The sequence below is a fragment of the Cryptomeria japonica genome, chromosome 2 (assembly GCF_030272615.1).
Source record: "Cryptomeria japonica chromosome 2, Sugi_1.0, whole genome shotgun sequence".
In the NCBI taxonomy this organism is placed as follows: Eukaryota; Viridiplantae; Streptophyta; class Pinopsida; order Cupressales; family Cupressaceae; genus Cryptomeria; species Cryptomeria japonica.
Window position 1 is genome coordinate 674437435 of NC_081406.1, and position 72089 is coordinate 674509523.

At 37.2% G+C, this 72089-nt stretch overlaps 1 protein-coding gene across 2 annotated transcripts; it reads right to left on the reverse strand.

Annotated features, from left to right (window-relative positions):
• Nucleotides 1–19319: 19319 nt before the first annotated feature.
• Nucleotides 19320–53256, reverse strand: LOC131060602 (uncharacterized). Of its 2 annotated transcripts, none has more exons than XM_057993902.2 (5): nt 52839–53256; nt 46505–46633; nt 31501–33849; nt 21145–21588; nt 19320–20980 (listed from the first exon to the last, which is right to left on the reverse strand). In XM_057993902.2, the coding sequence occupies exons 1-5, from the start codon at nt 53178–53180 to the stop codon at nt 20411–20413; spliced, it is 3834 nt and encodes a 1277-aa protein (XP_057849885.2). In that variant the 5' UTR covers nt 53181–53256; the 3' UTR covers nt 19320–20410. The 2 variants fall into 2 exon arrangements, with proteins under 2 accessions (XP_057849885.2, XP_057849886.2); XM_057993903.2 differs by having other exon boundaries at nt 46485–46633; nt 52839–52857.
• Between the last annotated feature and the right edge of the window lie 18833 nt (nt 53257–72089).

Below are 72089 nucleotides of genomic sequence, written 5' to 3' on the forward strand. Positions count from 1 at the left end.
CTAGAGATTACTAATGTTCAAAACAATTGCATGTTTCATAGTTTGTCTCGAAAAATTTGTAGTAGTTTGCCATTAGTTTGGAGATAGTTGTTTGAGTTTGTACTTTTAGTTTTGTTGTAGCTCTCAAAACAGTAAAAAGGATGTATTTTGTTGTTATTATATGTTTAGAACATATGTTTATTATTACAAATAGTTGCTCCAAGTATTGAGAAGTTTCATTAAAAACTATGTAGTTTAGTTGTGTCTTCTAGTGCCCTTTTTGGAACTACCAAAAGGACACTCCATATTGGGGGTCATCAACTTTCACAGTTTAGACCCTAAACCTTGAGATGTAGAGGGTTATCCATGCTTCGCCACTAACATGCCTATCTTGAGGAATAGAATGGTTTTCTCTTGGCATGATCTATGTTTGTCCAATCGTTAATTTTTCTTTAAAAGTAGGCACACTGGGTTCTTTGAATGTTTCCTCAAAGTCATGATCACTAGAGGATTTATCTGAGCCCCATTCTCATTCGTTATAATCTTTGGTTGGACAATATTCTTCGGAGTGCTCATTATCAACTGTAGAACTAGATGAAACTATTTGCAATGTTGCTTGAGTTTTAGTATTAGCACCATGTAATCTCAAAGGTGTGTATCACATTCCTTAACTCATTTGTTTCATGGGTACTAATTCAGGTTGATGAGGTTCCACAATTCCTTGTTTTTGTAAGCCAAGAGGACCTTTACCATCATATCTATTTTTTTGTAAGAACTTAAAACACTTAAACATAATTTTCAACAAGTATTATGATATTGCCTTGATCTGATTTCATCTCTGGAATCTTAAATAATATTTTGAAAGGGTCTTCATATTCTATTTCACCCCATATGGTAAGGGTTGTGGGATCTCATTTAATAGTAAGTATTGACATAGATAGTGATGATTGTGGTTTGACATTAGTCTTAGGGGAGACCATAAGTTGTCTAAGATACATGGATTGTCGCAAACTATATTCTTCCATTCCTTTATTTGTTACCTTAGCCTTGATCTCAGGTTTCTTGGAAGTAGAATCTTATAATGATGCAGGATCAACATAGGATGAAGATCTATTGGCTTCTCAATTGATAGGCATGGTAGCTTCAAGCTTAAAACGAATGTTATTACAATAGAGATATGGATTCTAGGTCCTTAAATAATATTTTGAAAGGGTCTTCATATTCCATTTCACTCTATATGGTAAGGGTTGTGGGATCCCTTTTAATAGTAACTATTGACATAGGTTATGATGATTGTGATCTGACATGTCTTAGGGGAGACCATAGGTTGTCTGAGATACATGGATTGTTGCAAACTATATTCTCCCATTCCTTTATCTATTACCTTAGCCTTTATCTTGGGTTGCTTGGAAGTAGAAGCTTTTAATGACGCAGGATCAGCATAGGATGAAGATCTATTGGCTTCTCAATTGATAGGCACGATAGCTTCAAGCTTAGGATAAATGTTATTGCAATAGAGATATGGATTTAAATAACCAAGAATGATAATTTCTATTACATTATATGGAAATTTAATGCATTGACGATATGTAGAAGGAATGGCTCACATCGCATGGATCCAAGGACAACCCAAAAGTATGTTATAAGTGAGATCAAGGTTTAAGACTTGGAAAACCACATCTTTTACTATTGGCCCAACTTTGATTAGCAAGGTTATTGTTCTTTTAGATGAGTGTTCTTCCTCATCATAGGCCTTTATTGTTATCTTCTTCTTTGAATCTATAGCCCCTTCATAGAATCCCAATGCTAGAACTAATTTCAAGGTACAAATAAATTTAAACCCACTCCTCCATCTATCAGGACACATTTTATTTGATGTTTATGGATAAAAGCTTTGATATAGAGATGTGCATTGTGAGGTTGTTGGGGAGATGTATCATCTTGCTTGGTAATTGTAAGATGGTGAGGCAAAGATAGGTGCCCCACCATGGCTTGAAACTAATCCACATGTAGGTCAATATGTATGAAAATTGCTTGCAAGGTTTTGTCTAGGATAGTCTCATGTGAAGGGGATATGCATAATAGCTCGAGAATGGATATATGGGTCAGTCAACAAGGCCATATTGGTTGGACAAGGAAGTAGGTTTGGACATAGTACCTTGCATGGTCACTTTACCTCTATAGGTTGTTACATCACATTCAGGGGCTTAATCTTTGACAATTATGCTAGAGACATGATAGTCCATCTCAATAATGTGGTTGACTATATAATTGTAGGAAACATTGGCATAATTGATATTGGCATCGGGAGTAGTCTTGGTATCTTTTCCTTTATCATATTTAGGCAAGGGATCCTTGAACACAACATGTTCTTCATTGGATAAACAATCTTCAACTTCAATTGCACCACTCTCAATGAGGTCCTCAATAAGATTTTTAAGATTACAACAAGTGTTAGTCTTATGCCCTTTGTTATGATGATATTCACAATACTCATTGTCATTCCACCATGAAGGCTTGATCCTAGGTTTAAATAGTCTAGCTTTTAGCGAGGTAATGAGCTTATTAGCAACAAGATTTTGCAACTCTGACTCAATGGGCTCTCCCAAAGATGTAAACTTTCTTCGCAACATGAACTTTGTTTTCCTTTGGGTATTAACTTGATTGTTTGATGTAATAGCTTCTAGAAAGCTCACCAAAGGTTGGATCATATTAACCATGTTCACATCTACAACCACATCATTAACGACCTGTTCTTGTTCTTGTTCCAAAAGTGGGGTTTTTCTTTATTACTTGAATTAGGGTCATCCTTGTTATCTTTATAGACCTTGATGGTACCTTGTTCAAGAAGGATCTTTGTAATGAACAGACCCTTTTCAATGACTTCCTAAAATATGGTCAAACATAATTTACGAAGTTCAAATCCAATCTCACATTCAGGTTTTGCATCAACATCTCAACCATTTATTTTTGTGGAACATGACAAGGGAAATGACTAACCAAACTTCTCCATCTTTGTAAGAAGGATGAAAGGTATTCTTCATTACGTTGCTTGGTGTTACATAAAGTTGTCGTGGAAACCTCATACTCAATATTATAGGAGAAGTGTGTAATTAATATCTCAGCCAACTCACCCCAAGACCTAATCCCAAGAAGTAATTGTGAAAACTACTCCACAGCTTGTCCACTTAGGCTACATGCAAAGAGGTGCATTACATAAGAATTAGCATGAGCCACCTCTATACATGCGGTGAAGAGATCTCTAATATGTTCCTTAGGATCACCTTTCCTGTTGTACTTGTCAAATTTAGGCACATCAAAATTAGGCGCACAAAATTTGGCCTGGGTATAGACCTATCAAAAGGATGACAAATATATTGAGGCACTTGTTGTAATTCTCACACTTGTTGTGTTTGTTGGCATTGTGTTGTCATTGATGTCAACTGGTATGGGAGATTGATGAGAAGTGTTCTCATTGATGCATACCGGAAATGATGTCATTGATGTCAACCGGCGTAGAAGGGCTACCGATATAAGAGATGTATGTGCTGCACTGTCATGGATGCATACAGAATGAGATATCACCTTGTGTTACAGTCTGTCACCGGTAAGGAGAGAATGTCAACTGGTAAGTGATGTGTTGACATGGAGAAGACAAATCAACTAAGTGAGTGGTTGTCAACCGGAAAGCTTATGACCAATATACAAGCTTAAGTTGTTGTTTGTGATGAAGAGGCGGAATGTTACCTAAATCACATCAACACGGGAGGAGAAGAATGTACAGGTCATCGATATGCTGTGTGGATGCAGAACAACAAGACTCCCACTAGATGAAGATGTAGTCACCATGTGAAGAGATGACTAACAGTGAATGTACTCACACCAGATCACATATACCTGTTTGAAGGTATACTGCACAAACAAGGAAGCCACATGAGTACATTGCAAGATGCAGATGACAAGGATCCACTACCACCGGTAAGTGGAGCTTATCTCCTATTATGCATAAGTGTGCATCATAATTCTAAGAGATGAGGAAGAAGAGGTAAAGGCAAGTGTTTGAAGGCTGACACCAGATCTACCGGTGAATCAAAGGAATGCCTCAAGTACATGAAATCGGGGATATGCACTGGATCGACAAAGAAGGCATGTTGAGATGCCAGAACAAATGAAGAGTGATGGTTTTGTCATCTTGACAAACCGGCTGAGATAATATTCAGTCTGATGATGAAGAAGGCAAAGTACAGTAGCTGAAAATAGAGAATGCAACCGGCAAGCAAATGCCTTAGATGGAAACAGCTGAAGTTTGATGACATGGTGTCATCAAAATGGCTACCAGTCAGTGTGAGAACAGGTAAGGAAGCAAAAGGCTAAATGATGTGCTCCTACCTAATGAGAATGAACATGCTATGGATAGACATGTCTAGTGATCGGTTAAGGTGTTCCACCTGCAGTTCAACTAAGTACAGACATGAAGGGTAACCAGTAAAGTGTTAGATACCGACAGGGTTAGAGAACCGACGGAAAAGAAGGACCGGTTGAGTGTTTGGTCGGTGATCCTGTCTGAATCGACACTGAGGTCCAAGCTAAGGTGGATGCCGACAAAGATTCCACGTGGAGTCAAGGTGGTGAACATGCATGTAGCGGTAGATGGAGTGTACACCGATGAAGTTGTTACAGAGTTGGTCGACATTAATTGTAGACCCCATAAATCATGGGAGGTGTTGCAGAGTCATGGCAGACGTGTGTGGCTTGAGGAAGTTCGAACTGAGGTAATTGATGTATAGTGTCCAAGTGCAGAATGAGCTTGGTGATGCAATTTGCAGAACCATTTATGGTGATTGATCTTGTGTCTCGCCGACTGACTGTCTGTGTTTGCTAAGTTTAGCAAACATGCCCTGGAAGGAGGAAGATATGGTAGGTAATATCGGATTTCTTGCAAGCTGGCTATCTTCATGCAAAATGAGGTCAGATTAGATATGATATGCCTCGCGATCAGTGGAAGAAAACCTAATGGCACCAAGTTCAAACTCACGTCTTAGCGGGAGAATCTGGCTATATGTATGTGAGCCAAAGATATTGTTTGAGTTGTTGAAGGAGAGAGTGTTGTTGTTGCATGTGAGAGAAAATCAGTCAAGTACTCAACGAGTATCAGAAAAGAGACTGAGTGTGTGTGAGTGAGAAGTTGGTTGAAGAGTTCAACCAACAACAGTGAGGCAACCGGTAGTCGTCCATTGAGTTTGACAAAGGAAACCGATGGTGACCAAATCGGCAGTGAAGAGTTGCAAAAGAGGGCAGAATAGGCAAGCAAAGAACCAACAAAAGATAGTACCAGTGAAGAGCAGAAGATAGTGATCCAGCAAAAAGTTGAAGAGAGGCAGAGTGACAGGAAGAGTAGAAAACCGGTAAGGCAGAGAAGAGGTGATACCGGTAGAGAGATTATATGCAGTGGTTGCAAGATTCACTTGTGACAAGTTATTACTTTTGTAATTGATGATATACTTTGTAGATCACTGAGTTGTAGCTCGATGCAGGGGTTGGTGCTCCTTGGGTTTGTGCCCTAAATATTGTAATCAAAGATTTGTTGTGAGGCTAGATTGGAGCAGTAGACTCCAGCAGCATTTCTCACTGAGGTTTTTCCCATCTTGGGCTCTCCTCGTATATGTTGGTGTTATGTGATGTCTCCTTTGTGTGTGATTGCATTTGTCTTGGTCTCCCCTTTAACCAGTAAGTTTGCATTGAGTTAGATCTGATAACTGGTATACTCACATAGGACAATCAAAGGGAAAAGTTTGAGAACCACTGATTCACCCCCCTCTCAGTGGTACATTGTGTCTAACAGTGTCAAGTCTACATTGGGTTATGCCATATCTACCTGAGTCATCCCTATGCCTAAGCCACCAGTTGGAGGAGGAGGAGGGATATAAGCATGATATTGGCCACCAGGTGGAGGTGGAAGAACATAGTTATTGTATTGTCCCTCAAGTGGAGGTGGAGGAGGAATGTAATTATTGTAATGACCACCTGGAGGAGGAACATAAGTATAATATTGTTGGTATTGTTGGTAGTGTTGGTTGGTATTATGATCATGAGCATGGCTAGTATTGAAAGCATGATTTTGGTTTTGATAATTGGATGGACCATGTTGTTGATTAGTAGAGGCATGACCATGATTCGAACCATGAGGTCGACTATTGGTATGTGAATTGGTGTTCCTTTGACCACGCATGCGAAGAGCATTAACATGAGGTTCACTACGGTCTTCTTGGGTATGCATTTGGGCATCTTGAACAAGAATGGTTGGCTTTTGCAAAAGGGATGAGGGTGACTCGGGCATGGGGATATCTCCAAATCCATGTCCACTAGTACCAACATAATTTTGGTAAACCTCCATAAGTTTAGACATATAAAAAATCAAGAGGCAAGTTGATATCACTTTGAGCAAGCATAAGAAAGTAACATCATGGGTCTTGATATAGCATGACATCAAGCATCTTATTGCACCTAGAATTAGCCATAAAGTCTTGAATTTGTCCCAAGGTTGGAGAATCGTCTTGTAAACCACTACTACAACCTCAATTTCTAAAGTGCCTGGTATTGTAAAACTCATCCTCATAATTAGAATAAGGATCCATGTTTTGAAACTTTTGAGGTTTTTGGGCTTCCCTTCTAATTTTTTGGGTTCTAGTTTCAACCATACGAAGGAAAGGATTGACTTGAGGGATGAAATGGCAAGATGACAAGAAGGATGATAGAGAATAGGTTAAGGTAAAATGACAAGGATGGAGAAAATTCGAAAGTTGTCTTGTAAAGTCCTAAGATGAGACTCCATAATCGATAGCTCAAGCAAGATATGACTTCCTAGGACATGATAAATTCCAAGGTAAGTTAACTTAACTCAAGAAACTAAGACGGTATCCTATCATGAAAGATGATAGATCTAAGTAGAAAACCACCTAGTGATGTCAATGGTTGATGTAAGATAATGAGGACAAAAGATAACTTTTTGAACTTGACAAGATTGGGTTGGATGAGACCATGAAGGGGAATGACTAAAAATGGAAAAAAAGCTATGATGCAACTAATGGTTGACTAATCGATAACCCATTAGAATCAACCTAGAAGCTCTTAAATATTTTTAACCAAATATGCAAGACCAAATAATAGATATTGTTGGAATCCAAGAACACTGAGAGGGGGGGGTGAATCAGTGCTTAGTCAGTTAGAGTAATTTTAACCTTATTAACAAATCCACTTATTAGCAGGTATGCATAAAAGAAAGTAACAGTAAGTAATATCAATGCATCCACATGAATCAACACCATAACACAGATATTTATACGTGGAAAACCTCAAAGTGGAAAAACCACGGTGGGATTGGTGACCCACAATATCTATCCACTGGCCAAATGAATAAATATTACAAGAGGGGCCTGCATACAGGAAGGCACATTGCCTAGAGCACACTGCTCATCACAAAAGGAGCCTCACTGACTACATATCCAAATACTGGATTACAAACAAAAACTGAACTCAGAATGTACATCTGCTATGCTGGATGAGTTCTGGTTAAAGCATTGTTTGTACCAGTTATACTGTAATCTCCCTTACCGATATCTTAGATCACTTCCCAATCCTCTAGACCAATAATAAAGGTTGATTGCAGATCTTTACATTTGCATTCTATCGGTCAAGATAACATCACAAAACCTTTCGCATCACTTATCCGTTATATCTCCCATATATCCACATCATACAAAATGACCTAGCTCAGACTGACTTATATACCCATTTACATGAATAAACACAAATGCCTTATGTTGTCTTGCAAACATATCACAAAAGACAAGACACACGTCGGCCGAGATAAAATATAAAAATAAATCAATATGATCGTTGTTGCTTCCACACTCGCCGGATCAATCTCCTATGTCGGCCTTAGAATACCGGTTCTAAGTTTGTCGGTTCCCTGAATGCTAGTGTAGTGAATGTCGGTTACCTTGATTGTCGAATATCCCATGAAGTGTGTTGCCATCAATGACAACACTTATAACCCGGATGAGTGTCTATTGCCAACAATCTCCCCCTTTGGCATTGATGGCAACACTCATGTGAAAAATAAATCATTGAAGTGTTGTACCAGTTCCCATCCAAAAATTGATCTCCCAAAACTAATCTCAGAAGACTACTCCCCCTGAGCTATACATTACTTCTTATGTCCCTAGACATTTTTCACATCCACATCTCCCCCTTTGACAGCAATGCCAAAGATCGGGGCAAAAAGAATAAGAAATAAAATTTTGTACAAACCAAAATGTGATTACCGGATCTAGATATACTTGAAAATATCTGGATAAGCAACCTTTAAAAATCCCAAATAAGTATCCAAGTCGGATGTCAAAGTTCCCAAAATAGATACAAACCCATTCAAAATGCAAGTGTGCAGTTCTTCCTCTATTAGGGTTGTCGGTGTGGGAAAACTCATATGTTCCATACATTTCCACTTATGAAGTAACAAAGTATTTAGTCGGGGACTTACCAAACCTCTCAACTCTCTGGCCCATCGGATTAACTTGTCTTTTTCCTTCTCCAGGGCTGAAATTTCAGACTCTAAAAGCAAAATATGACCATCAATCGTGTTGGTCAATGATTCAGTACCATCCAAACTAACTACAAGTTGTTCCAACTTGTCCTTATACTTCTTAACTTTATAATCCAAGTCTGTTGTTAGTGTTGTGTTAGTACAAGACCGGCATATTCGACTGCATTGATGAAGAGCCTCATCAATCCTTTTCATCTCATCTGTCAGCTTAGCCTTGTGGGATGTGATCATGTTATCATAGGTGACCTTCCTAGTTGCATTATACCTTTCCACCAACTATCTATTTGACACTTGTTGAAGAGATTTATACTCTTTGGCAATGTGCTCAGTCAAACATTTCAACTCACCGGATGGAGTAGCTACCTGATCAATCTTGCATTTTGGTGCAAGCTATTGCAAAATAGGAATAGCTTGCTCGATAACCTACTTATCTTTTGAACCTTCCTTCCTTGATTTCTGAGCTACAAAAAACATCAATTCAAAATTGCTCAGCTGCTCAATGTTCTTATTTCCAAGATGACCAAAATATTCTTGACTGGATGATTCAAGTGCCAACAATGAGGGACCAACAGCCGTTGAAGGTGTCGGTACCCGGACCTCAGTCTGATCAACCTGATCTTCTGCTTTCTTATCTACTTTATCCTTTACATCCTCAGCATCGGTGGCTTCGCCACTTGGTGCAGTTATTTCCACTCCCTCAACCTCATGAACTCCAATTGTATCAACATCAATTACCGAAGGATTATCTACCAGTTTATTGATCTCAACATCCTATACAAGTGTAACTGTCGGAGAAATGTCCTCAGATGTTTTTCGTTCCAAAACCGATGGATCTCCAACTAGTATACCTTTACCTTTAGCATCAACCGAGATGTCTGGAATGTCAGACTTAGGTGGGATATCCAGTGATGTATATGAACTTGGTTTATCCACAAAGAATTTAACCCAAGCCTCATGAGTTTCCTTCACAATTTTATTTACTCTTCCCACCATAAGACTTATATGTCGGTGTCTACTCTGAAAAATTGTTTTATTAGCAAACTCTAGACACTGTTGCATATCTTCATCAATTATAGCACCACAAATAGTTAGCAATTCCTGAATCTTAATATGCTTATCCTCCTCAATAGCCGATAACCTCCTAGCATCTAACTTATTATATAAATCTGCTAGTATTTGAGTCTCAATTTCAATTAAAGATTTCTTATATATGTCTAAATATAACAAAACTAATTCCTCAATCTCCTTTTGTTCCTTATCATCCATATCACCATAATAGTGTTGTATGTTACTCAAAATACCATCCTTTGTGATCTGGTCAATCAATTCAGCAATAGAAAGAGTAGAAATAATCTTTACACTTTTACCAAATTCAAGAGCAATATCTAAATTTGATCTCTTCTTCTTACCAGGGGTGGGAGCAGACTCCTTGGCCAATTTCCTTTTCTCGGTAGGCTTCCTCTCCTTCAAAATTTTCTTAAGAGTTGTCTGAGGAGTGACTGTGGATTTCTGCAGCTTCCCTTCCTCGGGCTTCTTCCTCTGAATTCTCATATAGATCTTAGGAATCTTTGGGATTTCTTCCTCAGTCTCAGAACCAGATTCAACAAGAGCAATAAATGTTTATGATTTCTTCCTCTTAGATAAACCCTTATCGGTTCCTACTATTGAAGAAGCCTGAACAACTGTTGAAGGAGATGTCTTTGCCAAACCAATGATTTATTTGATTTCAGAGGACATCTTCTGGACAACCTGTCCAACCTTCTTGATTTGCCCTTCCCTTTTCTTCTTGTCGAAACCAATCTTCACCTCAGATTCCTTCTGCTTAGTTGTTCCAAATGTTTTCTCCTTCTCATCAACTGGGGAATCTATAAACATCTTGGCATAAAGGTCCAAGATCTATGCATCAACCTCATAGCCCATTTCAATAACCTAGATAGTTCTAAGTTGCACTGCCTCCATCAAAGTTTCATCCTTTTTCACCATGAATCATATGTCGGTAGAGTATTTATCAACAATATGCTCAGGGATGCTTTCCCTCTTCTTCATATCTTTCTAAAATGCCTTGAAATAACCCCACAAAATGGATTATCTGTCATGTCCCAAGTTTCTCAATGCATCCTTGATCTGTTTACCTACCGGTATATCAAAGGCCCATTGTCTCTTACCGGATCTCAGTATCTCATTCTAAAAGAAAAGCATCAAATAGACAATGAGATTTCCATACCGGAATGTACCTTTCTTATCTCCCTTAATCTTTCCCAAATTAGAAATCAACTCATCACACATCCACTGACAAAGATCATATTTCTCATTTTATTTCATCATCTTGTGTGCACAGAAAATACAGGAACTGGAAACAGAGTTCAACCGGTTTGATTGAGTTACCTTGTATCCAATTACCACGCTTGCAAATTGAACAATTTTATCTCTAATAGTGCTAATTTGCATTGACTGGTTGTCAAAGGTGGCACCGGTTAGCTTGTTCACCTCATTGTTCAGAATCTTCCTCCTACCCGATGTCTGTCCGACCTGGGGTAAGTCGGTGATAGCATGAATCACCTCCTTGGTGATTTTATAGGGTCGGTCAAGCCACATGAACTCGCCATGGACTTGGCTCAACACATACCGAATCATCTCATCCTAGAACTTGGGCATCTCCAGAATGTCGGTGAAACCCTAATCCTTCAAAATTTGAAATTTCGATTTAATCAATCCATCCTTGTTCAAAAAAGTAGACAGATACATTGATTTAATCTCTGATGAACCCAAATCCTCAAGAGTGCAATGAATATATGCTCTCACATCTTCCACATAAAGAACTCCGTCAAGAACCCTAGAAAATGCGTCGATAGAGTCATCGACCTTTGCAATTTGAGGGCATTGTTTGAATTTTGGACGTGGATGATCCTTAATATCCACCACAACAAAGATAGCCACATCTGCCGAAGCGGAAGCAAATCCAGAAGCCATTCTGATTTCAGAAAAAATAGTGTGAAAACAGAGAAAATACCTCACAACCAAAGTCGGTGAAAACCTTTGATAAATCCGCACAAAGAATACTGGAAATTGCTAGAAAATGCTCTTAATCGCCTTGATCGCCTTAAACTCGCTCTGCTTCACTCTGAGTGTTGTGTGATCATAAATGAAGCAACTTATCCCTTTTAATCTGTGAAACACTAATTTACCATTGACATTAATGCATGTCGGCATATGATAACGGATACAAAATCCATTATCTCTATGTCGGTGAATCTCCAGACTATCTTCACCAAGATCTGAAATGAGATTTTAGACCTCTACTGGGGGCAATGCAGGATCTGTTATTAATTTGTCTCCCCCTAAGGCTAAGGCCTTAGTTACCGGATAGGTTTCCTGGCGGTGCAGGAACATTCTGCTATGTCGGTTGAGTAACCAGAGAATTTACCTCTGTCGACTGATCTTCAAACTTCCTAATCCACTGTTTAGCATGAGCCTGCCGAATCTCATCAACCTTTTTCTTTCCTTTCTCATTTGATGTGTCATTCCCTTCCGGTGTATTCTTACTTCTACAATATTTGGCAATATGTCCTATTTTGTTGCATGCATAGCAAGTAACATTATTCTTCTGAATTGCCTTGTTGAGTCCTTGACCATTCTTCAACCTACATTGATTATCCATGTGTCCAAACTTTCCACATGAATGACATCTCACATTCATTCTATAATCTTCTATCATATGACCATACTTATTACACTTTGAACACTGACCAGGAACAACATTATTATTCTAATTTGCTCTATTTTTGCATTGACTTGATCTATGACCAAACCTATTACAAACAAAGCATCTACCATTAAATTTATGTGCATTGGGTTGCCTTATCGGTGATTTATGATTATGGTTGTCTAGTGGATTCCCCTGATTTGCAGTACCGAAGCTTTCTCCATGCTCAAATCCAAGACCTCTAGCATCTCCAGTGTCTCTTTGATCCTTCGATAATTCATCAAGCCTTGCAAAACTGACCCTGAACTTTTCTTTGTATTCATTTGCAGCATCCAGATCACTTCTTAGGATTGACATCATTATTTCCAACTCTTGCTTATTGTTCTATGATTGCACCAACTCAGTTCTCAACACATCATTCTCATGAGCCAACCTAATGCATTCATCAGATCTGTCTTTCAGTGACATAGCAAGATTTTCCTCATTGTTCTTTCGATCTTCAATCTCCTTGGACATCATCATAGTCATGGCTTGCATTTCATTCTTCATGACACCATTCTCCTGACTTAGCTTCTGACATAATTCCTTAAGGGCATTCTTCTCTTCATCATCTGGATTTTGTAAAAGTTCCTTCCTTTTAGCTTAAGCAGATGATAACCTCTCCTGCAAGGTAAGAATGAATTCCTTTGCAGAATTCAACTCATCTTGCAGCATCAAGTTATTCAACCTTTCAGCATCATAGTCCTCAAGTGCTACTTCAAGTTCCTTTTGTAGACTCATCTCCATGGATTTCGCATTCAAGATCTTCCTCAAGCTGTTAGACTTATTCCGAGGCACAAGGCTCTGATACCAATTGTTGGAATCCAAGAACACTAAGAGGGGGGGTGAATCAGTGTTCTGTCGGTTAAAGTAATTTTAATCTTATTAACAAATCCACTTATTAACCAGTATGCATGAAAAAAAGTAACAAGAAGTAATATCAATGCAACCACATGAATCAACACCATAACACATATTTATACGTGGAAAACCTCAAAGAGGAAAAACCACGGTGGGATTGGTGACCCAAAATATCTATCCACTGGCCAAATGAATAAATATTACAAGAGGGGCCTGCATATGTAGGAAGGCACACTACTCATCACAAAAGGAGCCTCACTGACTACAGATCCAAATACTGGATTACAAACAAAAACTGAACTTAGAATGTTCATTTGCTATGTTGGATGAGTTCCAGTTAAAGCACTATATGTACTGGTTATACTGTAACCTCCCTTACCGGTATCTTAGATCGCTTCCCAATCCTCTAGACCAATAATCAAGACTGATTGCGGGTCTTTACATTTGCATTCTATCAATCAAGATAACATCACAAAACCTTTCGCATCACTTGTTTGTTATATCTCCCATATATCCACATCATACAAAATGACTTCACTCGGACTAACTTATATACCCATTTACATGAATAAACACAAATGCCTTATGTCGGATTACAAACATATCACAAAAGATAAGACACATGTCTGCAAAGATAAAATATAAACATAAAACAATATGATCGTTGTCACTTCCACGCTTGCGGGATCAATCTCCTATGTCGGCCTTAGAATATCGATTCCAAGTTTTTTGATTCCCTGAATGTTTGTTTCCTTGATTGTCGGATCTCCCATGAAGTGTGTTGCCATCAATGACAACACTAATAACCTGAATGAGTGTGAATTGCCAACAATGTGGTTACAAAGGCCCGATACGCAGCAAGATTTCTCAGATACGCAACAAGGTAAGCTAAATACATATTAATACTTCTCAAACACGTGACAAGATAAACCACTAATATGTCAAGATAAGCCAAGTACACAACAAGATCTACCATAGACACGTTTCTAGTGAAAGGCATGCCTAAGTTTGTTCTGAATGTTGAAATTGTGACCAAATCTAAATGTGATATGATTAATATGGCAAGAAAACAATGCAAACAAGAAGAGACAATGGTTGTTGATGTGCTAAATAACAATAAGGGTATATGGTCGAGGCTCCTCAAAGCACAATTTTTCACTGGTCTTATCACAAAAGAAGACATGCCAAACGCTCTTTACACCTAAGGTCAAGGTCGATTGCAACTAACTCGGGCCCACACTTGGACTCTCTATTGACTCAAATGTGAAAACGCCCAAAGGGGTGTTGATATTCTTGTCTTTGCAAAAGAGGACATGTAAGGGGCTTCAAGATTAGAAGCATGACCCAATAACCCTCTTTTTGGACGCTATGTGTAGCTTATACAACCTACAAATTTCTATCTCATCTCAAGGGAGCCATATGGTGAGTAACTTTAGGGCATGATCCACATCTCTTGCACTAAGTAAGCCACAAACAATATTAATCAAAAGTGTGGACCACTACAACAAATTTTGTAGTCATTGTTTAGGAGACTTGTGTGCCTACACTCGGTGGTAAGCCACTTAAGACTTTAGTCAACCCTTTGTGGCTCTAAGTCCATCCACAAATTAACACCAACCGCATACACCCCCATGTTAGGCTTCGGTTTTCACCTTTACCACTTATATAGTAGGTCGAAGGAAAAACTGCTTTGGGTTGTTCCCCTTGGAGTGATCACTTGTATAAAGACAGGCCCTCTAAAAAAGAAAAAGAAGATATTGTGATTTCTCTTACACCTAAGGTCCGTGAAGGAAAGGTGAGAGGATACTTTCACAACACCTTTGGGCTCTAAACACAAAGTGTGCAAGCTTACAAGAAACAACAAACGAGATAGTTTTTAAAGAATCAATCCAAATGTGAGTCAATCTAAGAAAGCACAAACACTCAACTAGATACCCCTACAAAACCACAAATTTGTAGTTGCAAGAAAAAAAAACCCTTTAGATCCTGCAAGAAAGGATTAGTAGTTCTAAAAGAAGGGCCTTGTACAACTGATAGATAAGTTGTGGCACTTCTAGAAATGTAGACAAAACTAATTGACAACCTACAAAACCAAAAATGTGACAAGATCTACCACACACACATCAGAAATAACCACATACCTGCTAAAACAAACCACATACATGATAGGACATACCACAAACACAATGAGACAAAAACCCTAATTAGCCATACAAGTGGCAAAAACTACCATAAACGCATTATAAATTACCAAATATGCAGGATTAATGACCAAATACGCGCTAGAACAAAGAAAGATCAAATTTGCAAAAAAATCTAAATAACCAAACATGTGTCAGAATCTACCAAAAATGCACTGAAAATGATTATATGTGGCAAAAAAAGACCAAATATGTGACAATGGAAATTGTCATAAATGCGAAAATGGGAGAAAATCTTTGAAAAATCTACCCTACAAATTTGAAAACACCTAAAACTCATGCAAAAATGTTAGAAAGAAGGGACAACGGTCCTGTCGGACGTGCCAAAATGTTTATGTTGAATTTGAACCTATTTGTAAACTCTAACTAAGACAACCACTGACCTGGATCGACAAACTAATTCAACACAACATCGATAGAGAAACTACAAATGCATGCAAAAGACAATGAAATAAACCAATTTACCTTCACATGCATAAGAGGTTTGTATACATTGTTCTCATATCCTCCATCATCTTGTATTTGATGTTGTTGCTTTCATATTTATGTTGCACTTGCACAAGAGCTCAAAGAAGAACAAATGTGGTTCTGATGATGTACACTAGAATGATTTCAATAGAATGTAGGTATGAAGGCTTGTAGATTATCAAAATGGGAGGAAGAATCCTCTTCTATAGAAATCTCAAAAAAAATCAAGGGTTTAGATTAAGAAGTGGGATTATGAATGGTCATGATCACATAGATGAAAGAGAATGAATATGATTTGAGGGTGGGTAAAGATGGATGAAGGAGATTAAGAGGTAGAAAAGTTAAAGATAAGAATGAATAAGATTAAGAGGTTAGATTGAAATGGAGGTTTAAGATTAAGGAGTAGGCAATTTAGGGAGATGTGTTATGTGGATAAGAAGAAAAGGTAAATGAATTAATTAAATAAATAAATAATATTTATTTAATTAATAAAGAAAAAGTTAAATAAATTAAACATTTATTTAATTTGGAAAAGAGGGATGAGATTAAATAAGTAATAAATATTTCTTTAAATTAGAAAGAAGAGGCTTAGTGAATTGATTAAATAAATTAATAAAATATTTATTAATAATTTATTTAATTAATAGAAGATATTAGGATAAAAATGATTAAATAAATAATAAATATTTAATTCGTTAAAGGACAATTTTAAGTGTCTAAATCTAGTAATCTGAGTTTGCAGAAGTGTTTTGGCAGTCTTGAGGCCATAGTGTTCTAATATTTATGTGTGTTTTTCATGTACACCTTCAATAAGAACTTTGGTGTGAAGTTTAATGATTTATCTTAACAATTGTTAATGATTAAGTGTGTATTGGCTTTGGTTTGGCCACTAATTTGAGTCAAGTTGCAGTAGATATATTGTTGTTATCAAATGTATTTAATAGAAAAACTATTGTAAAATCTTTGTCAAAATCTATTGTAAACACTTCATATTAGTTGCATAAAGTTTCAACTTCAATTTGGTGTGATTCAGTACACATTTTCATCTACCCAATTTGTGTGTTTTATCTTTATTGCATATTGATTCAAAGACCATAAAATGGCTTCAAATATGATCATATTTAGTACAAATGACATTAAAGTGCACACAAAGCTTTTATTTTGAAATTACAAAGAAAGTAGAAGTTTCCAAAGAGGAAGTGGATTTGAAAGAAAGATAGCATTTCCAAAACGCAAATTTGGATAAAAATTGGAAAAGATGTGGAAAGATATGATATGATATTTAATTAAATGATAATGGATATTATTTAATTATAAATGGATAAATGATGAAAATAAATTAAATAATTTTTAAAATTATTTAATTATTTAAATGAAAATGACAATTAATTTAAAGAAATGGAGGAAAATTTGAATTTGAAATAATTAAGTAATTTTAAATAATTCAATTATTAAAGATAAAGAGAAATAGCATTAACTTAAATTAATATTAGATGAATTATTAATGAGAGACGATGAAGAAATGTGTTAAGACAATTTTGATTGTCTACATCTTGCCCCTCTTTGAGACAATTAGAAATAGCATTGTTTCAAATAAAGAAAAAAAATTAGTGATGATGATGTCTCAATGTGTTCTAGTTGAACCGAGGGGTGGAGGTCGGATGCCGCCTCAAGAAATTGGTCAAAAAAATAATTTCTGAGGTCGATTTTGTGACAAGATGGATAAGCTAAGTTAGAAGGGTAGAATGGAGAAAATGGGGTGAAATGGACCAAGAAGGGTGAAAGAATGGATAATAGTTAGTCTAAAGTGAAAAGAGTCGGAGAAGTTAGGGCAACAAATGGGTATAAATAGAGGAGAGGGTCAATGAGGCTCATTCACACACTCTTGCTTTACAAACCTTAGAGCTCCCAATTCTTATTCTTTTAGACATATCAACAAAATTGTAGGAATTCCACATGCAAATCATAATGCAAAGTGAGTACAAGTGTACTAGCAGCCAAATAATTGTGAACCACCAGTATGTGATTGATAAATTTTTGGGTATTAAAAAATAGATTATCAAATGTGCCTGAAGAATATTTTTGCACATTTGATCAATATTGGTGTCCATTTGTTTTTTAGAGTTTGCACTTGATTAGCAAAACTGCCCATATGTTCTAAGTTTGTGCTTTTGTTTTGGTGTGCACAAATGTTTTTGCACGAGTGTTTCATTTTTTTGTGCATTTGCTATGTAATGTGCTAGTGTTACTTTTGCACAAATGTTGTAGGATACAATGCAACTATTACTTCTTCCTACACATTTGTTGCATGGTAAAATTCTAGCATAAAGTCTTTATGTGGATATGTTTTAGTATTGCACAATTTTCAAATAGTCTTGTACAATTGTGCAAAACTAGGGTTTTCCCTGTTTGACTATGTGATCACTAACACAATAGAATGTGTAATGAAGAGATGGATTCATTGTCATTCTCGGAGCAACATTTAGCGACAAGATTTGTAATCAAATTTGATCAAGGTGGAGTGTCTAGCCTTAGGGACGGTTAGATTATAGCATCAAATTTGATCAAGGTGGAGTCTCTAGCCTTAGGGACGGTTAGATTATAGCATGTCGCATAAATGCTCGAGATTAGGACTAATTTTGGTATGATTACAATATTCATCAAGTGGTGCCCTATTAAGTATAGCTAAGGTATAATATAAAAGAAACAAAATGTCAATTTGTTTGAACCCATTTGGGGATACCAAAGATTCATCGAGCTCACTCTAATTACTTATTGCATTATCCAAAGAGCAAATATGCACATTCAATTACATTATCATATGCGTGCTTCATAATAGATAAGCATATTATATTGATACTTTCCTTCAATTTTTTTTATAAACCATCAAATCAATCCACCTAAGGATTTGACTAAGGGAGAATTCCCCTACAATGAACTCCAAATCAATGTTTGTGGATGCCACTTTTCTTGTTTCAAATATCAGAAGAGCAAACCAATTTTCAAATCACAAAACCCAATAACAATAAATTTCATACATGATTATTTCACACTAAATAATCAAATCCAAATCTATTGTGTTGCATTTTTTGCAGTTTTTACTCCAATCAAAACAAAAGCCCAACTTATCGTGTATCAAAACATCACGAAGTCGAACCTAATGCACATAAAAATAATTTAAAATCCGATACTATCAACCTACACTTAAAAGCTAAATACCCTTAATCCATCTTCATCATTTAAATAAAGATATTTATCTATCATTAATTCACTCTCTCAACTCCTAAATTTTCAAGTTGAATCCGATTATCGCTTGATTTATTTATTTAAACTATCATATTTGAAAGGCCTCTTATTTCCATTTCAAGAACAAAGCATTACAATTATAAGAGAGGGGCATCTCATCAACTATACTATTTAAAGATTGCAATGTGATCTTGAACTAACAGGTTGTTAAGAATGCCAATAAATCTTAAGCTATTTTTATACGATGCCAAAAATTGAAGGAACTAAATATGATAGGGTATCACAAAATCTATGCAGTGAACCGGCAACTTTTGACTGGTGTATAACTGTGAACTACCAATTCAATACAGGAGTCAAAAACTTCAAATAAATAGTTCAGACTTTGCGTCTAAGAATTTCAAGAATTAAGTGTTCCCCCCCATAGGCATCATCACAATAAATCCTGAACAGCACCATATCCATTTCATCATGCACAAGATCAAAAATTACATTTGGCACAAAACTTGGTGAATTAAATCTCACACAGAATGATTACGCCTCACCTTCACCAATATTGTTAAGGGTCCTTGGAGGAGGGCATAATATTAGTGAGATTCCGATTTATATACTGTGGCCAATCGAGGAGTTTTGGACTAGAAATCTGAAAGATCGATCAGTGTCATCTGAAATATGAATTAAAAAAGTTCTACACGGTTGTTTCCTCAAGCTTGTTTCATAAACTGTATTTCAGAACAAACATGGTCTCCACACACTGTCCAACTAATTGAATTTTGGAAACAAATTATAAACAACTTGCTTTGCAAGATATCATGACAAACTTTCCCAGGGTTACACTGTGTTCTGCAAAAACATCCTGATCCTGACAATATCACAGTTGTAATGCACTTACTATGATATTCTGCCTGTTCTTGATAAGTGCCAACGTGCAAGCAGCTGATAAGCATTTTATGGACAGATAACCACATCATACACTAAATAGCATGTACATAGCATGCGAACCAAATAGGCTTCTTGATTTACTCAATCAAGTTTTGTTTCCTCCATTACAACCCCATAAACCAGGGTAAAGAGATAGCTTACAAATCGTAAGCAAGTACTTTGCTTGACTCAACATTTTATGGCATTGTCAAGGGTTATCGCAACTGACAACCTTCAGAAGATGGCTATTAAACTTCCATAATGTGGTCTTTGTCACCACCAAACCATCAATCACTAAAAAGCCATTACAGGATGACTCTATCCTTATAAAGACATAGCTTTTCCTTTCAATTCCAGCTTAGTCTAGTACTTGACACTTCATCAATAACAATATTAACCATCTTCAGAGTCAGAATCATTCCATCTTATATGGTTGGGAAGCCTAACCTGTTCTGAAGATTGTAAGTTCAGGGAAGGAATGATCATAGCAGTATGACTTGGATCGATTTCAGATTCCAAATCACCGTCCTCAGAGTCAGAATCATTCCATCTTATATGTTTAGGAAAACTACCCTGTTCTGAAGATTGTATGTTCAGGGAAGGAATGACCACAGCAGTATGACTTGGAGCGATTTCAGATTCCAAATCATTCCATCCTATATGATCGAGAATATGGCACTGTTCCAAAGATTGTAATTTTATGGAAGGAATGGCGATAGCGGTATGCTTTTGAATTCTATTGGTCCTCCTTTCATTGCTTAACCTCTGGATTCTATCAGTCCTCCTTTCATTTCCTGAGTTTGTACTTGAATCCTGACAGCTCATTGTTCCATTATATTCATCAAATAAACTAACCAGACAATGCATTAATCCAGGTAGTGCTTGAAGATTACGGCTATAGATGACCATTCCATCATAAGCAAAGGAAGCACTTATATTTTCTGGAAAATTGATTCCCATTATCTGCAAAGCAAAGAAAATGGCATTTTAAAGTAAGAAAACAATACAGAAGCTAAACAATCTTTCCTACATATAAAGCATCAAATAATTTTAATTTCTTTGTCCAGACTGAACACAACAAGAAAGATCACCCACCCAACAAAGCTCAGTGGACTCAAAACAACTACCTTTTGTGAACGTTGACTAAAATGTGTGAGGATAACATGCTTAGCACCCATTTGCTGACCAACTTCCAAAGCCTCTGAAATTGTACTATGCCGCTTTGCCCTTGCATGACTTCCAAACTTATCCTCAAAGGTAGCTTCATGGATAAGTAATGTGCAACCCATGCCTGCTTCTATAAGTGCTTTGCATGGCCTTGTATCCCCAGAGTAGACCATAGACCAACCACTCATTGATGACAAAACAAGCCCACAGGACTGAAAACAGTGATCAACCCAGACACATCGCATGCTACACAATTGTAAATTCTCCAACAATCTAGAAACAAGATCCTCACATCCTATTCTCTTAGATATGCTGCTTCCCTGCTGACATGCCATGAACTGTTGACAGTGCACAAATGTAAAAGAAGGAAAGGAGTAACCCAATTTTCCATAGATGCAATTTACCTGAAAAAATCAAATAACTGTATGTCAATCTCTGCATATTTAGTAGAATCATAACATCGCTTTTGGAATGACGTCAAGCAGCAAATAGAAGCAACCAATTCAATCACCTAAGACTTCTGAGAAAGGTTATCTAGTGCTAGAATATAAATGTATGCTTGCATATTCAGATATTCATCATTAACTGCATATTAAATTTTAATATTCCACACCAGAATCTCTATGTATGCTCCAATATTCACATAATTTTTTATCACTACATGACACAAAAGGGACCCGATAATTTGAACAATGTGAAATCAAACCAGAAGAATGCTGAAGTAAAAATTAGAGGCTAGAATTCCAGTGCACGTAAAAACAGTAGACTTGATTTATCAATGACAGCAAACTGCAGAGTCTATGGCCATCAAATGGCAGCTACAATAGACTTGATTGTATTGAATAATATCTAAATTGAAAGAGCGTCTAAATTGAGGAATCCGTATCAACACAGTAACATTAATGATCTGAAGCATTAACCTTCAACCAAAATATTCATACAAAAAACTTATCACAGTATGCTGAACAGGCTTTAATTGCAATAAATGTCAATTTTTCCATACATCCACATATTTATGATGAAATACTTCGTATTTGCAGTTCAATGTATGCACATGTTCGGTGATTAATTTCTATCCTGTTTCTTCAAACATGTTACCAACGTTAATTGCTTGGGAGTTTATTATTAACCAGGCATTCCATCAAACACTGTATATCTTCCTTCTTTTCAAATGGCATATTTCCCATGAAAATCAAGAAAGACATACCAACAATAATTCCATAGGCACGTGTTTCACCAGTAAAATTACATATTTAAGCTAACATGCATGGAGTGATAATTTTACCTATTGTTGTTACGATGATCATGTCAATTGCAAATTGTCATGTGACTGAAGTGTTCATAAGTCATAACTGTTCGGGTTTTTCAGATTTCTCCTTTTGAAAACAGATGTTTGTTAAAGTCAGTTTATGTCTGCTGTTTTATAATTATTAATTTATTAAAAGTGGGCAATAACCCTAAGCTGATCAACTAACATTTATCCAATAATATTAGGTTCATTTATTTTGACTTAGGTTTTTTATTAAATAAGCAGGGTTTTGAAAGGGACCAAAACCTTTTACAATGAAAAGGATAGGGCAAGACGCACAGCCAGACACCAATGAACAACCAAGAGGAACAACTAAGAGACTACAAAAGACAAAGCATTACAATATAACCAACCAACCCACCCAAAGTCAAGGTGATTGAAAAAATTGTTCCTTTATTGCAGGATGATCCTTCTCCCCAAATCTAATTTTCTTGAGACAAGGAAGAGTCATAAGATCACTGGCAGATCCTTCTATCAACCCCAGAGCTTTAAAAGAGGTGTTCATCGTCAAACAATCCACGGGGGATTTCGTTTTAATATATGCTTCCTGAACCTCCTGAAAGGAAGTAATGGGCTCCTTAGAAGCTGGCATTTGATCCTTTTTCTTCCAAAAAAACTAGTGTTTCTTATTTCTCAAGCAAGTAGTGGAGGCACGACCCACTTTACCACAAGAATAGCAAATAACCAAAGGAGTCTTCATAATCAATATGTTGCACCCCATCTCCAAATTTTGAAGATAAGGTAATCTAAGAGGGGAGCGCCTGGCTTTTCTGCACAAACACACAAAATTTAGCGAATAACAAACGCTTCATGAATTTGGTGATCTTATCAATAGCTCAATATTGCCCAAATAATTGACAATAAATCATGAAAATCATTTCGTTCCAATACTCCAAGGGTCAAAGTAGCCCTGGCAGACAAACCTGTTGATGGTGTTTTTACGCATTATGCAAAATAAAGACTCCCCAAATGCTAAGCTGCATGATCAAATGGGACGACTCCAAGGTTATCGAATGTCAGGTCTTAACGTGCTCTTGGATAGACTAGTTGTTTGATGTGATGTTGCTGGAATCACAAGGTGGACTTACGTTGAATGCTTGAATGATTTGAATGTCGATGGAACATAGGATTTAACTTGATTTGAAAAAAAGAAAAAAAGGATAAGGGTTAAGAAAGCTAATCTAATCCTAGGAATGCAAGAGCGATGGACAATCTTTGATGAGACTGAACTAGGCTTTGCTTTGACATGCAACGAACATCTATACAAGGCTAGTGCAATCTTCTAGGGATAGCTTTATGATTTTCAAATCTCCACCACAAGCATAGACACCATCAAGTTGATGCATATCAATGAAGAAGTAGCAAATGAAGTTAAGCTTGGCTAAGATGGATCTAGTTGACTATGCAAGGCACTTTACAATCAGCAAGGTGTTAGCAGTATGGATGTACGAATTTCACCATTGATCGTGCACAAAGTTCTTCCATTCATCTAAACAAACATGAAAATCAAAACGAGAAGTAGAGACCATGCAAATTGTTGAATCGACATATGAATTTCACCATATCTTCAATGAAGTTTACATGCTTCTTACAACAATGTCTTGGCAACAATATTTGCCTTCTCTTCCTACTCTACTCTAACTGCTTGCTATCTATTCTTGAACTACTATCTATTGACTATTCATTCTTAACCTTTACAAATGAAAGAGTGAAGCCTTATATAGTGCTCTCATTACAACTGAGTGGCTCAGATTGATTCACAATTAATGGCCAAGATCGAAGGATAGAAACCCTAATTAGAGTTTGTTACACCCATTACAAAGCATTTAATGCTTGATCAATGATAAAATTACTTTTGATGGGACACATGTCCTTTGAATAATTGACCAATAGATGATGACAGTAGGTACATCGAACTTTGTGCCCATGTGGTAATTATCTTCTTTGTTGGATAAGTCAAAGTCATTGAATCTGGACGCCTTGCTTTGAAATGATATGATTGGATAAGTGATAACTAGACGCCACCTCAGCTAGCTTGATCTTTGTAACTCATCACAGGTTGACGAATGAGGCATATCTCTTGATACTCAACATTTCCAAGCTCGATCAATGAATGAGACGAAGGTAGGAGATATTCCCAAATTGCATCATCTTCTAACTTTGATTAACTCTTCTAGAACTATCTTATGTCTCGATCATCTCTGCCTTAGAGCTTCCGTCTACCTATACTGGCATTGATTCTTGGATTTCCGAAGGAAATTCAAAATAAATGTAAAAGTCCTTCCTTGAGTGCTTGATGTTGGTCGCTACTTTTTGTCTTGACATTGCTTGCAGCCTGCCACTTCACTCTCTTTATCAGCCACCTGGAACACAAACAGAGATACAATCAAACCCACTGGATACATTTGACATATATAAATTTCACCCATTTTCAACATTCTAATCTGATATATATGGTGTGAAATGATGTTCTAATTGTTGTTCTTATGTCTGACTTTTACCACTTTATGTCTGATTTTCCATTGCTTAAGACCTGATGAATTCCTTTTGTGCATGAATAAGATCGCTGCCCTTAGAAGAGACATTTGCTGATAATTACTATTGATCAAATGAAATGATCAACCTATGTCTTATAGGCATCAAAAGCATACATCATTTAATCCAATTAGGCCGACTTGTTTCTATTCTTTCAAATTTAGCATCTCTTCCTTCTATGTGGGGTCCAATCAAGGTGGCGCTCATATTAAAATTAAATACATACCATTTGTAAGATCGCATTCATTAAATTGCACTATTTGGGTGTCATAGGAGGTAACATTCCTTAGGTCACACCTTGTCATTGCCAAGGGAAGTTGTCAAAGCTTAAATCACACATTGTCATTGCCAAAGGAAGGAATGAAACCCTTATGTCGCTGATTTCCATTGCCAAAGGAAGGAATGAAATCCTTATGTCGCTGATTTCCATTGCCAAAGGAAGGAATGAAATCCTTATATCGCTGATTTCCATTGCCAAAGGAAGAGCTTAGTTCGCTGATTTGGCTAGGCGATGGAAATGACAAGGCTTAGATAGTGTTTTGAATGGTCAAAGAAAATGCTGATTTTGGTGTTTGAATAATGCCTTTAAAAACTTTTTGATCTCCGTCGTAAGGTTTGTAGGGCCCAAGCAATGGCATGATAGTGAAGGGGAGTCGAAGGCAATGAGATCGAAGGGTGTAGTGAAGAAGAGCGAGGTGAAAGGAAGGGTAGATGGGAGATAGCACGAGGGTAAGGTTAGGATAGGGTCGGGGTAGGATGAGTGACATGGTGGGAAGTCATAAGGGTAGGCTAAGGGGAGTAAGAAGTAAAGGATGTGAGATGTGGGTTAGAGGATGTAGGAAATGGAAGTTGGGAGGTATAAGGGATGGAAGAAAGATAGGAAGAAGGATGGGTGGAAGATGAAATATAAAGAAAGGGAGGATGAAGGGATAGAAGATGTAGGTGAAGTAGTAATGGTAGGTGAAGGGTAAGAAAGGTAGTGAAAGGAGATGGGAGTGAAAGGTGAAGTGGAAAGGTAGGAAGTAAGGATGGAAGGAAAGGAAGTGAAGAAAAGATGGAAGGAAATGAAAATGGAAAGGGAGATGGAGAGGTGAAGAATGGAAATGGGGGAGATGGAAATGGGAGTGATCAGGCTTGAGCACCCACTGGCAATGCTAGGAGAAGTGGAAGTGATTATGCCTTAGGTCGCACATTTCCATAGTCAAAGGAAGTAACTCAATCCTTGGTTGAGCAAAGGAAGTAGTGTCAATGCCTTGGCTGGGCAAAGGAAATACTTAAGTTGCACATTTGGGGGAGTCAAAGGAAGTGCTACAAAATGGCAACTTTCATCGTCTTGATCCATTTGCTCCAAGCCTCTCATGAGAATTTGAACTTCAGCTCCTTCCTTAGAATATTGACTCTCCAAAACAAAATTGCCTTAGCCAAATTTGCATTTCAACTCTGATTTTGCAAGCAAAAGATGATGATTATCGTGAATCATTCACTTCCTAAGCCTTGAAAACAAACAGACCTTACCTCATCCTAAAGAGAGAGAGACTTGACTTGATTAGTTCTTGACCAGCTATACCTCTTCAAAGTGAAAGGCTAATAGCAAAAGACTAAAACTACCAACAGTTAAGCTAAGACAACTAACCTAGATAACGAAAAAGTGGGGGTCCCCATTTGCAATGGGGCGATATGTGAAAACATCACAACAAAACCGAGATAGGAAACTTGAATATTTTTTTATTACGTTGAAACCAAGAGACCAATTTTGAATACTAAGACCATTCATTCCCAGAAACCAAGGGCCATCAAGAAGGATCCTAGAGCAATCCTCTTGACAGGAAAAAGAAAAAAAAATCAACGTTGCAATTACCTCAACCTTGCCTCTAAGTTTCCAAACCCAAAGGATCCAACTTCTAATAGTATCAATATTGGGATAGTTACCACATAATCTATCAATAAGTGAGCTCCTAAGCCAAGCAGATGACTTAGCAAGAAGAGAATCAAGAACAACAATTTGGATCTGCCCATCCTCCTTATCCGCAAAAGGACCGCCCATACTAGAACTCCCAACAATACAAACTTCTTTCAAACCCCTAGGGGTTAGATCAAGAACAACACAAGAAACAATAGCCACAAGAACACCAAATCTCACATCCATCTCAACACACTCTGAAAAAGAAACAACAATCTCAGAAGCACTCACAACACAGTCCTCCAACTCACTGAAAACCTCCCAAACCCTAGAAACAATAGCAGGAGGTGAAAAACAGCACCAACCTCAACAAACTCAGATTGAAACCCCCTCTCTTCCTAAGTAGAAGACATGGGCTTCAACGGATCAATAAAATTGTGTTTCGTCTTGGAGGAAAAAACACTCATAGAAGGGAAGAGAAACTCTTTCCTCAAACCCAAAAAACAATTCACCATCAATGACAGCCACCACAGACTCCCCAACAAGTTTATTCGCCTTCAAATGGGCTTCTAAGAGGATATCGAAGAGAAGTTTATCCTCCTCTTAATCCAGATCATCCACAAAAACCCCAACGCCATCCCCATCAAACGGCAAGAATCCAAAGGCAAATGGAGAAGGAAATTCTTCTTCCTCCCCCCACCAAGCACCAACCTTATCTCCATCCTCTTTGTCTACAACAACATTTTCATGGTTGTCGCACCTAAGGTTCGCACAATACGACTTTGTTTTCAACAGATCCTTGTTGACCCATTCATCCTTCCTATCAATCGCCATAGTAACATCAGCATTAAAATCATCATCTTTTGTGTTCAAATTGCCCTCCTCTTCATCAAAATCTATAGCACATGACAAAAAGGCCGCACCAAACACAAATAGAGTTTGCACAACACTTGTTGGCATCACAAGACTCTGCTTTTGTTGGCTTTCTAATGTTATGTAGGATCAAACCTACAGTCTATGAAAATTTTGACTAATGTTAGGCCGATATATAATTCATTACTTAATTGTACCTTGCTTTTTTAACCCAGAAGCTTTTCAAATCAATGTGTTATTCAAGCAGAATCTTTGACCTAGAAGATAATTTCATAAAAAGCATAAGTTCAAAACCAAGCAATATCTACCACTCCCCCTATGATGTAAATGGTAAAGAAGGAACGGCATTGTTTGTTTAGCAACCGAATAAGTTCAAGAATTAGATCATATAAAATATTTAGCACTATCATAAATTTCAAACATCACAATTTCAACTATCCTTTTGTATTTGCAATCTTGGGGACATGATTTTTCAACATTTTTGATGAATAGCAAACCTAGGGATCAGTCTCAAAGCATTTCAAGAAATCATTGTTCTAATTGTAACTATGTTGTTGTTGATGGGTTCACCAAGATGCCTATTTGAACTCCTTGTAAGAAAGGCATCTCAACTAGTGTTACAAGAATCACCAAGACTCGCCTAGACTCAGCAAGTCTCGAGGCAAGTGACCCCGGACAAGTCTAGGAGACTCAACAACTGAGTACTTACCAAACTCTCCAATTCTAGGGAGTCTTGTTGATGTGTTTTTTATGACACTTCAAACATGGAATAAAATACTAAGTATTCTATCCTCTCTTGAACAAGGAAACCTCAAATGCTAAATAATGTGATCAATTAAGGCAACCCCAAGGTTTCTTTAGTTAGGTCTTGACATGCAATTGTATAGTCTCAATGCAATGATGTGATATGCTGGTATCACAAAGGGACTTACGCTTTTGAATCGTAAGCAGAACTTCCTCCTACACTTACTCAAACTCAAACAAAGATCAAAGGGAAATGGATAAGAAATCTAATCTAAGACCTAAGGGCAATGATGATAATGGATAATGCTCATATAGACAAATTTCTTATGGAACTACTTTCTACTTGACCAGAGATAGCTCACAACACCAAAGAAAGAGTGCAATCTTCTAAGGTAGAGAATATTACAAAAATTTATTCAAATACCTTGTCGACGCAATCCAAATGAAACATTCACAATCGAACTATTACCAATTATGAGGTTTAGACTAACCATGCAAAGCAACTTGCAATCAACAAATCACCAATGGTATGAATCAAGGAATTCATCAAATATCTTCACATATATCTACCATAATCAATGAACTTCAATCAACTTTGAGAAGTAACAAGAAACCATGCAAAAAGTAGAAACACAACACAAAGATCGACCATATCTTCAATGAAACTTATGAATTAATTTCAACAAGTCTTGGCAACAATTTTTGTCTCCTCCTACTATTCTAACTCCTACTCTATCATTCTCTAATTATTAACCCTTACAAATGAAAAGGCCCACCCTATTATAAACTTTGAATTACAATTAAAGGGCCCAAATTGATTTGAAATCAATGGCCAAGATTTGGACAACAAAACCCTAATTAGGATTAGTTACAACTAAAACCACTTACATTGAATATTGACCAATGATTAAGTTACACAACTTTGGACACATGTCCTTCCCTTCAATTCAGACCAGTGAGAAATGAGGTTAGGTACATTGAATAATATTTGATGTAGTGCCCCTCCTTTTGATGAGACAGGTTCAATGCGCCTAGACATGCTGACTTGGCATCACTTGATTGGTTGATGATAATCGGGACACCTCAGCTTGCATGTATCCCTAGCAATATCTCTTGATACTCAACATCATCCAATTGCTTGATGTGATGGTGCATATTCCCAAATCGCATCATCTTGATGATCAAGTTTCTAACTTTGATTAACTCTTCTGAAACTATCTTTCCTACTTGATCATTCTTGCATTTCATTCTCATGTTTGGGAATCCTCAACTCCTGAATCTTGAATTACTTCCCTCCTTGAGCTTTGATCCTCCTGAATGCATTGATGAGTTTCTTCCTTTGATCTTGGAAACCAAGGTCAATATAGCATCTTCCATTTGCAATGCTCTTCTTTGTCACCTTCTCGAACATGTGAATCTTGCCTTGGTGTTGTCTTTGATATCATCTTGCCTAGAGCATTTCATCTTCATCTTCTTAATATTTCGGAAGTTTTTGACCTTGATCTTGATCTTGATTTCGTTGAGTCTTGTCTTTCTTTCACATTGTTGTAGAGATCTTCATTCACCTTCAATGCAATCACACAAAAAAAGAAAACTTTAAATCACACGTATAAACAAAACCCTATATCTCCCCCTTTTCTTGTATTCTGCTGCGCATGCTTTTCTTATCTCTTCATTGGGCTTGTAAGGTGGTGACCCTTCCTCAGGGTATGACCATTTGAAAAGACAATGTCTGTTTGGAACTTATCACATCCCTTCAAAGACTAACTGCCTTTGTTAAGGCTTAACTAATCTTAATCGATAAGAAGACTGCTGTTAGGAAAGGGAAGAAAAACGATGCATAAGGGAACCACGATCTGCTTAACCTAGTAATGGTCACAATCTGCTGCTCCTGCAGGGTCAAGTAAGAAATTGTGAAGTCTTGCTGTAGTAAGACAATTTCTTCGATTGGTCTGCTGATCAAGGCGTGTGGTTTGCTGATTAGATGTATCAATTTGGGGGCATGACTTGAAGATCATATTATTCTAGATCTTTATAAATCACCTTGGTATGTGGTTGTTTCTTTCACTGGTGTACAATATTTATATGTAAGTTTACTAACAATATATAGCACAATTGGTTAAGATACAGCTGTACTTAGGCATGTATGTTGGTATGTAATAAATAAGGACATTACAATTTTGAAGCCTTTAAAGTTGCTCAAATAATCATTAAACTTGAGAGCAATAAAGCTTTGTAAAGAAATATGTTATAATAATATTTTTGATGGTACATCCATAACGTTTATGGAACAGATTGGTATTAGAGTAAGTTTTCCTTGAAACTATAATGGTTTGCTAACACAATGGTGCATTTATTTGATTCCATAAGCAAGAAACTGCGCAAGTTTCTGGTGGCATAGATCAACCACGGCGAAAGCTCAGAAATAAAATTGGCTTTGAGAGCTCCCAAAAACCAACCAGTGTATTCTAAAGGTCGACCATGAAGAAATCTCAAACAAAGATAGGCTTCTGGAGCTCCTAGAAACCAACCAGTGAATTCTAGAGGAAAACAAAAAATTAAAGAAGTTGCAAACAAAGAGGAGCAAAGGTTGTTCTACAGATTGGGAAGTCATGGAAACTTTCCCTTGAACGCCATTGAGGTCATGCATTAAGAATTGCAAGTGAAAAAAAGAACAGCTGACAATGATCCAAGAAAATGTAGAAGCGAGGAGAAAGCCACCCGCCACCAAGAATGCACAAACCAATTGCAATGCTAAAACAAGAAAGCTCCAACAAGCATTATCATTCATTATAGAAAAATCAAAATCTTATAAATCATGGTCTATATATATATATAGTTGGAATCTTTATTTACTCTGTATTCCTGTATTGCTATTAAAAACATAGTTGCAAAAGACTGGAACATCAGCACATAAGATCAAAGCCCACAACGAGCAGCATCAGGAAAACATACCTCCTGAAGCCATTCATGAACTTGTGTTGAACCCACAATTAAAATACCTAGCCCATTCTCAGGCCTTGCAGCAATAATAGAAATTATCCCCAAAACATGATCAGCATGTTTATGTGAAATCCAAACACACTGGAGTTCCTCAACTACCTTTCTCATGTTGTGCTTTCCAAAAGCCCTGAGGATTTGTCCTGCAACACCTTCCCCTGCATCTAACAGCATGTATCCTTTATCATACATCTCCAAAAGAATACCACTACTTCCTCTCTGTTTCATTGGTTCGGCACATCCTGTACCTAGGAAAAGCAGCCTAAACTCAGCAGATTTTGTTCTGCCATTACAAAGTGAGCTGCAAATGTTTTCAGTACCTGAGTAATTCAAATTGTTGGCAACAGAGATGTTGGAAGGCACTGCAGAAACACCCTGAGTGGTTGCTTCTTTAACTGCTAATTTCCTCTGCAGCAAAAGCTTCTCCCTGAGAGATAATGCTGCCATCTTGTTTGCACTCAGCCACATGCCAGCACCTTGTGATGTGACCAAAAAATCCTTTGCAACCTTCTTAGTTTTTTCAGCTAGGTCTGGCCTACTCTTAGCAAAAGACTCTTGTATGAGCTCAGTATCCATATTTCCTTGGCACATTGAATCATCCAACACCACTTGAACTTTCCCTCCTTGAATGCTCTGAAATGCTACACATGTGAGCAACCGAACACTCTTAACTCGCCTGCCAAACCCAAAATGCTCAAAGTTCTCAGCATCCATCTGTTGGTTGCACAGTACAGCATTGAATGGAAGAGGAAAGATTTCTTTGTTGACCATGTTCATTTTTGCCAGAGATGAAAATGAATACAGGAAACCATACTCAGCAGATCCATCATGCATTATTATATGCAAAGCATCATCTCCGAGACTCCTCATCCATGCCATGTATTTTTCTGTTTTCAACACACTAGGAGGAGTTAAATGGATAAATGCACAAACTGAATGTAAACATCCATTCTGATCATTATCAGAAGATATGCAACTGAGGAGAGAGTTTTGGAGTAGCTTATCAACACATTCTGGAGTTTCACAATTAACAATTATAAATGCTGATCTGAGCTTCTTCATGTAACATACAAAACCAATAATTTCTCTGGCATCTATTGATGAATTATAATCTTCACCTCTGTCACTAGCCAAAGGGATTTTTTCTATAGAATCTTCACATATCACAGTCACATCATGCTCTGGATTCTTAATGTACAGAGGGATTGCACCATCTGGCAAATTAGGTAGCTCTACTTCCATTGAGTTGTTTACACTCCAATTAGATTCATTTTCTTGACCGCCAGGTGTAAACATACAGGTTGTTTCATTACAGAGATGTACATTTTGTTGAACTTTGGATAATCCGCATTCCTGTAAATCCTTTCCAGTTAGATTATCTCGCATGCCAATCTGAGGTACTACAGAGTCTTTACCACTAATTAACTCACTGTTGTGTTTATGCCAGCCATTCATAGGGCATTGTTCCTGCACTCCAGAATCAGGGGTCACTTTTCTCACTTGTATTGTTGGTTCCAACACTAACTTATTGCTGCTTTTAAAGCAACATTTCCTACATGATCGTATGGAAGGATGAGTTGAATCCTGCAAGGCTTCAGATACAAACTTATCCATTGCTTCCAAACCTAGAAGTGAATCATTCTTCAAGGACTCCCTCTTTCGCTTACACGTGGAGAAAGTGCCTTCCATAGCAGAGCTACTCTTAGTACTAGCATATGCTATAAAATCTTTTTCATCAAATAGTTCACTAGAAGGTTCCATGGTTCTACCCATAATTGAGCATGCTTCTTTGCATTCATAATTTTTCTCTACAGTTGGAGAAAGCTCGTGACCTAAAATATCTCTCTTTCTGTTGCCATTCAGTTTCCTACCACACGTACAAGTATCACTTCCAAACTTCTTCACCTGAACTTTCTTTCCTTCATTAGTCTCAATACCTTTATAGAGGAGTTTACTGCTACTCTGACAATGATCATTGTGAAACATGTTCCTAGTAGTAACACTCTCATCAATTTCTGATCCTAATCTCACAGAGCCTTTGAAACTTCTAGAAGTAGTACCATCCATCTCATCGTTACTGTTAGAGCAACTCATACCATCAGAAGACATACACTCAAATCTGCTTTTAAAATTGCCATCTTCAGAAAAAAAATTGTGCAGTTCATTTTCTTTACAATGATTTTCACTGTTTTTGCACCAGGGACAAGCCAAAATTTTACCACTAGGTAGAATAGGACATATGCTAACAAAGTCATCATCGAATACAGGCAAAGGCCTGAATGGCTGACAATCACATATAAAGACCTGCAAGAACATAACAACTTGAGACCCATAACAGATTTAAAAGACGGTATACATGAAACAGACTAATACAACCATTGTTGGTAACAAGATGAGATTATAACGTACAAATTCAATACAACTGTAGATATCAGTGGCTGTTATGGAAATCTTGCTCAGGAATAGAAAATTTCCATGTAGGAGGTATTTAGAACAATTTTTTGAATAACAATCACTAAAGAGCATCAAACAATCTATCAAATTTGTATAAATGCAAATGATTCCCCCAACTTGCAATAATCTCCCAGAACATCTCCACTATATAACAAGTCTTACTGTTTTATATTTGAAGGATTTATTTGCAAGAATACTACCAAGATCAAATGCAAACCAAACCTTGCCAATTCACCCTTACTCAGAGTACATTATTTATAACTTATTTTAAAACATACGGTATTCAAATTTATCCAACAGTAAAACTTATTATATTAGATTTGATAATGAAAAAGGTTTCTATCTTAAAATATGGATTATGTTCAAGTAACCAACCAAAATGAAGCATACATTCACCAAAAGAAGAAAAACATGAATAAACATGCCTTGACATAGTAAATTTACAAATGTTAGTATTCAATTTATGCTGCATTGACACAAAAAACTGAAAGTGCAAATGGAATTAAATTATTTAGTTTTAACACAGGAAAATCTAGGTAAACTAAAAAGAATGCTAAAATGCTTATTAAATGACAGAAGAAAAAAACTGCTATTGTTAGTTCATGACAAAGTTCAAACATAAGACATATAAAGATACAATGCTGCCAATTACTCTCAAATTCTTGGCAAGTATCAAAGTCTCAATATGTACAATGTGCCCATTACAACTTAAGTCTTGAGTACAAAAAATGCTGCTTTTCCATCTGCATGGCCCAAAACAATTTTTACTTTTTGCTTTTCAAAACCAGAGCAGAGGTCTAGGGAGAACAGTGGTCCTTGCAAGGCCCCAAGCCCAAATTGAGGCATTTTGACAACATAGGGACCTTTGTGGTACATGTCATTTTTCTAAATTTAAATTTTTTTAACCAAGTTCCAAGTTTCTCAAAAAGAGCACTGCTAGGGTTCAGTTTGATCCAGTCTTTGTGAATATAAGTAAAAGGAATGTGGAAAGGTTGAATGCTAGCAATGCTGGAGGCGTGCCCTAATTTGTTGATCGCAGATTCACCTATTCACCTTTGCTCTGGATTTCTGAAAATTTTGTTCCTTGAGCATTAATTTGCAAAAAAGATGCAAAAATGAAAAAAATAGATTTATATTGAGGATGGCAGGGGATTTGTTAAAAAACCACCAAAAACCATGGTTAATTGAAAGAGAATTTTTGGCAACTTTTTCAATGAACCACGAGTATTTGACTGTAAGCTCTGATCAGAGTAAGAAACCTGGCCAGCCAACTCAAACAAGCATAGACCACATGCTGGGCCCATTCACCACAGATTTTTCCCAGTGTTCCACGGGGACGCGTCCCCCCCCCCCCTTTTGGCCACGTCTCCCCATAAGAAACGTCTAGGGGACGGGGGACGCAACGTCCCTCGCCGTCCCGCCACCACCACCCAAGCGCCGCCGAGACATCTCCGCGTCTCCCAAGGAGACGTGGAGATGTCTCCTTGGGAGATGTCTGGTCATCTCCCCATCCCTTGAGAGACGTGCCGCCACCACCACCCAAGCGCCATCGAGACGTCTCCGCGTCTCCCAAGGAGACGTGGAGATGTCTCCTTGGGAGATGTCTGGGCGTCTCCCTGTCCTTCGAGAGACGTGCAGACGTCTCTCAAGGGACGGGGAGATGACCAGACGTCTCCTGTCGCCCCCACGTATATGCAATGTTTAAAATTAAATTTTTTTTTAAAAGTGACTTTTTAAGTTTTTTTGGGGGTTAAGGGGTAACTCTAATTGGACGTGGGCCAATAGAAAAATAACACTTGACGCCTTTAGAAAATAATAAAAGTATCTTTGGCCTCACGGGGCACTACCCCTCGACACGGCTCTGTATCGCAATAGGGAACGCGCAAGGGGCGATGCCCCTTGACCCCAACTTGGGGGCGCTGCCCGCAAACCCCCATTGAAAAATATAGGGGGAAACCACGCCGATATAAGTAGGGAAAATCTAACCTCCGAGTCTGATTAGGCTCCATATAACAACACAACTTAGAAATTTTGGTAATTGGTATTTAGATTTAGTATTTCAAATTTCCTATAGTCTCATTTGAAAATGTAATTCTTATACTGTAATACTGTCATACATCTTTTCAAAACTAGTTTTTCACGTATTATATATTCTCCTCTAAATATAAGTACAATACTTAGCTTGAATCTGATCTTCACATATCAGATCTGCCCTTGTATGCTTCAAAGACTTGCATCAAAATTCACTATGTCCTCTTGGACAATTTCGCACCAATCTGAATAAGTTCGCACTCTTCCTTAAGTTCCCACCCTTCTTAAGAATTCGCACAGCAAAGCTAAATCGCCTTTGTATTTGATTGAACTTGATGAATATGTATTGACTTGCAAATTGTCATTTATTTATATGCATCTTTTACTCTTTGAAATGTAAGTCGGCCTCTTTAGTTTTGGCGCCAATAATTAAATGGCATGTGTTTAGCATAGCGTGGCATTGTGAATAGGATAGGGTCACGTTACCCTAAGATAGGACCTGGTCCTAAAGGGGGTTCGGATGTTGCCTCAAGGCAATCCGAACCCCTATAACCCTAGTTACAATCAACACTCCCTCTTAACTAGGGAGGAGGAGAATACATAATCTGAACCTTTAAGTTCCATCTAGCACACAAGCATAGGATGGATCTAGCACACAAGCATAGAATTACATCTTCCACCTGGCACACAAGCATAGGATGGTTCTAGCACACAAGCATAGAAAGTGTAATACGCCAGTGGGTCTTTACATTATTACAATTATCCATCCAGCACACAAGCATAGATTGGATGTAATTCATTCTTGCACACACACAAGGAATGATTCAAAGTGCTACAAATAGTCACTGAGATTGAAGCTCCCTCTCAATCAGGGTTCCGTTTTCCATGACACCAAGTCTATCTCTGAAGTACTCGAGCTTCACTCTGGATAAAGGTTTGGTGAGGATGTCAGCAATCTGTTCATCTGTGCTAATGTACTTTAGATGAATGGCGTCTCTCTGCACCATATCCCGAATGTAATGATAGTGTGTTTCCACATGTTTGGACCGATCATGAAATACAAGATTTACTGACATCTTTATACAGCTTTGATTATCACAATGAATGGTGGTAGGATCATTGGCTTGACCAAATAATCCAACAAGGAGCTTACGAAGCCACATTGCTTCTCTGGATGCAACAGATGCGGCAATGTACTCAGCTTCTGCAGTGCTGAATGCTACCGAAGATTGCTTTTTGCATGCTCAAGAGATTACTGTGGAGCCCAAGTTGAAACAGATGCCTAAAGTGTTTTTTTTGTCCTTGACACTTCCTGCCCAATCTAAATCTAAGTAGCCTTTCAAGAGAATTGGGGTATTAAGTGAATACTTCAGCCCATAACCAATTGTGCCACGTAGGTATCTTAGAATGTGCTTGGCAACAACCAGGTGAACATGATTAGGTGAGCTCATGAACTGATTGAGAGCATTAACAGCATAACAGATATCTGGCTTAGTATTGACTAGGTACATCAGGGAGCCAATCAACTACCTGTACTCAAAGGGATCTGCAAAATCAAAGTTAGTTGCAGAAACACTTAACTTCTTTAAGTTAGATTCCATAGGAGTACACATGGGTTTACAATCTATCATTCTAAATCTTTTCAAAATATCAATAGTGTATTTTCCCTGACTTAGAAAGATTTCATTAGCTCTTTGCCATACCTCTAACCCTAGGAAGTAATGCATTAGACCTAAATCCTTCATTTCAAATTCTGAAGCTAATTCCTTTTTACATCTCATGATTAATTTATTTTCACCCGTGAGAAAGAAATCATCTACATACAAAACTAAAATAAGCATCTCATCATTATAAACTTTCAAGTAAATGTTAGCATCAGCATCATTCTTGGAAAACCCTAAACTTAGTAAGTACTTATCAATTCTTTCATACCAAGCGCGAGGAGCCTGTTTGAGCCCATATAAGGCTTTCTTCAACCTGCAAACATGAGAATCTCTTTTATGGATTACATAACCTTCTGGTTGCTCAATATAGACTTCCTCCTCAATGACACCATTAAGGAAGGCTATCTTAACGTCCATTTGATGCAGCTCCCAACCTTTAGCTGCAGCAATAGCTATTATAGACCTAATAGAGATATATCTAGCAATAGGGGCAAAGGTTTCTTCATAATCTATTCCTTCCTTTTGAGAAAAACCACGTGCTACAAACCTAGCTTTATATTTTTCAATACTACAATCAGCATTATGTTTAATTTTAAACAACCATTTAGAGGAAACGATAGACTTACCTTTGGGTCTAGGTACAATGTCCCAGACATCATTCTTGATGATAGACCCCTACTCTTCATCCATGGCTAATTTCCAAGCATGATGGGACATAGCTTCTCCGATATTGTGGGGTTCAGACTCAATTATATTGCACATCACAGAAATGTAGTTGACGTGATTTTGGACACTCTTGCTATTTCTGAAGGTTCCTCTGGGAGCAGCAAACCCTTCAGCATCTTGAATCGTATTTCTAACCCAAAGTGGTCTCTTCTTGCAGACCACAATATCCTGAGGTATATCGATAGATTGCATGGGTTCTGATGAGTCATTCTGAACTTCCTGATTTGGAAGATCAATAGACTCCTCCTATTACTCGGGGTTAGCATCAACAATTGAATCTTGATTTCCCATCACCATATCATTATTGTTGGTTAACGAACCTTTAGATCTTTTGAAAGCAATATCTTCTTCAAAAGTTACATCTCTACTTACCTCAACATACCTTTGACCTGAAATGTAGATCCTAAAGGCTTTGGAAGATTCGTTGTATCCTACTAGGATGCCTTTCTTTCCATATGGATCCAGCTTGGTTCGTTTTTCTTTAGGCACATGAACGTACACAGGGCTTCCGAATATTCTTAGGTGACTAATGTCTGGTTTGATTCCAGAAAAGGCTTCTTCAAATGTCACATCCTTTAGGACTCGATGAGGACATCTATTCTGAATATAAACTGCGGTTTTGGATGCTTCTGCCCATAGAAAAGGTTGCAAGTCCTGATCATGTATCATGGCTCTTGCAGCTTCAACAATGGTCCTATTCTTTCTTTCAACAACTCCATTTTGCTGAGGGTTGTAGGGAACACAGAATTCCCTCTTAATTCCTGCTTAAACACAAAAGTCATAGAAGCTACCTGAGGTGTATTCACCTCCATTGTCAGACCTCAAACATTTAATTCGATTTCCAGTAGTATTTTCAACTAAGGCTTTGAATTCTTTAAATCTGTTTAGGACTTCTTCAAACTCTTTAGTTTTAAGAAAATAGATCCATGTTTTCCTAGAGAAATCATCTATGAAGATAACGTAATATAGGAAACCGCTAAGAGATGCTACAGACATAGGACCACATAAATCTGAATAAATAAGCTCTAACCTTTCTTTAGCCCTACTATCGCTTTTATGAAAGGGATTCTTTACATTCTTACCCATTGCAAAACCTTTACAAGCATCATCATGAGATAAACTGAGATTAGGCATACCTTTGACCATTTTACCGAGAGTGGGAAGAGCTTGAAAGTGAAGATGACCCAATCTTCTATGCCATAGCTCGCATGATTCAGGGGACTCATGAATGAGAGTTTGAATTGGATTAGCTGCAAGCTTATATAAACTATCACATCTATTTCCAATAATACGAGCAGATTTGAAATTAGATTTCTTAGGCCAAGCGAGTACTTTCCCTTCAAAAAATGCTATTTGCAAACCCTTATCTTCTAAAGCCGAAATGGAAATAAGATTTCTTTTAATACCAAGTACAAAGAGGATATCACAGAGTTGTAAGGAAATACCAAAATCTAGTTTTAAAGAGGTAGTGCCAGAACCTTTTATCGAGTATCGAGCATCATCACTGATTACTACATGAAGATTGGTGTCTTTTTCAATCAGATTTGAGAGATGCTCACGAAATCCTGAGATGTGTCTGGAGGCACCACTGTCAAGTGTCCACGTATTGTTGTCCATAGGAACATTGCTGGAAAGAGCAGAGATAAGAAGGTAGTCTTCACTTTGTTCGGCAACTTCATTTAAGTTGGCTTCCCTTTCCTTTGGGTCATTCTGACAATCTCTGGCATAGTGACCATACTTGTCACATCTGAAGCAACGAATGTGAGAGGAATCTCTTGACTTTTTCCTTGGATCATAGGAGGAGGATCTAAAATCTTTGCTTCTCTTCTCTTTCTTCCAATGACCACCTTTCCTAGATTTAGATAAGAGAACATGATTATCTTTGAGAGAGTTCTTGAGTTTTCCTCTTACCTCAATTCGAGATTCCTCTTCGATGCAATCAGATTGAAGACATTCAAAGTTGGAACGATCGGCTCTTCCACCAATGCTACGAATGAATGGTTCCCATTCATCAAGTAGACCATTTAATGCAATCATAACAAGGTCTTTATTTGAGATTTGGCAATCAAGAGTGTTTAGCTTGTCCTTTAGTTCATTGATCTTCATGAAGTAGGCTATGATTGAGTTTTCTTCTTTCATTTTCATGTGTAGAAGTTGCTGTCTTAGGGCAAGAGCCCTACTGAAATTGTTGACTTCATACATCCCTTCGAAGTGTTTGATCATTTCTCTGGCAGATACAAACTTTGATATGACAGTGACAAGATGATTCTTGACGGACTCAATTATGATCCTTCTAGCTTTGAGGGAATCTTTCTTGAACAATTTCAGCTCTTCAGCATCTTCTAGAGGAGACAGCCTTTCTTCTTCTACAAATTTCAATAGGTCATTTTCTTCAAAGACCAATAGAATACGAACTTTCCAAGCAGCAAAATCAATGGCTCCCTCAAGCCTATCTTCAGCCTTCAAACCTAACATCTTTAATCTGAACACAAACAACAGCTATATGCAACAATTGATTTGCTAAAATCAGAAGTTAATGACACCTATAGCTCTGATACCATGTAATTTTAAACCCTAGGTATGTTAATCAGATTTGTATAATTGATTATGCCCTAGGTTGTAATCAGATTTGCAGTATTTTAGTAAACCAACATAGATTAATTATGCCCTAGATTGTAATCAGATTTGCAGTATTTAATAAGCCAACATAAATCAGAAATAAAACAGTACACAAACAAGCATGCCCTGGGAAAACCTCCAAGGAGGAAAAACCCAACATGAAAGACTCACAAGTCAGATTATATATTCTCCTCTAAATATAAGTACAATACTTAGCTTGAATCTGATCTTCACATATCAGATCTGCCCTTGCATGCTTCAAAGACTTGCATCAAAATTCACTATGTCCTCTTGGACAATTTTGCACCAATCTGAATAAGTTCGCACTCTTCCTTAAGTTCGCACCCTTCTTAAGAATTCGCACAGCAAAGCTAAATCGCCTTTGTATATGATTGAACTTGATGAATATGTGTTGACTTGCAAATTGTCATTTATTTATTTGCATCTTTTACTCTTTGAAATGTAAGTCGGCCTCCTTGGTTTTGGCACCAATAATTAAATGGCGTGTGTTTAGCATAGCATGACATTGTGAATAGGATAGGGTCACGTTACCCTAAGATAGGACCCGGTCTTAAAGGGGGTTCGGATGTTGCCTTAAGGCAATCCGAACCCCTATAACCCTAGTTACAATCAACATGGTTGAGTCATGATCTTCATTCATAACATTTTTATTGACTTGAATTCTACTTGACATGAACAACTTATGGAGATGTGTACAGTCATGAGGAGCCAATGATTGTTTGCCTTGGCATCTTTGATATAAGTATACCGACTAAGTTGTAGGAATTTGATGTCCTATTAATTATGGAGATGAACTCTTAATGAACAGATCAAGATCACTTTGACTTTATATTTTGACCTATATGTAATTTTACTAATAGGTGTTCCTGATAGAAAAGTTTAGTTGAAAGATGATCTGCAATCATGTTCATAGTATGCAAGGGTTAATGCTAGACGAAGAAACTTATTTCTCCTGCCTATTACATAACCTTATAGTTAGTATAATATAGATCTTCTTCATGTGCTTTTTGACGTATGGGATTCTTCTACTATCATAAACTACCTTGAGATCTGTTTAGTTTTGATCAAGCATAAAATTGTGCTTGGTGGTTAACAAAGAGTACAACTAATGAGTATTTTATTAATATCTTTTTGCAGAATGATGTTGTTGTTAGATCAATCTTATCAATACTCACTCGTTTTGATTTACTTTTGATTACTTCCTCTGGACTGAACTGCAAATAGATGAACTAATGGATGTTATGGCTGCATTCAATCTTTGGTCTTTCTATGTTCTTTCTTCTGATTTGAGTGAACTATTATTTTCGTTTATTGTTACACCAACAAGTTGTTCTAGTATTCTTTGAGATGTTCTCAACCTTCAAATCTGACCATTGAAGAATGAGATCTACCATAAATGTTTTATGAAGAAGTTATGTTTTAGGGCAAATCTTTCTTGTTTGGTTTTGTAATACCAAAGATAATGATCAACTATGGACCTTAATGGAATCTTGAGTTCTGATTCATCACTTCTCCTATAAGAGGTTGATGGGGCACGGTTGGATGATTTGTGAAGTTTTCTTTATTGTGCTTACTCCGTCGTCTGTTCCAAGAGATTGAATTTATATCTTGTCTTACTAACGTTGCATAATGTTTCTATTCATTGGCTAAAACTATTTTCTACAAATCTCTGATTCTATTTGTGATTCTTCCTTGAAAGACTTCGCAATTGATCTCTTAGGATTTCCGTTTATGACATTTGATTGGCAATCTTGTTGTGTAATCTCTTGATGGAATTTATCCTCATCTTATTGAACAATTATGCTATGGGTCCACCTTATTGAAAGATAGATGGACAAGATCCTTGAGATTAACATAAAAGATTGATTGTGCAGAAGTTAAGGGGGAACGCCTCCGTCTGAGTTTAATATACTCTAACTTATGTTGGTTGATTACTTTTTATTATGAGTATTAGCATATAATTCTTTTCTTGGGTCAAGCATTTTTAATTTCATTATAGTTGAACTGACTTGATGCTTAAGTGTATGTTCTCCTATCCTGAAGTACAGGAAATTGATTGGATCTTTCAGTGGCTTGGAATGCTTTTGAAACAGGGCATACTAATTCTTCAAGGGAAATTATTGGGATGGGCATACACTCGAAGGAAGTTCAAGTGCTTTGGAAGCTGTGATTGGACACAGCTGCTACTGAGAGGGAGCTCCAGCTATTTTGGTATATCTTAAAGGATTATGAGATTTAGGTGTGCAAATTGAAGAAAGCCCTGTATGGCCTCAAACAGGCCTCCCGTGCTTGGTATGAAAGAATTGATAAATACTCGTTAAGTTTAGGATTTTGTAAAATGACGCTGACTTTAACATCTACTTTAAGTCATCCAATGATGAAATGCTAATTATAGTCCGATATGTGGATGATCTATTTCTTACTGATAAAGATGAACTCATCATTAGATGTAAGAAAGAACTAGCTTCAAAATTTGAAATGAAGGACTTGGGTTTAATACATTATTTCCTAGGTCTAGAAGTATGGCAAAGGTCTAACGAAATTTTTCTAAGTCAAGGAAAGTTTACTATTGATATTTTGAAAGGATTTAGAATGATGGTTTATGTCTACTCCTATGGAATCTAACTTAAAGAAGTTAAGTGTTTCTGCAGCTAATTCTGATTTTGCAGATCCATCAGAGTACAGGCAGTTGATTGGATCACTGATATATCTAGTTAACTCTAGACCAGACATATGCTTTGCAGTGAATGCTCTCAGCCAGTTCATGAGCTTGCCCAAATATGTTCATCATGTTATAGCCAAGCACATCCTAAGATACTTGCGAGGCACAATTGATTATGGGCTGAAGCTGCTTGGGTTCAGATTGGTCAAGAAGTGTTACGGACAAGGAAAACACTTCAAGCATTCACCCGCTGTGATCTCTTGGACCTACAGGGGCAGTCCTCAATTGCATTAAGTATTACTGTAGCTAAATACATTGTTGCATCAAGAGAAGCAGTGTGGTTTCTCAAAATTCTTGTTATGCTATTTTGATTTATTATCGAGGTTGTATAGTGATACCTGACAATTCAGTGTTTTATGGCAGGACAATCCTGTGTTGCAGATGTCCTCACCAAGTCTCTTGAAGCTTGAGATAGACTTGGAGCTGTGGAGAACACCGCCTTGGTTGAGAGGGAGTCTCAACCTCTGTGATACATTGTGTTGTATCAACCACCCTCTGTGGGCAATGTAAGGTGGTAGAGTAATCTTCTCAGGAAGAAGTGTAATTGTTAACATCCTCTGCGGGCAATGTAAGATGGTATTGTAATCTTCTCAAGGAGAAGTATAATTGTTAACCATCCTCTGCGGGCAATGTAAGATGGTATTGTAATCTTCTCAGGGAGAAGTGTAATTGTTAACCATCCTCTGCGAGCAATGAAAGATGGTAGAAAAGATCCTCTCCACCCTCTGCGGGCAATGTAAGGTGGATCCAGTCTATGCTTGTGTGCGAGCTAGAAGACTATGTTATGTAGTTCCATTCTATGCTTGTGTGCAAGATGGAAGACTACAATTCTGATTATGTCTATTCCATTTCTTGCTTGTGTGCAAGATGGAGGACTATGTTTTCATTTTATGCTTATGGAGAGCAATGATTTTGTATCTCCACTCTATGCTTGGGTGCAAGATGGAAGATTATGATGTTACATTCTTCTTTGGGAGAAGACTAAGGTAAAGACAATGAATGATGGATATGCGTGATCGATGGCATGGAAAGACTCCATGATGTGCATGAATGTATTCATGACTTGCAAGTGTGCATTTTAGAGTTTGAAGTCATCCTCCACGGGCAGTACAAGATGGATACTATGGGATACTTGTTGTGATACTCTCTCAGGAGTATTTGAAGTTGTCAGCTAAGTTTAAACATTGTATGTATTACTTAGGGCTGGGCCCTAATCTTGTAACCCAGTTGTAAGATTATCCTTCTCCCTAATTAAGAGGGAGTGTTGATTGTAATTAGGGATGGCGGATTCCAATTGCCTTGGGCAACATTGGAATCCGCCTAAGGGGCCAGCCCCTTCTCCAACGTATAGGGCTGGGCCCTATACCTCATGGCACATCATAAAAACCCCACGCTACTCCACACCACATAAAAGTTAGCGTGCCAAACAAAATAGGGCCAACCCTATATAGAATGCATTTCGAATTAAAGGAAAAAGAATATAAATTAAAATAGGGCCAACCCTATATATAGAATGCATTTCGGATTAAAAGGAAAAGAATATAAATTAAAAGGATAAGTCGACATGAACACAAGCCGACATACAAGGTCAATGCATCATATAAATAAAGACACTTCTCACCTCAATAATACACATTCGTCTTTCATTTCATCCTATGTGAAATATATGGTTCTGCTAAATGTGAGTTAAAGAAGGAATGTTATATCTGCCATTACAGCGAAATACTTCTGTTACATCAGCAAACTACATCTGCTAGTGAAAGTATGAAATTCATTCATGTGAAAAGCGAACTGAGGTTGGAGGAGAGCAAACTGAAGTTGCAGTCCATCAAAGAGCAGACTTCACATATTACAGTCCTAGGGTTTGAACTTGGTTGCTGTTGGAAGGGTTAAAGGTGCAGATGTGATGCAATCACCTTCAAGTACATGAGATAAGTGTTGTAACCTTCATATGAATATAACTTATAATCAGATCTGAGGATCTTTTCAAGCTGGGTTTTTCCTCCTAGGAGGTTTTCCCAGGGTAACCGTGTCTTGTTCTTATTTTGTTCCCTTCCTTGTTCTTATTTTGTTCACATATTAATTTAGTTAATAATTAAAGTCTGATTTTCTGAGTTTAGATTAATCTGAAAGTGTTAAAATTCAACAACACATGGCCTGGGAAACTGAAGGGTTAGATGCATTCCCATGGAACATAGGAACAATCATCAAAATCTTTAATATTTTCCATTTTAAAGCAGATAAATTATTGGCATACACCTTCTGAAGTAGCGTTTTCACTCATAAGCCATAAAGCATAAGTCCAAGAAAAAGTGTTTGCATCTTTGCATCTCAAACAAAGTGTGCATATTCAATCACAGAAAATATTAAGGGAACACAGTTTGGAAATAATAGCAAATCAATATGTCTGCCTATGTAGCCCTTACCTTCTTAGCTATATATAGAAAAAGTTACCAACTTAGTTTGCATCTCTTTCATCGGCTGGAAATTAAGCCTAATAGGTTACTTAAGTTGCTGAGGTAGCCTATAAAGTTTATGGGCTAGATCTAACACAAACTGGATCATTAATAACACATTAATGATAGATAAACACATTTACAATCAATAGTAAAATGGAAATTACATAAGAACAATCAACATGAAATTCATTGGCAAACATGAATATATATCTATACATATTGGGAAATGAGAGCAGTCAAGACCTGCAATAAGAAACCAGGACCTTAGGATGACGCCAATATATAATGTGTCGAAGTGAATGAAGATATGCCGATGTGCAATCTGGCCCAATCAACTGCAACTGGCCGTGGCCATCACCTGCAAGCCTTAAGAGTAATCCACCAAGTCCACCCTACATGATTGAAATAAGAAGCAATTTAGCATGTGATAAAATTAGAAAGCTTCCATAAACAAGTCCAAACTTGTTTATGAAGCATTTAATAAGCAGTGAGCATCCAACTTTCCAAACAAAAAAGGTAAGCTGCACCTTTTTACTATTCATGAGAAAATTGTGATGGTACATAATGTATAGTCAGTGAAATTAATTAAGACAAAATTGTTAAAAATAATAAACGAGAATAGGCATAATAATCAATAAGATATTCTAGTGAATGCATAACAGAGTAGCCACCGATAGATTAATATTTGTTGTCTGCTCTGAGAAATATATAAATCAAGTTCTTATTCTCCCGCTGTATGCAACAGATTGTATATCAATGTTAGCAGGCCAAAGAAACAGTAAGGATATGGGTTCAAATTATGGAAACACTGATTGTTTAGTAAGCTTGTATGGGACAACTGGAAAACATCCATACATAAAGCATAAAAAACATATAAAGATAATGAAACATAAACATAAGCTTGTGATCCGCAGGTGGTACATATCCTGACAGACTTTTGTTATTTGGCAATCTGAACTCTCATTTCCCTGAGAGATTCTCTATTGCCGATGGGTTCATTCATTTGGGAGGCTTCCTTCACTATCGTCAACATTTTAAAGTTTCTTGGATAGTCACTTTATTCATTTGAGGATCGCCATTTTTTTAAGGGTCCACTCATTTGTCATTGGCCTGATTTATTTGCATTGGCAGGTTGGGTTACTTCATTTGCAGTCAGCCTGTGTACTGTTTATATCAGCAGTTTCTCTTGCTTCACAGGCCACATCATTTCCAATGGGCTTCATTCTTTTGCTCAGGGTCTTTGGACTAGTCCATAATCTGTTCTGTCAGGCGTGGTTCATCCTGCGATCAACAGCCAATTTTATTGCTGGCAGTTCCTTTGGTTTGTGGGAGTTCACATTTGGTTTGCATTGATCACAGGGTCTTTATTTGCCTTTGCTCATTAACTCGGGCCTCCTTATTGGCCGATGTTTTCTTGATTGCAGCAGATTTTATGAAGTTTCTAAAGTCTCAGGAAAATATTTCAAACTAGTGTTTTATATTCCCCAGAAGGCGCATTCTGTCCGTGGGCCCAATGATCATATGTTTGAAGCATTTCCTTTTGATATTTATACCTGCATTGGTAACACAAGGTGCCCTTTTGCATTTTATATGCATTGGCGCCTTCATATTGCATTGTGAGTTGGTGAGAGCTTGCGAAAGCTTGATGTTTAAGCCTGAAGTGGAGTTTATGTTGGCATGGGTTACCCGCCAACACCTTGCATATTGCCCTCCTCTCAGTCCCAAAGCACTTATTTTTTCTCCCCAGTGCTCAACCACAGTCATATGGAGCGACCAACTGCTATCAGTTAAGCTCCATGGTGCGCTTCAAAAGTGCCTAATATAGGCCTTTTTTTTCTTTTTTGCATAACTTTTGCAAATGGAGGCCATTTTTCACAATCCATATATCAACAAAAAGCTGCTTTCATCAACTATGTAGTGGTAGAGGTATTTTTCAGTGGTTTTGCTATTTGATGCTGCTTTTTACTTGTTGAAGTCATATTTCATGTTTTTGATCTTTATTTATGATGTGAGAAGTGTATCATTGATGTAATCATGGGTTATGCAACACATCCTTTTGTTATCACTTTGACTAAGGATAATCATGATTCATGGGCAAAAGGCATCATCACACATTGTAGGCGGCTTAATCTATTGACTCATCTTTATGGACTCGTTCTTGAGCCAAAGACACAATGGAAGCAATCAGTTTGGGGAAATAAAAATGATCATATCATAAGGTTGATTGGTTGTAGCATCAGTAAGAGCTTCCTCCAAGATATCTACCCCAAATTTAGAGGTATTCAATGCCCACGCACAATTTGGACCATTATTTGAGAGATTTTGGAGATCCACATGTTCCTCCATTCCCAGATGATCCTACTTTAAATTGCCTTCTACCACTTGATGATGTTGATAATATTCCCTTTGATAATGGTACCTTGGAGGAATTTGAATATGAAGCAACACTTGAGAGTTATGATGATCCAAAGGCTCCTCTTGCAACTCCCACTTCTCCAATTGAGATCATGCATTCCTCTTTTTGTTGGTGATTCATTGAGTACCCCCAATAAGTCATTGCAGCATCTATTTGTCTTCCTAATTGGAATTCCTATTTGACAGACATTGGTTCATTGTTTGTGTAGTCTCACATTTCAAATTTAGCGGACAGATTTGAGGGTTTATCTCTCCTATTTGATGATAGTCATGGCACAACTATTGCCACATCTTATTTGTCTTTAAAGCTTGTTCAAAATCAATTTCCAATGGTTCCTTGTTTGGCACCTTCTCTTATGATTGGGTATGTACCTAATTGATTTGTGGCATCTTCATCATCCAAGGACTTGGCGACACATGAGCAAATTTCGGAGAGGTCATCATCCTACATTTGGATTTCACTTCCTACCAATTCCTATCCAGTATGGGAAACATTCCTACATTTGTACTTGGTTTATCTTCTTCCCAAAGGGAGAAATGTTGTTTGTAGATGTTGGACTATGTTTTGTCTTCAAGCACTCACCATTTCTACAAGACATTGTTCATAATGGGGGGGCTATGTAGTCTCCTTCTATCCTTCCTTTAGGGGGATCATTGATTGTATATACAAGATGTATGTAGTTCTTGGGGGGTATTAGTGAGTCCTCCATGCATCATCTTGTCTTTACTTTTCTCTCTTTTGGAGAGGAATTTTGTCCCATTGGGTTTTCTCCTTTTCTCCAATTTGTAAGAGATACCATTCTGTTTTATTGCATTGCATTTGCTTTGTACATGGGTACCTAACATGGCCTAGTTGTCGAGACCCATCTTGCATCCAAATTGCATAACAATCTACTCTCTAAGATGCACTTAAGCGAAGGTGTTGGAGTAAATGTGATTTTACCCATTTACATATGCTTAAGTTTCACTTAGGCAGCCAAAAGGATATTTTATTAGATGTCAGTTGCATTTAGGTGCATATTATTTAATAATTACACGGTGCATTTAATATTTGTAACTAGTAGTTACAAGTCGATTTGTTTCTACCTCATAACATCTCTACCATATATTCAAGTTGTTTGTACATTTATATCATCTCAATACATTATTCTCTCATTGATGAGATAACTTCACTTCTCTCATGTTTGTGAAGGTGTGTTTGCAGGTTGTGTTTCTGGGTTCAGTGGTCCCACCAATATTATCAAATTGGAAACCAATTTCCCATTTAACTATTCAAATTTCATACTAGCCTAATTCTAAACAATTGTCTTGTGAATTCATTATTTCTAATTCTTAGTCAATGTCAGCATTCCCAAATCGCTTCTCATCAGTTGTTGATCTAACAATTTCAACAAACTCAAACCCAACAATAGCAACTATTAAAAAAAAATCTCCAACTTGTGGCTCTAATATGTCGACTTTCTCATGCCCCGCCTTATTTTCTAATCCTTCATTAGATTTCCTTGACTCTTTTTATGATGTCAATGCTTCTTTGCTCCAACACTTGTGGCTTGACTCCCAATATTCCTTTCATAAGAAGCAAAGGTTTTCTCTTCTAAGTTTGTTTCAACTGTTATCAATCTTTCTTGCCATATGAGAAATCTTATTTTGTTGATTTGAATAGGATTGGGTCCAAGGTGTTGACTACTCTAGTGCTCTAACTCTTTTGATGACTTCTTGGGTAAGTATATTTTTTTCTTCTATTCCACCAGTTCTTTACTAAAACTTTGGAAATCCTTGTGAGGTCTAGGCTCAAATCTTTAACCCAGTGTTGAAAAACTCGCACAAGTCTTACCAAAATCGTGAGTACTCGCGGGTTATTTGCCCAAGCGAGTCACTCGCAGACAAGTTTAAGCGATACCCGCGGCGATTTTTGGCCCTAAAAATCGCAAAATCGCATTGTTCAAACACAAAAAACTCGTCTGGAATGCAAATAAAAGAACACATTTTTTTATGTTAGGGCTTTTGGGCATGATTCCAAGGCACAGCGATGGCACCATTCTAGGGCATGATGACAAGCGTGACTCTAGGTTATGACGATTGGTGATAGGCGCGACTCCTGCATTTGTCTTCACTTTTTGTCAATAATATTTCATTATTTCGTTTATGCAAAGATCGACGATCATAACCAATCACAATAGCATTGTATGATATATTAAAAGATTAAATTAATTGAAAATGGACTTTTTTAAAATTAAAAAATAAAAATGATTATAAACTATAAAGAATATATATTAGATTTCAATAATTATTAATTTTTTTAATAAAAATGATTATAAACTATAAAGAATACATAATACACTTCAACAATTATTAACTTTTTAAAATATACTAATAATTAATATTATTATGATTTAAATAGTATTCTATTAATTATATGTTTATTCTAATATAATTAAAAATAAATTTAATGACATTAGTTTTTTATAAAAATGTGCGCTTTTGAAGAATGTTTAAAAAAAAAGTACTTTCAAATGTTCGATAAAGTTGTCGAGTTATTGCCGAGTTTTTCTCAAAGTTTTAGCAAAACCCGAGCTTTTTAATATTATTGGGCTTGTTGAGTCATTGTCAAGTCCGAGTTTTTCAATGATGCTTTAACCCATTCTAGTTCGCTTCATATTCATGAAATTTGTAAAAGACATTGTCTTTTGGATCTCCATAGGAAGATTTTTATTCTTTTTGTATTGAATTTTGAAATTCCATCACAACAAAGTCTTCGAATGAAAGTGGGACCTAGAGGTCTATAATTAGCATAATTGACATTGATATCTTTATGTATTGAATTTTGAAATTCCATCACAAGAATGTCTTCGAATGAAAGTGGGACCTAGAGGTCTACCAACAGCCCCAGTGAATTGTAAAATCAAAGGTTGTGTGCTGATCATTATATGTAAATCAAATAATATAAAATATTTCAACTAGGATCCTACAAAGAACGTGTCTGTCCCCCAATTCCACATCCCAAATTTTGCTATCTTTTTGGGAGCGTCCCTCATCTCAATTTTTTTATGAAGCTTGCCATCCCCACCCTCCCCCTTGATATCTTTCGATCATTAGCAATTTGCATTTTTACAATTTACATTTGCAAGCAAGAGGACCAAAACTGAAAAGAGAAGCCTAGTCAAAAACTTGATTATCATTGCAAATTACACACATGGTATATACTTTTAAAATCTCAGCCTCTTTTCACTTACTTTAAGGTATTTTTATTTTTAAATTTTAGTTTTAACAATTATTTTCATAGTTGACCCTCTGTCATCCCCGAAGCTTGGCAAAATAATAGTTTTAAGCCAAAATTCCAAAAACATTAGGTCTTAAAGGTATGGCAGCCAAAATGGTATTATGAACATTTTTTCCACATTTCTATTTATGAACTGTGGAAGCTTAAGATTTTTTTAATCTACCGTTTTTATTTTTTTGTATATTTTAAGCTCGTCATATTCAACAGTGTACGAGAGTAGCCACCTTGCTAAGAGGGTAAAAACCTGTTTATATTTCAATCGTTGGCTTCAATTAACTCAGAATCGCCCAATTCATTGCAGTGCTCCACAGGATCAGCTATGAGTAAGACCAGTATAAATGAGAGCCGGTGGATACTTTGGGCAGAAATTTTGCGTTTCATTACATTGAGAAAAGAATTATATTGTTTTTAAAGAGTTTTTGGTTATCAAAATTAGATGACCACGGTTTATAAATCAACAAGAATTTCACAATGAAGGTGTAGTTTGGGAAACATATCGCATGTTCAAAATGTTAAAAAATGAATTGGCTAAACTAACATATCCAAATCTAGGTGCGGCAAGCCCAACTGACAAGAACGGACTTAAGATATAAAAAAATATCAAAGTTAAATTGGACAAACTAAAATGTAGTGGAATGTTCAATTGAGTACACTTAGAACTAGCCAACCTAATAATAGGAATAGCGTGCCCCTCTGAATATGCCCAGGTGCACGCCCCGGCGGAATTTGATAGAAAATAACCCCTCCGTCGGAGCTGTCACCCTTCAAAGGGAATTTACCAATCAAAAATAAATGCCAGACAATAAAGCTTTGTATTCACTAAAATGTACAATTACTAATACTTTCTACAAGACAGTAAGCATGGGCAACTCTAATTGAGTGGAGGAAAGAGAAAAACATACAGCGCAGTGAGGACGAAGAGAAGTGAGGAAGACGGAAGCCAGACGGGCGGAGGGCCTGATCTTGTGCTCAAGGACGAGCCTGGAAAAGCCTTCGGGCACATTAAACAGGTATTGGGGACCATTTTTAGGCGCTGAGACAAGTAGCGATGGGGCTACTCCATCTGCTTCGGCTTTGATAATTCTCACATGATATTCATGTCCTGTACTTGTCTCCATCTGCATCCACGCTCTTTGTAAAACCCTGAAACCCTGAAACCCTGGCCGCTTCCTATAGACGTGCAAGGGTTTGAAATAATGTACAACGCTTGGTTCCACTTTTTTGCCTCCAATTTCCAAAATCATAAACCTTTTTCTGCTCCTCCGTTCATGACATTTTTGTTCCCATTTTTAATAACACTTTTCTCATAAACCCATGCCCCCTTCCTTAAGCCCCCTTCCTTAACCAAATGTTTTTTTTTAGAGAGGAGTCACTTCAACTACCCGGAGTTTAGTTTTTTCTAGGGCTAACCCTCTTTATAAGGATCGTCTTGTCTATATTGAGTGAGCTAACTTACGGAATCTATCAAATTCTCAATCTTTTTAAAATTATGTTTCTATTAAAAAATAGATAAGTCTTTTTGACAGATTATTACACATTTATCTACTTATTATACATTTAGTCTTATAATAATGGATGAAATTGATGGTTGTGAACAGGAGAGGGAATGTTGGGCGGGCTAGGGTCTATCGTGTTATCCTAGCTTGGATTTTAGTTTTGCATTATGGTGTTTTGTTGTTGGGAAGAGATCCATAAGGGTTGGGTTTTGTTTGGGGCTTTTTGTGCATGTTGGGTGAGTAGTTTTGGGGGTGATTGGCAAGCATGTTAGGTTTTACGAGTTGTGTGGGGGTTTTTTCGTGGGCTTTCTCAATTGTGTTGGGTGTCTTTGTGTGCATGCATGTGTAGGAGTATTGTGCTAAAGGTGGATTTGGCTTAGAGGATTGTGTGTGTTGGTGGCATAGAGGTGAGCGTGTTGGTAGTTGTTTTTGGTGTCGTATTTTTCGATCTCGAGTGCGTGTTGGTGATAGGTCTTATTTTTTATCAGGTCTATGTGTGGGGTTGTTTGAGAATTGATTTATCCTTCGAGAGGCTTTGCATGGCCTTGCCTAGAGGCTCTCTATGAAGCAGAATCTTACTTTCAAAGATATTGTGATAAGGGGAATCTCCTCTCCAATTATGCATTAAATTCTTGTATTGGTTTGAATAATACCATAATCAATGAGAGTTCTCAAAATGGACATTTTTTACCTTCAAAGTTGAATGGATGTCTTGCATGTAGTGAACAGAGGCTCGTGCTTTGTAATTTAATCTAATACTATGGAGGAGGATGTCAACTATTTGGCCAATCACACCTTGATATGCAAGTTTATGGGGATACTAGTTTCACTACCCTTTTTGGAATCGTGGGGTCATCGCACGTGAAATTCAGAGGACGAAATGGAGGTGATGTTGGTTGCCAACAACTATTTTTTGGTGGTTTTTTCATGCATTTTAGATAGAATTAAAGCTTCTAAAGGGGATACTTAAATCAAGTTGGGGCTTTCATTAAGTCGTGGCATGTTGGGTTGAACCCTTCAAAGGAATTTCCATCAAGGGTTCCAATTTAAGTGCCACTCTCATGGTTTTCGTTGCAATTTTGGAGAAATTATATTTTTCACTCGATTGCGTTGTCGTTTGGCAAACTAGTGGGTTTGTCACAACAAACTATACACACAAAAAAAACCACTTATGCTTGTGTTTGTATTGAAATTGATTTAAGTAAGTAGTTACCAAATTATATGGAAATTCGATTAGGATCCACCTCTTGGATCTAGCATATCAATTATGAAACTCTTCCATTTCATTATTGGATCTATCATGAATATGGCCATTTGCAACGGATGTCTCCTAAATCTAATATTGTAGGGACTACAAATAATGGGTCATCTTGTCCATTACCTAAACATGATAAAGGGAAAGCACCTATGGTGGAAGATAAAGAGGGATTTATCTTGATCAAGGCTTAGAATAATGGTAGGGGGCAGAAGAGAACTTTAAAGGATAGACAGACTAATGAGGTGTTTAACAGATTTGATGCACTAGAAGAATTGGATCAATTTGAAGAGGTCCCTTCATGGATGCCTATTAATCAAGAACCTAAAAGGATGGAACGTATCATTGTTGAGAAAGGTGACATTCTTCATGTTGTTTCATTGGACAAAGGCATAAATTCTCGAATGGGCACAAATGTTACCTTGTTGCCTTCTGGTGGATTGGAGATTAGCGGGTGCAAAGAGGTGAAAGATTGCCCAAATATGGTTAATTCAACAACTAATATAGATAAAGATGCTTAGGATATTGGTAAAAGTACTTGGGAAGCCCACTTGAATTGGGGCTACATCAAAAGGCTCTCAAAAAGGGTTCTCTTGAGAAGCCTCCTAAGGTGGGTAGGAAGATAGATCAGGAAAAAGTGAAATTAATTAGTGAGACGTTGGTTGAGTTTAGTTCTATGCAAACCATTGGTTCCATTTCTCTTCGTCTCAAAAATGATAGTTTTTTCATGGAATGTGGGAATATGAATAACATCTCTAAACTATAGGCTATTTGAGATTTGATCTACTTTCATTCTCTAAATAGTGTCTTCATCCAAGAGACTAAGATGTTTGTGGAAGGTAAGTTGAGTTTGACTTCCAAAATTTGGGCTAGAGGCCAATAACACTATATTTGGGCTCAAGACAGTTCAAGTGGTGTTTCTTATCTCTGGGAGCCTCACAAAATTATTCCAATATGGTGGATTTCTAGTAGATCTTTTATGTCTATGGCTGCCTCAAGTTTGGAATCAAGTGAGGTTAATCTCCTCACAGTCATGTTTATGCTCCAACTAATCTCTCAGAAACAACCCTTGTTCTAGTCTCCTATCAGATTGGTTAGGTCCCTAGCCCCTTAGCTTCCTTGCATCCTCATAGGGAATTCGAATGATGTTTCTAGTATGGAGGAAAGGAAGGGAGGTGTTGTCAGGCTTTAGCATTATTGTAGGCTCCTAAGGGGTAATATAGATCTTTTGAACCGAGTGGACATAAAGCCATCTGATGGAATTTTTACATGGAATAATAGGAGGTGGGGTGTAGATGCTATCTCGTAGAGGTTAGACAAGTTCCTCATGTCTAATTTTTGGGTTGGATATAGTTGGACCACCAACTCGTAGATTACTAATTGGAAAGGCTAAGATCATTAACGAATTAAACTTTCAACTACTTTCTTTAGGACCACTCAAAATCTCTCTTTCAAATTTCAACTTATGTGGCTTAGGGACTCTTATTTACGAGGGTTTATATCAGAATGCAGTGCAAAGGGAAGCTTGTGTTTGGTATAATAGTGTACTCGTTTACCAAGAGGCTTCAATATGTTAAGTATGTGCTAAAAAGATGGAACAAATAGTACAATGGCAATGTTATTATGGCCAAAGTGGTTGCCCAATATCATTTGGATGACATCGCTCGTAAGATTTGAAATTGTGGTTTAATAAAGGAGTCATTCATATTAGAAGTACCAGCTATGAAAGAAATGGAGGAATGCTCGTTGCGTGAAGAAATCTTCTAGAAACAGAAGTCTCGTACTGACTCGTTAGGAGAAGTATATAGAAACATTGTTTTTTTCATAATTTTGTTAAGGATGTGAGGCAAGAGAATCTCACAACCTTTCTCATGTCCTCTGAAGGGAAATGACTCTCTGCTTTCGAGATGATTTTGAGAGAAATCATTCATTACCATTCCACTCTATTTACCAAGGATAGTCCTTTGGTAAGGGAGGAAGTGGATCTTATTTTGGAGTGCAATCCCTTGTTGGTCTCTAATGAGATGAAAGATTCGTTAAATAAATCTATCACTTTGGATGTATAAGAAAGAATTGTGTTCTAGATGAAGAAATGTAAAGCCCCTAAACCTGATGGATTTTCAATAGAGTTTTACTATGAGTTTTGGGATATTCTTGAATTAAATAATCTGGAGGTGGTTTTGGAATCCCAAAGAGGGAAATAGACGCTAAGAGTCATGAATTCTAGGTTTCTTGTTCATATTCCGATAAGAGAAGGATCATCGTTCGCTAGACCTCTTTAGACCTGTAACCATGTGCAATATAGTCTACAAAATCATGACTAAGTTGATCACAGAGAGACTTGAGACATGGCTTGGATCTTTGATTTCAAAGGAGGAAGGGGGTTTTGTTGCTAGTAGACAAAATTTTGGATGGGGTTTTTATTGCAACTGAGACCATTAATTCCACGACAACCTCCAAAGAGAGGGTTATGCTTATCAAGCTTAAAATGGCCAAAGCCTATGACCATGTCAATTGAACTTTTTTGCATTCTATTTTGGAGGCTTTTGAGTTCAACGTGGATCAAGTTGGTCATGAGTTGTGTCACCTCCTCCCTTTCTTTATTCTCATTAATAGTGAGCCCTCTAAACTCTTAAGAGATTCTTGAAGTCTTCACCAAGGGGATCCTTTTTCACCTTGTTTATTTATTTTAATGGGTGAAGGCTTTGGGAGATTTATCAAGTATTGAGTTAGGCAAGGATTGATTTAAGATTGGAATTGGGGTAATAGATTGTCTCCCTAGTCTCATTTACAACTTGTGAATGATATCACTCAAATGGCCTTAGCAAGAGTTAATGAGGTAGTCAATCTAAAAAGGTACTTGGATATTTACTTGGCGACCTCAAGGCAAATGATTAATGAGGACAAGTCCCCCAAATTATTCTTTAATACTCCTAGAAGCCTATTTAGACAATGATTTATTATATTCTTAGATTCTAGATCGGTGCTCTTCTTTTTGCGTGTCTTGGTATCCCCATTACTATGGGATATCTACCTAGTAGGTTTTGGTAGGGTGTTCTAGATAAGTTCTAAAGAAAAGTTATTCATTGTACTTGCAAGTAGCTTTCTATTGTTGGGAGAGTGACTCTTATAAATTTGGTGATTTGGGCTCTTTCTTTATACAAGTGTTTTTGTGCAAGTGATTCCTTCAAGCTTCATTCATGAGTTTGATGCCCTCTCCCAAAAATTCTTATGGGATATCAATTTTCTTTCGCTGAAATAGAATTTGGTAAAGTGGGAATTTGTTTGTAGGTCGAAACAAGAAAAGGGTCTTGGTTTTCAATAGACAAGTCTTAATGATGTTTCTAAGCTCTATTAGAGGTGGTGTTGTCATTAGGACCAAGATTAGGCTAGGATACTTGAGAGGAGTGGAGAGTAATGATGTTTCTCAATGTAGTTTTGTGGGTAAAGGTCCTATGATTTGGAGCACACTCGAAAGAGGCACTAAATTGATCAAGTAAGGGCTTTTTTGGATTTGCAATAGAGGCTCAAAGGCTTTGTTCTAGTTTGATTCCTTGGATGGGACCCCTCCTATCATATCATTGTTTCCACATTTGCAATCTTTTTGTAACAGTTTTCTTGAGGTTTGTTGGAACAAGATGGAATACTACAAAACTTCTAAGGTTCTAGGTCAAGTAGTTTTGTTTAGATGGAAAAAACCTCATGAGTGGCCTCCAAGGGGCTCTAAGGAGGATTGTCATGAGCTTGGTAAACTTTTGGTAGACAAAGCGTTTAATTCCTTAGAGGGGAGAGATATTCTTGCTTGGGGCTCTAATTCGAAAGGAAATTTTTTGATTGCTTCATAATATCAAGAGTTGGACATGCAAATTCATTAGATAACAAGGGCACCTTAGTGGAAATAGGTGTGGAGCGAGTTTTCCTGACCTAAATGCATTTTTTTTCACATGGCTAGTTGCACATAATAGGTTTCTCACTTAGGAGAATTTGTGAAAGAGAGGATTTTAGGGTCCTTTTATGTGTGTAATGTAAAATAACAATAAGGAATGCTCTTCGCATATTTTGTTCTTATGCCCTTTCTCTAGGGAAATTTGGCTTTGCTAGTGGGGGGTTTGGAATAAGGTTTTTGTCCATGCTTCCCCCTTGGTTGAGCTTTGGGGTCTTCTGGGAATTACCTAGATAAGACTTATTTTCTGCATATTTCTTGGAACATAGGCCCTTCTTTTATTCTTTGGAAAATATGGTTGGAAAGAAACATAAGGAATTTTTAGGCTAATAAAATGTTGAGTCATCAATTATGGATGATAATTATTAGTGTTCTTCAAGAGACCCTATTAGCAAAATGTTATTTGTCTACCCATGTGGATTTAGGTGATTTGGCTATCATTTAGAGGTTGGGTTTGGTTGACTATAGTATGAAGTTCCCCTCTTCTGGGGACAATCAACATGCCAAAAGTAAGGTCCATCGAGATGGATGTCGATTGTCCCCCCTTTAGGATGTGTTGAAGATGAATACTAATGGTTCTTCCATAGGTAATCCTAGGCATGCTAGGATTGGAAGATATAATTTAGGGGTTGTTCATTCTTATTTGGTTTGTATAAAGGTCAACATGCTAACAAATTTATGGAAGCTCTTGCCATCCTTTATACTTTGGAGAGAAGTTGTGCCCTTGGTTGGAGAAAGATCATTTGTGAATTTAATTCACAAATAGTGATTGATGCACTGAATAAGTGGCAGGTGGATGAAATGAACTAGCAATTGGCCTTGGTGATTAATCGAATTATGAGATGATGTAGATCTTTGGATTTTATCACCTTTTGTCACATTTTGTAAGGAATATAACAAGGTTGTTGATTGTTTGGTGAAATGGGCTTTTGACCATGTGGGGATGTGGAATGTTAGGGAATAGGAACACTTGTCCATAAAGTATTCTTGGATATCGGAAGAGCTAATTACGGAGGACTCAAGAAATTATTTGGGGATTTTGAGAGAGTCTTAATTGGCCAGTTGTTCTCTTTCTTGTTGTTTGGTTCGTTATTGATCTTGTTGGTTCTTACTGCTTTGAAATGATCTTTGTTGATTAATAAATTTGTATCCCTCCTTTTTTTTAAATAAAAAAATAGCTATAAATATTTATGTCTACCAATAATTTAATAATAATTTTATAAACTATCAATTATTTATTAAATTATTGAAAATTGTTACACCCCATTGTGATATTACTTATTTATTGTTATTCTGTTTAGTTAAAATAATCTAGCACATGAATATGCTTTAAATATATTTATCTTAATTGAAAAACCGATGGATGAATATGCAATCAACGTGATATTCTGAGTATTTAAAAGATGAAATCTATGATGTGTGTGTGTGTGTGTGTGTTTTAATAATAGCTAACTACTGTTGTGATGTAGGAAATGAACAAGCCTCTAGAAGGGAGGAAGAGTATCACTAAGGAGAAGAACTTGGTTTGGTAATCTCATACATGTGTCGTATTGAGCTATCACACACTCACGTCTTAGTTGGTCAAGTCGAGTTAAATTAGTGGGTACAGTGGTAAGTTGCCTTCTGTTGAAATGATGGTGTTTCGTAATGTTATGGTTCGAATATCCTGTATTGTAATGTTGGATTGAATCTCTACGATAGATTAAATTTGCATGCTAGCATATATATAGTCACACACACAGATATATATGTTGGAATGTGAAGTCCAAATTGGGCTCTTAGCTTACAATGGTTGAGTCATCATGGCCCTCTTAGGTAGTAGTGGTTGCGTCATCATGGATTACCCACAAGTAATTTTGACATGTGTTTTACATGTAGTTGTGAGAGTCATACTTATTATATTTAATAAGTTGTCTTCGAGTAGGACTCTGCAACTCGGTTGTTTTATACAACTCAAAGTCATGTTTTGAAGTATAGTTTTTGAAGATTGTTGTAACTCTGTAATTCCTAAGAATCAATATGAAAGATAATTTGCCCGTGGTTTTTTACTGGTAGATTTTTACAAAAAATTTCCACGTAAATCTATATGTTATGTGCTATTGTTCTTCTTTGCAAATTTTATGCACTTTTCTTTCTCATGTGGGAGTTGGAACTAATTCCTGTTTACCTACTTTTATCCATGTGGGGGGGAAAAGACGTCTATATTCGGCCACAAAATTTCTTTTGTATACTATCAGTGGTTCTATTTTTATCTTAATGGGAGCTTTAAGTATGGGTCTATATGGATCTCATGGACCAACCTTCAATTTTGAATTATTAGCTAAAAAAGATTATCCCATCACACTTGAAATACTATTATATTTAGGGTTTTTGATCGCTTATGCAATAAAATTGCCAATCTTCCCTTTACATACCTAGTTACGAGATACTCATGGGGAAGCACATTATAGTACATGTATGCTTTTTGCCGGAGTTCTATTGAAAATGGGGGGATATGGGTTGATTCGGATCAATATGGAATTGCTATATATCTACGTATACACATACGTGTGTGTGTGTGTGTGTGTGTGTGTGTGTGTGCGTGTGCTTACTATATTAAGTAAGTTGTCTTTAAGTAGGATTTTGTAACTCAGTTGTTTTATGCAACTCGAAGTCATGTTTTGAAGTATAGTTTTTGAAGATTGTTGTAATTCTGTAATTCTTGAGAATCAATATGAAAGATAATTTGCCCGTGGTTTTTTATTGATATATTTTTACTAGGTTTTTTCACATATATATATATATATATATATATATATATATATATATATATATATATATATATATGGGTTAGTGCAGGATCAAGGGGGCCAAAAAATGGCAATGTGAAAAAAATAGCCTTCTTCACTCGCCTAAAAACGCGAAAATCCGTGTTGACTTTTTGCTTGGCCTGGGTGTCAGTACACCCTGGCTTGGTAATTACCTATGCAAATCGGATATCCGATAAAATCATATATCCGATTTTTATTTGTAATTTTAATTTAAAAAATATATTATATGTTACATATTATATAATATATAATCTATTATTATATTATATAATAATATATATAATATAATATAATATTATATTATATTATATTATATATTATAATATATATAATATAATACAATACATATTATATAATATAGTAATATATTATTATATTATATATGTTATTTAAAAATAGTTTAAGTATAAAAATCGAATATTCGATTTTCTAAGACTTTCATATTTTGACAGTGGCAGCCCGTGAGTCATTTTTAACTCACGGGCCGCGCGATTTCATCACAATCCGATATCCGCTCCATCCGATATCCGGTTTTTTGACAAAAAATTGCTAAAAGATAGATTCAGAGGTAAGAATTTTATTGTTTTGAATCATTTTCATTCATTTTTTGTATTTTTTGTTAATGTTTATTTGATTTTTCATTGAAAATATGGTTTTTTTATGGAAACTAGGTTTTTTAAAATCAAATGCCTAATTGTTTAAGTTTGTTAACTAAATTTAATTGTTTACATTCAATTAGGTTAAAAATGGGGGATAACAATGAAAACACTGACAAACAACAACTGCAACAGCCAAACCCTCATTTGCCAAACCCCCCCTCAATTCAAGATTTGATTGCACAAAATCTGAATGAATTGAGGGGGATTGCAGAAGTATATCGTAGGATCCCTCGTCTAAACCCAATGTTTGATCATCTCACGTCGATCATAAAAAGTATGGAAACCATGACTGAGGAGCACAATGTCGCCCTTTTGTGGCGAGATTCTATGAGGGAAAAATATGCATATGGCTTGTCGTATAAGGATATCAAGGATCTTGAGATATCCAAAGCCTAAATCGCCTCATTGTTTGTCAATCCCCGTACTGGTTAGCCCGTAGATCCCAAAAAAACAAAACTTTTTATTAAATGGTGCGTAAATGATGGGATTGTGAAAAACTTTTGGGATCGTTGGTGGATGGTTTTCGACAAACCACCCAACAACAATCTTGATATCCCCTTCTATTTTATAAAAAAATTGTATGCTGAGTTTGTTTTACACAAACATGTGAACTACTTTGACATCCAACCTTCCCAGGGTGTAGGTTTAGGTATGCCCCAAAATAGACCTGGGGCAGTCAGAGTAGTCTAGGGCCCATATGTCCCCCCTCCTCCTGTTGATCCCCCACCTGCAGTTCAACATCCTGATATCATTCGTGAGGCGGCTTCACGGACCATACCGACTATTCACTCTTTGAGTAGCCTTTTGGTTTCTCAGGCCGCGTTAGTAGCTCAGCTTACTGTTGATGGTAGCGGTGCATCCGGTGGCGTTGACACATCATCCTCGGCTCCACACATATGTGTGCCCCATAGTTGTGTCATGTGTGGGCACATATGCTTGGGTCCAATAGGACGGCCCATCGATCATCCTATGGACAGTGTAGATTATGAGGTGCATGAGATGCATGATGCACCAGATGTTATTACACAGACTATAACATAGACTGGAGGATACCCTGGGGAGTCCTCACATGCTAGAGGCGAGGAGGCACCGTCATCATACATTGATGATGTAGTGGTAAGATTTGTATTTTCACAGTTCATGTTATATTTTAATTAAATATTTATAAATTAGATAATATTAAGTACTAATTTTTATTTACATGGTCTATTTAACAGTTGGTGACTGAGGCTGAGTTGAGACAGATTCAGGAGGGCACCTTGTCGGCCATTTCATTTGGCCTTGATAGCTTGACGGTACATATATTATTGCACCTAGTCGTTTGTATTTTATTGTACATACATGCTCATCATTTATATTGGTATTAATTAGATTATTTAGTAACTTGCATGTATATCTTGTTTTACTCTTGTAGGGCACAAGCAGCATGAGTGCGGAGCAGTGTGATTTAGGATCTAGTAGTGCAGTTGGAGACAAGGGAAAGGTAATTGAATGCAAATATGATTGAATGAATAGTTTAAATAACTTATAGTGATTATACATGTCTAGACATAGATTGATAGTTTCATATACTTGTTGTGTATATATATAGAGAATCCTTGGCTTCACATCATTGATGACTACACCCAGTATACCTGAAGAAGAAGAAGAGATGCCTCAAGTAGATGTGTGTTTATTTTATTTTTTGATTAGTAGATATAATTTGTTATTATCAGTGACAATTATATGCTAACCTGTATCAATGTCATGTTTCTGAACATATGTAGGTTGTGTATGAAAATATTCAAAACATACCTCCTCTACCGAAGGCATACATCAAGAGTCCTGCAAAGCTGAAGAGAAAACGTGGAGATGAGGTAAATATGAATAGTTCAATTATAGTTCATTTTTATGTTAACTTTTCGAATGTGAATTATATAATATAACTAATATTAATCGTGGTTTGTTTTTCTTGTGCAGGATCCTTCAGAGCCAAGCAGTGCGGTGAAGAGGATCGATTTTGATGATCCATCAACAACTTAGGATGTTATAGATAGTTTTGGGATGCTTACATGTCTAGTTGGCATGTATATTTTGTATATGGACATACATTCACGTATTTAGACATACATTTTGTTTCAGATGGCCTTTATGCCATATTTGTGTATGGACATACATTTGTAATCATTGGACATTTTTATATATACAGAAGTTGATATTCGATCATATAAATTGTTGCTCATCTGTGCGTGGTGTTATCATGGAAATCTTTAATCTTCATTCCAATAATTAACAATGGTTAATAATGGCTATTTAATGAACAATACAATTCATTTCATTTCATCGTAAGTGTTGTTTTATGAACAATATAATTCATTTAATGAACAATACAATGCAATTCATTTAATCAAAAATACAACACAATTCATTCAATGAACAATACATTTCATGAACAATACAATTCATTTAATGAACAATACTTGATACAATTCATTATTACCCTATGCATGGTCCTATTTTGCCCCCCACCTTGGTCGAATGCTCAAAGTTTTATTAGGGCAGCAATTTTTTGGTTGGCGAAAAAATTGCCAGTCTCACTCAATGGAATGTTGTCGTGTGGTCGATTTCTCGTTCTGCTCGTCCCGATGATGAACCGTTGGCTCTGACATGTCCAGTTAGGCATTATTACCCTATGCATGCTCCTATTTTGCCCCCCCAATCAATCAAATGCTCGGGGTCATACCCTACCGGCGTCATCCCTTGAGCGCCCTAAGTGCTCAAAATTATCAAACTTTGACGGGCCCTAACTCGGAATCAGTGGCACCTGCAAACGTTCCGTTTAAACCTACAGGGCCACGAGAGGGGTCCCTACAAAATCCTATCTCAGTTTTTCAAGTTGCCCTATGGTTTTATTAGGGCAGCAATTTTTCGGTTGGCGAAAAAATCGTCAGTCTCACTCAATGGAAGGTTGTCGCGTGGCCGATTTCTCGTTCTGCTCGTCGCGATGATGAACCATCGGCTCTGACATGTCCATTTAGGCATTATTACCCTACGCATGCTCCTATTTTTCCCCCCCACTCAATCGAACGCTCGGGGTCATACCCTACCGGCGTCGTCCCTTGAGCGCCCTAAGTGCTCAAAATTGTCAAACTTTGACGGGCCCTAACTCGGAATCTGTGGCACCTGCAAATGATCTATTTGAACCTTCAGGGCCACGAGGGGGGTCCCTACGAAATCCTATCTCAGTTTTTCAAGTTGCCCTACAGTTTTATCAGGGCAGCAATTTTTTGGTTGGCAAAAAAATCGTCAGTCTCACTCAATGGAATGTTGTCGCGTGGCCAATTTCTCCTTCTGCTCATTGCGATGATGAACCATTGGCTCTGACATGTCCAATTAGGCATTATTACCCTACGCATGCTCCTATTTTGCCCCCCCACTTGATCAAACACTCGGGGTCATACCCTACCGGCGTCATCCCTTGAGCGCCCTAAGTGCTCAAAATTGTCAAACTTTGACGGGCCCTAACTCAAAATTTGTGGCACCTGTGAACGATCCATTTGAACCTACGGGGCCACGAGAGGGTTCTCTACGAAAGCCTATCTCAGTTTTTCAAGTTGCTCTATGGTTTTATTAGGGCAGCAATTTTTCGGTTGGCGAAAAAATCGTCAGTCTCACTCAATGGAATGTTGTCGCGTGGCCGATTTCTCCTTCTGCTCGTCGTGATGACGAACCGTCGACTCCGACATGTCTAGTTAGGCATTATTACCCTACGCATGCTCCTATTTTGCCCCCCCACTCGATCGAACGCTCAAGGTCATACCCTACGCATGTGACATCCATGAAGGGATATGAAAGGATATCTTGTAAACAATCAGAAACCTTTAATGATAATCAAGTTGAAGCCTTGAGATTTATGCAATATGGTTCAAGTCCAAAACTGTACCCTGAAGCCACACACTCTTCCCTCTCCCAGCATACAGTAATGAGTCACAAGTTAACATAGAATTTGGAAGGATTTGACGAGAGCATTTTGATTTTACTTACGTCTTGTGTATTATAATATAGACCAATTTGCCAATGTGACATCTTCATATGAGAGAAAAGCTTCGTTTTATCTCAATACAGTTGTACCTATTTCATTATTAGAAAAAATAAATAAGTTCTGCACTAAACTACAATAAATAAATTAGTATCCTCTATATTATGGATTTGAATTGATGTTCTCCAGTAGTTATTATTCCTACACCTCACACTCACAAGATTAATAATGAAATGACATTTATGATTCATCAAATGCTGACAAAGTCTAATCAAAGTTCAACTTCAAGATGCGTACAACATATCATATTCAACTTCAAGATGCATACAACTTACCATATTCAAGCTCGTGCCAACCACCACTTGGATATTGTTATATGTCGATTAAAGTACAATATATGTAATAAAACCATATAGTCTTACAAAAAAGCCATCATAGACCATCTATGTCGATTAAAGTACAATTCATTTGTAACAGGGGCACACTCACAATGTGAAGTTGCAAAGCCTTGTGGGAAGCATCAAAATAGAAATTTACTAATCTGACTCATACTACTGTCAAAAGCATCAAAGATGCTACTGCTAGAGAACACCATGCTCCATTGTGGAGAGAATATTAGGTGCATCTGATGTTAGCGTATGAAAATGAAAGAATGTTATTCAATTGCCAAAATCCAACTGACTTTATTTTATAAACCATTAATGAATAAAAATAGACAAGGTTACCTGAGTGAAAGTTCGATGACCACCTTGACTAGTCAATATCAATTGTTTGATTCAATAGATCATCTGTCATGACAATTTGATCCACTGCAGATGTGTCCTGGCCACATGCATTTGAATCATCTTCATGATAATAAACACAACAAGACCCACAATTTAATCTCATTAATGCACAAAGGAATATGTACCATCACCAAGAGAGGGCCTTGTCAACGACGAATGAGCTAGCATGAACCTATATTTTAAGAATTGTTAGTCTACACATAAATTGCATGGATGAACATAAGTGGTGTTGCAAAAATACGTCCCTTCCAATTATATTACTCGCTATGTGCATGCAAAAACCGTGTTGCCCAAAAAAAATGTTCATCAATAGACTTGCATTTTGAACACATCCTTAATATACACATAACAAACTTGAACATTAAGGTTTAATGATCATTGTTTGAAATGAAATGCATGATAAAAAAATAAGGCACCATTAAAGACCTACTACTCAAGTGTGCTTGAAGGGTCATCTCTTTGTTTAAGAGTATCCAATATTGCTTCATGATCAGCAGTAGTCACTGTCCATAGCTCTTTGGTCTTTGGTTTTGCTTGATGCTTCAACAACTTGACATTTGTAGCTATAATAAGGTGTGAATACATTATAATGGTTTTGTGTCTCTTATAGTCTTCAAATGCAGGTATGCCATTCTTTCTAATCATGTATGTTTGTAACCAAGTTCCCACAACAACAACTGAACCTGTAGGATATGTGAACCCATCATCATCTGTCACTGGTTGTGTTAGCTTTTGTTTTCCCTGTACATATCGTGCCAAACAATATTCTAATCTCTCTTCATTCCCTTGCGGTGCAACAACTGCAAAAACATGTCCTGGCTGTACAAGATCTGATAGACGATCATACTCAAGTGAACTTTCCATGTCATTGTTTGACAAGGATATTGTTTGAGATAAAGGAGTTAGATAGTGGGGAACCTATGTATCAACCCACTCACTTGACTCGCACTGATCCCAATCACACCGAAGATAACTTTGACAAAAACAAGCCAACGCTCGTGTCCAAATGGTCCATGTAATTGCATCTGAGCTGAGAAATGAATGCATCTTTGAAGAATCTTTAATTGTTTGACAATCCAATCTATCTCCCACTATTCCCTCCTCAACCAACCAAAAGAATCTGCTCACTACTGAATCAAGAGTACCTCCATGTGACAATGTTGAACTACACCAATCAACAATAAAACATGCATCAAAGAAATTTGCACCTGAAATCCTCAATTGCTCCTTAACTAGAGCTCTCTTCAAACATGCACCTGCTCCATCATGCTCTCCCTTCCCATGCCTTGCCTAAAAAAAACACCAAATATGAGGTATACGCCTCTCCACATGCATTCTACTCAACCAATAAAACATACGGGCATTCTTGAATTGACCCGTATAGTTATTTGACCATATTATATGTCGATCAATTGCAATATCTTTCTCATGCAATAACTCAAAAAAGTTCTCGAAAGAATCTTGCACATACTCGGAGGAGTGTGATCTATCATCACTCATAAAAAAAATGATACTCCCTGATTATCTTCCTGTCCTCTTCTGTACTATCAGGAGCATGTCTAAATGTAATGTGAACAAAAATAGCAATTTGGACTGAATTGTAGTACTGAGACTGTACCTCATTCTGTGGTTGCAATGTATAGTTCTCTGTAAAATCAACCACTGATACAATAGTGCCAATCGGGAAAGAGTTCTTACACATCCTAAATTGTTGATCCAACCATTGAGACCTATGGGTGTGCCTTGCATACTTGTAGAAAAGATTTTCCTTAAAATCCAAAATAAAATCAGCAATACTCACTTCTCTTGAGACTAATTCGCATCTAGAACCTTCACCTCCACTCTTCAAATTATATTTCACTATCTCGTATCTTTTTTTCTCAACATAATTATTTCCAAACTCGTGTTCGCTGCCCTCATGAAAACATGAAACAAACTTTGACAACCCACTGCATTCTGAGCACTTCTCATTCAAACAATCATTTCTATAAAAATAGCAGCCATCATCTCTAGGGCATAAAAATAGATCTTGCAAGTCTCTTGATGATCTCGAAAATAACATTGCACCACACTCCTGTAACATCTCATTAGTATGCATCGTAGAACAAATATGACATAAAAGTTCATGGTACATTGAAAACTCCACATGGTACTTGCAACAACAGGTATTGTGAATCTTAAGAGGAACACAATAAAATGGTTTCAAAGATTCAAGGGCCCTTTGTGATATTTGCAAAGTTGGATGTAATTCACAAAAAAAATCGTACAACATTATTTGGCTTGATTCCAAGAAATGTTTGGGATGCGGTGTGCGGTCTCGGTTGTCGATTCTTAATTTCAAAACATCCTTTACATTGGGTGACACTCTAGAATTAGAGTGCCAAAATTGTTGAATCTCTTCCTTCACATTGTTAGTCAACTTTCTATCAACATGTGGAAGCCTCCCACCAAATGCCCATGTATCTTGTTGAAGTGGATCGTCAAGTCTTTGTCTTCGTGTAAGTGCTCTATCCAAAGTTTTACGGTTCATGTTAAAATCAACACAAGTTTGTCTCATTTGACGAGCCTTCCTCAATTGATGGCGTACTAATGAGGTTGTAATCACTCTTCGAGCGGCTCTCTTATCTCTTTCTTTGGTATTCTTTCCAATAGAGTTGAGAGCATCAAATAGATTTTTTGCAATAATAGAATTTCTCTCCGTCTTCTTGTTCATGTGAATCTTCAATTTGTTTAGCAATGGTCTCATCTTTATCATCTTTAGCAATTGAACAAAGAGTTGGCATTGCTCGATCAATGTCTTATTGCTAAAATTCTGGTTGAAAAGTTCTGTAGCCCACAACCGAACGGTTCTTGTTGACCTCTTGCCTTCAAGATTCGCAATAATGTTCTCATCGATTTCAAATAACCATTTTGGGGTTCTTGAAGGTCTTGGATTTGGAATTTGTCTTTCATCCATGAGAGGGTCTTCATTTCTAAAGTTATTAGGTGTTAGATATGGTTCACTTGGTGAGGCAATTCCACCTTCAATGTTAAAATTTTTTCACATTTTCACCTCCTATGTCAAAATTTTCCACATGTTGAGCATTTTCATTATCACTTTCAACATTTTCAAAATTTTCAATATTTTCACTTTCAAAATTTACATTTTCATTTTCAATTTCAATTTCCTCTTCAGTTGAAGTAACATTAGCAATATTTAACATACCTTGTCTTCTTCACCTATGACATTCTCTATACACTTCAACTTGGTCATTTGAAAGTTTTCTTTTGCGTTTAGACTTCCGACGACTACTACTCCCCATTTCCCTCCACACATATGCTCCTTCATGATTGACAATGTAAGTTTTCACTTTAAGAATCTCCCAAAAGCACAAATTTGTCTCTAGTTGTCTGAAACCCCGTGATCCTCGACAGAAAACATAGGACCTAGACTGTCGGTCGTTGGAATCTACAGAATGGCCCACAAACCCTTTTTTTCTTGGTTTTTAGTACTAAAATTAGATATCGGATAAAATCAGATATCGGATACTAAAATCAAATATCGGATAAAATCGGATATCGGATTTTATCCGATATCCGATTTTTGTACAAAAATATGTGGTCCCCCAAAAAAAATTCTTGTTGCCGCCATTTATGAACTAAACTGCCACATGGCAGAAATCCGAAATCCAATTAAATCGGATATCAGTTTTCATTGGTCATATTTTAGAGATAGAGAGGAGGAGGAGGGGAGAGAGAGAGAGAGAGAGAGAGAGAGAGAGAGAGAGAGAGAGAGAGAGAGAGAGTCTTAATGAGGTCCTATGGTGTCTTGTGACACCATCGGACCCCTTAAGACACCAAATCATGTCATTAGGGGTCATATTGTGTCTTACGGGGTCGTAGGACACAATATGACCCCTAAAGACATGATTTGGTGTCTTAAGGGGTCCTATGGTGTCATTAGGGGTCATATGGTGTCCCATGAACCCTTATGACCTCTTAGGACACCATATGACCCTTAATGACACCATATTGGGTCGCTTTGGGTCATATTGTGTCCTAAGGAGTTATATTGTGTCTTAAGGGGTCCTATGGTGTCCCAAGACACCATATGACCCCTAAGGACACCATCAGACCTCTTAAGACACCAAATCATAACATTAGGGTCATATTGTATCTTACGGGGTCGTAGGACACAATATGACCCCTAACAACATGATTTGGTGTCTTTAAGGGGTCCTATGGTGTCGTTAGGGGTCATATGGTGTCCATAGGGGTCATATGGTGTCCCATGAACCCTTATGACCTCTTAGGACACCATATGACCCCCTAATGACACCATATTGGGTCACTTTGGGTCATATTGTGTCCTAAGGGGTCATATTGTGTCTTGAGGGGTCCTATGGTGTCCCAAGACACCATATGACCCCTAACGACACCAAATCATGTCGTTAGGGGTCATATTGTGTCCTACGACCCCGTAAGACACAATATGACCCCTAATGACATGATTTGGTGTCTTAAGGGGTCTTATGGTGTCGTTAGGGGTCATACGGTGTCTCATGACACCATAGGACCCCTTAAGACACCAAATCATGTCGTTAGGGGTCATATTTACACCATAGGACTCCTTAAGACACAATATGGCCCCTTAGGACACAATATGACCCAAAGCAACCCAATATGGTGTCATTAGGGGTCATGTGGTGTCCTAAGAGGTCATAAGGGTTCATGGGACACCATATGACCCCTATGGACACCATATGATCCCTAACGACACCATCGGACCCCTTAAGACACCAAATCATGTCGTTGGGGGTCATATTGTGTCTTACGACCCTGTAAGACACAATATGACCCCCAACGACATGATTTGGTGTCTTAAGGGGTCCGATGGTGTCGTTAGGGATCATATGGTGTCCATAGGGGTCATATGGTGTCCCATGAACCCTTATGACCTCTTAGGACACCACATGACCCCTAATGACACCATATTGGGTTGCTTTGGGTCATATTGTGTCCTAAGGGGTCCTATGGTGTAAATATGACCCCTAACGACATGATTTGGTGTCTTAAGGGGTCCTAGGGTATCACAAGACACCATATGACCCCTAACGACACCATAGGACCCCTTAAGACACCAAATCATGTCATTAGGGGTCATATTGTGTCTTACGGGGTCGTAGGACACAATATGACCCCCAACGA

What these genes read in the sequence shown, in the direction of transcription:
- LOC131060602 (XM_057993902.2), bottom strand. Translation starts at nt 53,180, where the DNA reads ATGATTTTGGAAATTGGAGGCAAAAAAGTGGAACCAAGCGTTGTACAT. An exon ending in CTCTTCGTCCTCACTGCGCT is followed by an intron (nt 46,634 to 52,838) that starts GTATGTTTTTCT and finishes TCAATCATGTAG; the next exon opens with GGTGGACTTGGTGGATTACT. An exon ending in TTAGTCAACGTTCACAAAAG is followed by an intron (nt 20,981 to 21,144) that starts GTAGTTGTTTTG and finishes TTTGCTTTGCAG; the next exon opens with ATAATGGGAATCAATTTTCC.